At 42.8% G+C, this 71,486-nt stretch overlaps 2 protein-coding genes across 2 annotated transcripts in view; both read right to left on the minus strand.

Annotated features, from left to right (window-relative positions):
* The window catches only part of LOC311193008 (ovostatin-like), a gene marked incomplete at both ends in the record, with an annotated part of 25,978 nt that extends 15,918 nt beyond the window's left edge, over positions 1-10,060 (minus strand). The window contains 13 exons of the mRNA XM_084265701.1: positions 167-224; positions 766-993; positions 1,325-1,483; positions 2,886-2,995; positions 3,210-3,324; positions 3,716-3,827; positions 4,622-4,706; positions 5,237-5,405; positions 6,395-6,415; positions 7,308-7,360; positions 8,762-8,918; positions 9,241-9,424; positions 9,939-10,060. Coding sequence (XP_084121827.1) covers positions 167-224; positions 766-993; positions 1,325-1,483; positions 2,886-2,995; positions 3,210-3,324; positions 3,716-3,827; positions 4,622-4,706; positions 5,237-5,405; positions 6,395-6,415; positions 7,308-7,360; positions 8,762-8,918; positions 9,241-9,424; positions 9,939-10,060 — 1,573 coding nt within the window. The remainder of the gene's footprint in view (positions 1-166; positions 225-765; positions 994-1,324; positions 1,484-2,885; positions 2,996-3,209; positions 3,325-3,715; positions 3,828-4,621; positions 4,707-5,236; positions 5,406-6,394; positions 6,416-7,307; positions 7,361-8,761; positions 8,919-9,240; positions 9,425-9,938) is intronic.
* Positions 10,061-27,415: 17,355 nt separating this feature from the next.
* LOC311205253 (ovostatin-like) lies at positions 27,416-57,042 on the minus strand. Its single transcript, XM_084279596.1, has 35 exons — positions 56,963-57,042; positions 55,213-55,396; positions 54,371-54,527; positions 53,440-53,492; positions 52,953-52,973; positions 51,745-51,913; positions 50,443-50,527; positions 49,663-49,780; positions 48,851-48,971; positions 48,525-48,634; positions 47,339-47,497; positions 46,577-46,804; positions 46,307-46,361; positions 44,936-45,093; positions 44,389-44,538; positions 43,605-43,775; positions 42,895-43,027; positions 40,354-40,441; positions 39,412-39,640; positions 38,966-39,092; positions 38,215-38,336; positions 37,507-37,558; positions 37,106-37,189; positions 35,959-36,135; positions 35,607-35,688; positions 35,143-35,299; positions 34,597-34,671; positions 33,146-33,311; positions 32,164-32,384; positions 31,530-31,745; positions 31,265-31,389; positions 30,444-30,534; positions 29,321-29,392; positions 28,482-28,584; positions 27,416-27,582 (listed from the first exon to the last, which is right to left on the minus strand). Exons 1-35 carry the CDS (start codon positions 57,025-57,027, stop codon positions 27,530-27,532), a joined length of 4,377 nt encoding a protein of 1,458 aa, XP_084135722.1. The 5' UTR covers positions 57,028-57,042; the 3' UTR covers positions 27,416-27,529.
* Between the last annotated feature and the right edge of the window lie 14,444 nt (positions 57,043-71,486).

Below are 71,486 nucleotides of genomic sequence, written 5' to 3' on the forward strand. Positions count from 1 at the left end.
TATCATGCACACATGATACACACATGATACACACATGATACACACACATGATACACACACATGATACACACACAGCAGCCCTTTCAATAACTGCTGTATATATCCATGGTCTTGCCTTGGGTCTCTGTCTTTTAATGCAAAAACATGGATTGGCAACTTAACTTACCAGCTTGGATATTAACTTTAATTTCCCCTGTAAGGACAATCTTGCCTTTTGCCATGCCCTGTGCAGAAAAGAGTGATACATTGATGGGTTGGTGGAGGTTGGAGAGAGAAAGCGGCAATCAGGTTCAATGTAGATTGACAGGACAATCAGGTCACATACATATTCAGATGGCTTCAAATGCTTGAATGTCAGACTTAGGGCATGCTGGATGCTGCTACCACCGCTGCTCCTGCTATTGCTGGGGACCTTGTCACTGGTCAGGAAGCAGAAGGAAAAGGAAGGGATGGGGTAGGTAGCAAGGAATACCATGAGGAGTTTCTTGGAGAGGATAAACAGGAACCCTGGCCTGAGACATTATGAAAGGAGTTCCTTATTATGAACCAGAGTTACATGGCCAAAGGTGGAGCTCATTTTGTTCTGAGTGGGTAGTTTTGCCAAACCACCTCATTGCCATTTCTGTTCTTGGGATTTTGGCTGTTGTGTTGGCTGCTAATCCAGAAGCTGTAAGATCAATCACTGTTTTAATTGCTGTGGATGGACTGCCAGACAGCCCCCTCATCAAGCTCTTTCAGCAAATCAAGCAACAACCTCACACTCACCACATAGTAGAAGTTTATGGTGTTGATGCTGTTGTATCCTTCTGTGTTTAAGACATAATGCACAGTGATCATCCTCTTCTCCCCACATCTCAGATCTTTCCATAAAGGCTCAATCCTTACAAAACTGCTAGTCCAGGAATAGAAGCGCTGGACGGAGAGAGATGCATCAGGGTAGGAAGGCTCTATCCAACCTTCAAAGTGGCACTGGTCACTGGATTTATAGGTTGCCTGATCAGGAGAGGGAGTTGGGAAGAAAAGGAAAATAAACATATGTCACTAGGGAAATCATTATCACACACTAACATAACAATTATTAGTTCACACAATGAATATATTTAAGTGTTGCATCTAAAGCCAAACTGATAAGGCAAAAGGACCACAATGGTCTTGCAGCAAGCCATTAAATTGCAACAGCTCAGGTGTTTTCCTCACTTCTTTTATAGTAATTTTTGAGAGCAAGCACATTTTTATTACCAGAATTCAAACCTTATCCCATCTTTTTTTGGGTTCAGTTTGAGAGCAGCTGTCTCTGACTCTATTCAGACTTGTTTTGACTCACTTTCAGGTTGATCTCAGGATCAAACATTTCAGATGTGTCAATGCTAAATTCTGCCACGCCATTATCATCAGTGGTGAAGTTGTCTGTGTTCTTGTTATTGACAAATAGCTGAACCACCTCATTGGAAATAGGAGAGTTGTCTTTGTCTACCAGCTTGATCTGCAGGAGAGAATGCAAGATGTTCAGCATGTTACCTTTCTGTACATAGATACTAACATTTTGTGCTCCTTTGCTCTCCACAGAGCAGAACTGATTTTTCTTCGCCCTTCAAAGCAATATGTGAGACCTGAAATGCCTCTCCTTACCTACTGTCAGCTGTCTCAGCTATCTTACAAGATTGGGAGCAGGAGCTTCCTCAGCATCTGCTACATCATTGATAACACCCTTTCATGAAGTAAGAAATTCTTATGTTTCATTTCTTTCCTGGCCAGTCCCTTATGACTACAGATTTCCAGTTTAAAGATTTACTTCCTTTCCACCATTTTTTCCTTAGTGTTGAGAGTCTGCTGCTCATAATTTCAGTGTCTGAAGGCTTTCCTCAACATGTTTGCTTTGAACGCTTTTCTGGTTGTCTCTGCTGTTTATATATTAAAAACCCCCAAATAAAAGTAACAGCAATTTACCTAAATAATCACTAGGTAAATTCTAGGTTGCTAGAGCTGAACATTCATTTTGAGCTTTTCATTTTTGGGTGCTTTTGGGTTTTTTTTTTTTTTTTTTTCCTTTTAATCTGGTAGAAATAATAATATATTAAATACAAGCTTAAGAGACTGACTATCCTCACTGTTCAGAAACAGCATGGAGACATGACCCCTGAAACAAAAATAACAATAGAGAAAGAAAAGTATTGAATCTAATCAGTGGTACTGAATTCAGCAAAAGTGAAGGCATACAACAGGACCAGCAACAGATGTTGCCTAGTCCATGTGATGGCACTTGGAAAGGGACTGGGATTTGCTGCATTTTGAGAGAGTATCAGTGGCTTCCAGACAATAGTTCCCCTGATGTGTCCCTCAAGGGTTTGGGATTATTTTTACACAGAAGCAAAGAAACTGCCTGAAGCCACCGTCAGCAACTTTGTCTCTGAGAAGATGCAACATCCCAGCCTCCTATCACATGTCTTCCAGCATGTTTAACCTCTAATATGTGTGAGAATGTGTGCACTTGACAAATTTACTGTGGCACATCACCCGAGGGAGCCCGTTGACCCTCATCCTCCAGTAAAAAAGAGGTGGTAAGGTTCACAGCAATGTGAAGAATGGAGTGGCAGTGGGGATCGAGGCATTTGCTTATATTAAGTTTAAAATGCAAGCTAGAAAAACACTAGCTAATGGATTGCTTTGATTCAAAGTGTATCTGGCAGAATCAAACTCAGAATGAACTAATACTCTTCAGTATTCAGAATTCCCAGTATGCCCAGTATTCAGGGGACTGTATGTAAAGAAAGTAGCTTGGGGAGAATAATCCCTGCCCCACACAGTTCCCCAAATATTCCCATCACTGTAGTCATGACATTGCCTGTCAGTCATCTTCAGTACAAGCTCTCTTTGCCCTTGCCTACCTGTCCGAAGTAAGGAATTCCTCTTCTGTAGTGGCGATCCACATTCTCAAACTGTATACTGGTCATCACCCGAGTTATGGAAATAGACTGAGTAGCTGTAAACTGTAGGCCTGTAAGACATGTCCACAGTCAAGAGAAGATAGACTTTGTCTTGCATACAGGTGCATCAGAGTTAGCGTTTGCCTGGAGATTGCCACTGTGCTTGTACAAATGGATCTTCTTCAGGAAGACATCCTTGTACTCAGCCAACAGAGTCTGAGTATCTCCTGCTTTCTTACTTGACCACACCACTGTTGCTGTTTCTGACACTCTAGAAGGGATTACCTGTTCCTTTCTCTGTGACCGTGGCTTTCACATCAAGACTCCTCATGTAACCAATGCGATTTAGCTCAAATATGTCAGAGCTGAAAACCTGGGAGAGGCAGCCCTCTGTCTCCAACTGGAAAGGGAAGAAAACAAATCCTGTTACCAAGGATCACAGCATTCAAACGATGCTGGCAATACACGGGACCCTTCTTTAGAGAGTAAAGTCTTTTCCCACTGCTTTTAACATGATTTATGCAGAACTGATAGAGCCATCACTGTCTACACTTTTCAGACGAGAAACTGAGTCATGAAAAAGGAACATGCCAGTCTTCTTCAGGCTGTAGGAACCAAAAAGAGAAATGAGGTACCCTGAGTTCCTAATGATAGGATCTAAGAAGCAAACAGAGGAGTAGAGTGAAGTGAAGAATAGAGGAGAAAGAGACAAGTGTGGTGAGCAAAGGGAGACAATCAAGAATACAGGAGAGAAGACAAGCACAAAGAGGAATAATAATTGCGTATCATACATCTTTGGTAAATGATTGACAAACTGGGCTTTTCTTGCACCTCCCATATGAATCAAAATCCCTACACACGCTGATCTGGACTTTCCCTTCAACAGGCTGGCCATAGGTGTACCTAGGGAAAGAGAAAATAGGTCCATGAGCTGATGCTGGAAGAATTGACTTAAGCTAACAACATGCAGGAATAGAACCGGGACAAGTGAGCTGGGAAGCCAGAGAATGGAACAGTTTCACAGTCTTCTTCCTAACTCTCCTGGTGTTACAATAAAATAATACAACTCAGAACTAGAAATATTACTGAGTTCTATTTCAACCGTAAACCCATGAGCAAAAAGCAGGCCTTAAATATAAAAATAAGTACCTCTATAAGGATGATGGACAAACAGGGCTACCGACCAAATTATGACTGTTGTCTTCACTCTTCAGCTTAGACCGGGGTTCTAGACTCACTGAAATCAAAGCAAAGCTCCTCATATCTGCAAGAAGTTCAGGATTCCAACCCTGGGTTCTAAATTACAAGGTCTTGGTATTAAAGTAAGCAAGGTCCTTCTGAAGGACTAAGTTTGGAGGGGGAGTTCTAGCTGAAACCCTGAGATCCTGCTAGAATTTAACAGTGTATGAAGGTCTCCCTCTGGAGGGGACTACTGGGAGTGGACACGTCCTACTTTAGCAGGGGACCTCACAAAAGATTTATTCAACCCATCAAACACCAGCTGGAAGAGAATACTCGTAAAATAAAATGACACGAGCAGAGAAGTAAATGAAAGCTCCAGCCAACAAATCAACCCTGACCAACCCCTTCTGAGGCTCTATCTATATTTGTCTCTTCTCTAAGCCCTGTGTCTCCCTAGTCCTTGGGAAGTTCTCACTCATCTGCACACTTCTAACTGCTCTGCACCTGTTACTTACACTCCACAGACTTTCACTTTGAACTCTGAATCCAGGACTGTAAGTCTCTCTGGTGCAGTGATGGTGACATCAAATTTTGGCAACACTAGGATAAAGAATGAAAACAAAAAAAAAGACAACAGTTGCAGGCCCTCATTAGATTAAAGAGAAAATGAGGTTATGTCATCAGTGTTAGTCACAGATGGAATGGGACCTTAAAACTGGTGTGCCAAAATGGCTGAGAACTGGCCTGACCTGTAGAGGCTCAATAAATATTTCTACAGAGAACTGAAGACAAACCAGGACTTCTGAGCTGAATCCTGTGATGACTAGATGCCTTGCAGAGCTTTGGCCAAGGAAGTGCTTGGACATGGTTTGGAGAAGGTTAGTTTTCACATTGAAATTTGCAGTCAACTAATCGATTTGTTATACAAATTATTTTCCTGGCTGAATCTGTGCAAAAGAATTAATTTCTCCTCTTTGGCTTTTTACTTCCCCTCCCCCCACCCCGTCCAGTTCTTAATGATGACAAATGAAGCCACATTTGCCAGGAAGCTGTTTGAAGTTCTAGCAAACAAAAGGGCTGTTTCCTAATAACATTTTCTACTCTGAATGAAAACATCAGGTAGCATTTACCATATTCCTTCACAAGGAATGAATGATTTGTTTTATCTCCTGACTTCTTTGCTACTGTAATTTTGTAGTTCCCCAGGATGGGCTCTTCAGTTAGTGGGAATTCAATCTGGATAATGTTCATCTCCGACGTCACATTTTGCCACTGAAAGATCCTGTTGCCCTGTGGGTCCTGATGAAAAAAGAATATGGACTCACAGTTTGTTTGCCTTGGAAACCTTTTGCTACTTCCACACAAACCCAGAAACAAAGAAGAAAATAGGGCAAGTGTCTTTCATTCACTGAGAAACGTGCTTCATGTGAGAACACTGAGATAAATTATGCCTTCATACTCTGATTATTAATGTCTCTAGATTCTCAGCTGTTGATATCAGACTTAGGCATGCTCTGCCAGCCTAGGTATCAGGGAAAGTTGCACAATACTGCTTTTCCCTGTCCTTTAGTTGGTGTTGCTCTAGTTTTCTGTCAAGAGGGGAAAGGAAATCTTCTCCATGCTTCCCTCAGCCTAGTTTATCCCACACAAACTTCACCCTTTAGCAAATCCAGTGTTTTTCAGCTGCCAGAGGAAGAAAGGATTTCTTCTGCATTCACTCTGAGTATGTTTTATGCTAGTTAAACTGTAGAAAGCTCACCCCATTTCATTGAACTTCTTAAAGCACTGACTGCGGAAGAACACAGGTAGAGCTCAAAATATATGTTTCACTCCAAACAAACTAAAACCACCTGACTTAATGGTATAACATGAAAACTTGCAAGAATACTCTCTAGAGGTGGACTACAGTTGTTATTTCAAAACCCATTATAAAGTGCTAACATAGCCAGTAATTGTATCCACAACCTATACTTGTCCATAGTTTTCAGCAGCACTTGAGTTATGAAAAGCTACTCTTGATAATAAGCTTAGCGAACTGGAAGACTTGGAAGAAAGTCAAAGGCAGGCATAAGAACTTTTGACTACTGAGATGAATACAGGTATGCTTTCCATGCTGGCAAAGCTTGAACAGCATGCTGGGATTTTATGAAGTTTCTGTTAATTTCTGCCAGCGTACTCAGGAGTATGATTTGGCTGTGTGTTGACACATACAAACTGATGTAAGCACATATGTCCTAGATTTTATTTTTATATGTGTAGAACAATACAGAGAGAAAAAAAGCTCTTACCTGAACTGAAATCAAGGGGTACTGAAAGAGGAAAAAAAAAATGAAGTGGGTGAAGAGATTAGGTGGCTGAACAAACACAAATCAGTTTTCCCTGGGACTGTGAGAAATGTTTAACCAATTATCAGTATACAGTAGTCAGAGATGTTCATATCTTAATCAGCTTAATAGCAATTTTGCTTAAATAAGAAGATAGCATAAAGGGAAGAGATCAAATGAGGCTGCTGGGGCAGTTTCTGATCATACTGGATTCAGTACAATGACAGAGCAGTTTAGTGAATTGCAAAGGTGCATCTAAACTGTGATTTGAACTTCTTTGATCTTATATCCTCACTCTGCTTATTAGCACCAGCACTTTTGGTAACACTTGTTGTCTTCTGCACTAAAACCACGTGAGAAGATGCCAGTAAATACACTTCCATCTCTTGGCTTACATACTATGAGCACGAAGAAAGCTTGCTGGTAATGAAAAGTGTGCCTCTGATGAGATAAACAATTGTAATAGCAACTTTCTTTTTCATTTCCCCATTTCTAAAATAGTCCGAGCACCAGGTGGACAACTTAGCAGTTTTTGCAAGCAACAACTGCTGAGCAGTAATAGGAGGAGACTGAACCATGGGCTTTCTGGTCAGAGCTAAAAAAATGTCTGTGGCAACAATGTGGAGGGGATTTTGAGCCTCTTTCTCAGCAATAGGAGGAGGTGTTGTGCCAGGAATCCAACCTGCTACACACTTGTGTTCTTTCCTATGACTCTAACGTAAGGGTGGGTTTATCGTGTGCTAAGGAAGTCATGTTCATTCTTTGGCATTTAGCCTCTGCAATATCTCATTTGATGCACAGCATCTGTTTGTTTAAAATTCAAGAAGAGGTTGTCTCCAGAAATTTTAAATACAGGGGAATATTACTGGTCACTCACCATCTCCTGAACAGGCTTAAAATTGAAATCCAGGGCAACAACACGAAACATGACTGGAAAGACAAGAAACAGAGAGTTAGCACTGCAGTTTATTGGGCTGAGCATGATTTTTTGCAATCATTAGCACTCCCACTTTCACTGGGTCTTCTAACAACCCCCCTTGCACAGGATGCAGGTAAGAAAATGCATCTGAAGGTAAATGACTTTGCTGAGATGACTTTTCCCCAGCACTGAGTTCTCACAGTCTTTCATGAAAGTTTGCTTAACCTCAGAGAAAGGGGTTGACCGGATGAGTAAGAACTGCTGCACAGGTCAGGGAGTCTCAAGTGACAGCCATGACTCTTTCAGTGGCATTCTGTATGATGAAGGCAATTTTTGTTCCTCTTCATTTCCTCATCTCTAAAACAGGGTTTGTTGTTTTGAACATGTACAAGTTACAAATAGCACTGGAACCAGTGTCACTTTTCCCTAATGCAGTGTAAATCCTCATAGTTCAGTTTGTTCTCATCTTGCACAGGGGTTTTGCCCTTTTTTTAAAAAATTTTTTTACATGAGAAAAACGGAAAGGAAAATAATGAATTTCCACACAAGGAAAAACAAAAAAACATGTTAAAAACGTGCTCACAAAGCATTAGCTTTTCATCATTTAATTTAGCCTACTGCTTCCCCCACCTCAAAACCAAGTCATTTGACAAATAATCAATTTGGCACCAGATTCTGATTGATAGGCTATGCATCTGTGTAGATAGAACTCATCCCTGACTAAAGTACAGCCGATCCAGTTAAATGGCTATATTATTCAGTTGACCTCTGGAAAGTAGTATTCTTGTAGTGTTTCCTACAGTGTTCTAGCTGTGTGCTAGAAGCCTTAAAGCCTAGAAGTTAATTAAGGAACAGATGTAGATAAATGGTTAATGGCATACACGGAGCTCTGTTTGATGGCCAGATGAGAAGTATGGGTAAGGTGTAAGTGCAGGAAAAACAAAACCATGAAAATGTAAAGTCTAAAACTATCAGAACCCAGAGGGTAAATAGCATTATTCTGTCTTAAAAAAAAAATCTTAGTTTAAAAACTTTTAAAAGTGTGGTGCTGATCAGCATCACAGACAGAAGACTGTGGGAGCACTTTTTTATGCCAGGTATGTAGGCAGTGATCTAATAATGTCTTTCCAGTATCTTCACCTCTCACCAGTAATGAAACAGCAGCAGGAAAAGCTCTCCTTTTCTGTCAGCTGGGAGGAAGGGGCTAAGAAAATAATAGACCATGGGATGATAGCCTCTTGCCATCCTGAAGATGACTCTCTGAGCTCCACAGCAGATACTTGTAAAGGTTTTAACATAAACTCTGGAGTAGCTGCCTAGTCTGTAGCTCAGCCTGAAAGACCTGGCAGAGAAATCCTACCTAGAAGAAATTGCCCCCTAAGGAACATGTTATGAACTAAACAGATATTCACCACTCTGTCCTGGTTTGTAGATGGGTTTGTCTGTCTGCACAAAGACAATGCTGTCCGTGTTCCAGATCATCACTGACCGCCGCTCTTCTAGGTTGACTGTGGTGCCCTTGGCAGAGAAGGAAATGAAAGCCAGTGGGGCAGAATTGACTGGACGTATCTGTAAGGAAACAGAAAAAACAAAGGGAGGTTGCCAGTCTTGAAGTCATTTGCTCCAGAACCTGTTGAACAGCTACACCTGTGGCCTGTGCTCCTGCAGAGAGACATGTGTCTCACTTCCACCACCTTCAATCACCTTTCTTGGACTTTTCTTATTTCTTATGTTTATTAAAAATGCCTCCTTGTCTGTTACCATATATCTCCCCCCTGCTTCCTTTTTCCTTCAACAAATCTTATTTCTTCCACTGCTTGTTCCTCTCCTTTCAGCTATAATTTTCTTATCCTTCCTTAAATTTCTTTTCCAAAAATTAAAATGAATTTACCGTGAAGTTGAAGCATTGTAGGCCACTGCTTGCTGTCATCGTTTTCTCAAAAATAGTGGTGTTAACAGAACCATATTCTAGGATGACTCTGATGGATATTGTCTCATTGAGATTAAGGAATTGCAGGCAAACCTGACCTGGAGAGTTGGTTTGGAGAACAGCAGGCACCATCAGGACATATTGCCTGTGGGATTCAAACATCAAGGTGATTATATCATAAAGAAAGAAGAAATAGCATCAACAGGATGAAACAAAGACAAGGTATTGTTATTCAGTACTTAAGAGTTGACACAGGACACTCTGCCAATGCATCTCGCTCCTGCCCTCGAACTCTCAACCAGCCCAGCCCTGGGTTCCCCGCATATCTCTGCTAGCACCCCCAACTCTTGCCCTTTTGCTCTTTGTCTGGCCACTGAAGCTACCTACTATTAGCAAAGCACACTGCTGCTACTGCTGCTATCGGCTTTTCCGAACTCATGTGTCGACTTTGGAAGTTCTGCAACAGGCAGAAGATCTCCTCTGTATTAAATGAGAGCCATTCACTTCTCATCCACATCCCAGTTTAACTTAGCTCTCCAGATAGAACAGATGTGTCATGCCAGTATTTAATATTTAAAGTAAAAGTAGTGGCACTAATTAGCACTGTCTTTAAAGCCTTATGGTGAATATTATTAATAAAATAATATGGTTGTTCTTACGGCTCAGGTTCCTTTGCAGCTGCTACATGCAGGAGAAGAATAGTCAAAAGAAACTTCAGCCACATTTTTCTCACTGGGAGACAGAAAAAAGAGATAAGCTCTCTTCCCAAGAAACAATTCATTGCCTGCTAGTTCAACAGCTCTGCACCATACCTCACCAACACTCCAGAGGAAAAGAGTCAGCCCTTCAACTCCTCCCTGGCTCCTTCCTTAGATGTTAGTGCCTTTATAATTGCTGCAAGGGGTGGAGATCCCAGTCTATCCTTCTGCTTGCAAGAACCTCCCTAAACCAACCCATCGTCTTCAGACTGTAACACTTCATGGCAGTTTTCTGAATGTCTGCACAAAAATAGTGGTCTTTTCACAGCAAAGGGCTTTGCTTTTTACACTGGGGCTTGGCACAGCACAGAAAAGCACAAAATGACCTAAACCAGAATAAGCATGTCAAACGAGATTTAACATTTGAGGTGCTTCCTCATCATTCTTGGTGTTTACCATCTAGATTCACAGTTAGTAGACTAACTTTCTATATTTTGACCCCTGATTCTGGTTGAAATAATAATGAATTATCATCTCTTTTCCTGTGCTTCATAGATATTTTGAATATGGATGAAACAGAATAATGGAGAAGCCAGAAACAGAAAGAGATCTAAAAAGTCCTCATTATTTCTACCTTAGCCACTGAGCACTTTACAGATGTTGTTGAAGTTCAACTAATTTTAGCTTGAAATTAGTCAGTGGATGGGTCCATGTAAATTTTGTAGTTTTCAAAACCTGTGTGGAAGCACTGGTATTTTTTTTAGACAGAAAACAAAAATCTGGTTTAATCCAAAAATCTTAATTTAGAATAAAGAATTACCTCATCCTTTTGTTCTCCTGTGCTCTCAAGACAAAGCACTCTGTGCTATACTCCTTCTAAGAAAAGCAATGCTGGAAATTAGTTGTTTGATAATTGTAATTATTTTTCTTTCCATTCCTATTGGTACTGAGTCTGGCTGGGATGAAGTTACAAAGTCAATTTTCCTCATAATAACCTATATGGTGCTGTGCTCTGCATTTGTGGCTAGAAGAGTGTTCATAACTCACCAGTGTTTTGGCTGTTGCTGAACAGTGATTGCACAGTGTCAAGGCTTTCTATCTTCTCCACCTCCTGTGCAAGAGCCAGTAGGCTGGGGGTGGGAAAGAGATTGGGAGGGGACATAGTCGTGCAGCTGACCCCAACTGACCAAAGGGCTATTCCATACCAGATGACATCACACTCAGCAATAAAAGGTAAGAGAAAGAAGGAGGGGGCACAACATTTGCAGCTATGGTGTTTGTTTTCCAAAGCAACCACTCCAACTGGAGTCAACCCACCACTGTATGTTTTAAACATGGTTAAATTTTTTTAGACTCAAAGCCAGAAAGATACAGCTTCAAAGGGAGGATACCTACATTTCTCTACTCTCCTGACAGATTGTGTGACTGTCTCTTCTTGTTTCTTGCTGCTGGGGAATGGTGGCACCTGCCCCATAGAGCAGCTATGAAACTTTCCTCACGTCTTCAACTTTTTGCAGAAGTGTCAAACCGTATGGAACAGGGCAGCAAAAACAGGTGGTGCCCCCGAGGACTCCGTGTGGCATGCCCTGGTTTCTTAGACCACAAACAACAGCCTGATGCTCTGCTCTGAAAGCCCAGCTCTCTGTCCTTTATGTTAAAAAGATCTCTGCCATATATACAGATTAGCTTCTGGCTTTGGTTAGGAAGTTTGCATTCATATTCCCAAGAACAGTCAGTACTCATAACATCTTTTGTGCATACAGGCCTTATGAATGGTAAACAAATGCAAGGCAAAAAAAGATCTATGCATCATATATTGAAATAAGTAACTGTACTAGTTCAAGATCTCCACTGACCAGAAAGGAGAAGGTGCATCTGGCAATGAAATAGGTAAACAAAAAAAATGCAGCTATCTGGAATAGAGAAGTTACTGGACTAATACGCTTGCAATCCAGCAAATACCCTGGATGAAAAAAGTCACTAGACCTTATCACAATAAAGGAAACTAGAGGTCAGCCCAGCTTCTTGACCATAACATATAATCATTTGTCTTTCACAGGAAAATCAAACAACGTTCCACTTTGATACAACAAAAGGCTTGGGTTTTGGACAGGTATTCAGAAAACCATCAACATTTGTTTTTTCTGTTTTTTTTTTTTTCTCTTTTGTTTTATTTTCCACAGCATATCCTTGCTCTTCAAATCCTACCCATTAAATTTAATGCATCTGTACATGTGCAAGAAGCTTGTGGATATTGCTCTGTAGGGAAATTAAGATGATTGTTCATCTCCAGATCAAAAGACTGCATTTGGGTTTTTTGTATATATATGGGAATATATATATATGGGAATTAATTCAGATGGCTGGTGTTTAAGTTAACCTAAACCTTCTCATCACAAATGCTCACAAGGAAGGCATAAAAGATGCTCTTCCTAGTCCTCTATCACTGAGATGTCTTGGAGATAGGTCTCAAGGCTGCTGTGCTTTGTAACAAGACCATGATTCCTTCCCAGAAGATTTTGGAAAAAAATTTTTGATTTTTCTGGGCATATACGAAGGACTGTGAAGCAATGTTGGAGAAATATCTGTGTACAGTTGGATTACCTTGCATTCTTCACTCAAAATGAGTTGTTAGCCTACCTTGGAATGTCATTTAAGTCATAACTTCAGACTTTAGCTACTCTTGTTTAGTAGCAGCACCACATCCATCTGGATCTGTGCAGAGGGGGAGTGATGAGAGGGGAGCCTTGGCAATCATAGAGAAAGCTGATGAAGAAATCACCCACCAGATGGACACAGTGTTATGCCACCTACACAATATTGCTTGCAGGCATAGTTAGACTGTAGCCTGTATGGTTGTGGCTTGGTTTAGTTGAGGCCCTGGATATGTTCTATCAGTCCAAGTTTATCTTTACAAATAAAAACTGTCTTATTATGACAGACTACAGTAATACTACTCAAGTGCAAAACTTTTTTCGTAGAGATCTGGTTGCAGTGATTTCCATGTCAAAGAATGACCTGAACTCAAAATTCATGATTATTGCAGAGCCCTGTTTCTTTCCTGTGGGAATCATAAAACGGCTCTAAGAAAATTCCAGTGGCCTTGGGAGCTCCGTGTTTTTTTCCTGTTTTTGCAGTATTTCTAGGTGCTCACATTTAGTTTCATGAGGGTGCTCCTTCTCACTCTTGAAGTTCATTGTCATCACTCAACCATTCTTTGTGCTTGACTAGCAGCAGTGGAGGAGGGCAGAGGGAGTTTGCAGAGCCGCTATGGACTAGCTAGCTGAGCACTGCAGTAGGTAGTGTCATGACCTTTGGCAAAGCCCATTTGAGGACTTCCCTGAGTGCCTCGCTAGCAGCACCCCAGCTGGCAGGCTGAAGCCAACTTGGATATGCCTGAAAAAGCTGCAGCCATATTTTGTGCTGACACCTTTCTTGCAAATGTGTTAATTGCCACATTTGAAGGAGGATCAACGCAGAGAAAATTGGTCATTACAGCTATGAAAATTAATTGAAAAGCACTGAAGCGAAATGTGACTTTGACTATGGCTGCTCCCTGTAAAAGCTTCTTTAAGCAGATTAGATTGTAACGATTTGTTTAGGCATAGTAAAGGTCGAAATGGTTGGTTTGGCCCAGGTGGTTGGGGAACAATGCTGAAACACCCTAACTACAGTTAAAGTCCTGCTTGGTCAATAGGGTCTCCAGTCAGGCATGCAAGATTTCTTTCATTGTTCTAAGACATGTGGGCCCTGGCAAAGATCTGTAGCAGCTCTGTAAGCTAAGAGGATAGCGGGCTCATTAAAGAAAATAAGTGTATCCCTAGAAGAATAGTCAGAGCTTGCTGTGATTTTGAGGAGTGATGGAATTTCTTTCAACAATGTAGGGGGAGGACTGCCACAATTTATTTGATTGGTCTATGATGCTTTCAGTCCTGGAGAAGGCAGCAGCATAAAACATGGTACATGAAGGCCAGCTGGTTGCAGGGATTCTGTGACACTAGTGACTCATGAGAGGGATAGGTCATCCAGAATCTATTTTCAAGACTGGGACCTTTATCCTCCTATACGAGGAGGCTGAGGTCTGAGCAGAAATAGCTGTGTGCAAAGACTGGTTTTCTTGTGCAGCTTTGGTGGAAAATGTGCCAAGGATGAATGAAGCTGGAACCTGACTACTGCCACTGCACCTGCATAAGCCTGGGAGTGAATACTGGCCTAGTAATGAAATTATCATCCATAGTTGTACACAGCTGACCTGGAAAAGCTTGCACTAAGCTATAAATGTGGCAGCGCAGTTAGGCTACCAAGTTAGACTGCGCTGCTTTTGGAAGTGCTTTGCTGGTTTGCTGCTCTCCCTTTACAGACAGGGTGAAGGGTTATTCAGCCCTCTTTTCTACATGGTGTTGACAGGCAGCAGCAAGGGTTTCATTCAAATGTAAAGAGGTCACTAATAAAATACCTGAATAAGTCCCACAAAAAAACCCCACCCAAAACTGGTAGTTAGTAAGTTCATTCTTCACACTTGCAAAAATGAATCAACTTTTTATTAAAGGGACAAAAAGAAATATTTAACAAGAGTTAAGGCCATTTGCCAGGTAATTTAAAAAAATATAGCTACTTAAGGCTTCTCCTCCAGTAAGTCAACTAGGATGGCTGCACAGCCCCTCCCTAAACCTCACATCTTAGCAGTCAGCTTGTAGCTCATACTGAGAAATTGTCTCATCTAGCAAAAGCTGACACAAGCTGCACATGATGCTCCCATCTATTTGCTCCCTTGGCTACCAGCAAGTTACTTGAGGCAAAACCAGCTCTTTCTAGCATGCTGAAGACTAACAAACCTATTCTCTGACCTTTCAGCCTCCGAGGAAAATCCTAACCCTTTGCTTCTACTTCACAGCTACACACAACTCTTCTCTCTTCTGAGCTGTAACTTCTGTATTCTGCAGGTAGTAGAAATATTTGTGTCAAATATGGGTGAAAACTTGTGCCAGTCACAGGTAGAAAGAAGTAGCTGTCTGACACGTTTATGTTCAAATGGCTTTTGTCTGCTTTATGGAAAGCCTGCTTTTTAATTTCATTCTGAAGAAGTGCTTCACAAATATAGTGAAACAACAGATCTGCAAATGCTTGAGTCTAAACATTAGTCCCTCTTACTCTCATCTCCTTCCCTCTACTAGTTTACAGTGGCATAGCCCTCCTAGGCTGATCTTCTAATATGCTGTGATGCTAATATGTGCTGCTTTGGACTTGATTACATGAGTGCAGCTTTATGGTATGGACTTGGGCCAAATGAAACTTCTCAGACATGTTTTTTTGGGGAAATGCTGTATGGTTGTTCCAGCTTCTCTGAGAAGAGAAGTGTGGGTCCTGGTGTAGTCACTTCAAGGTTGTAAAATTGTTCTTTCAGAACCAAGAGTTCATAGAAGGTGAAGCTGAGAAATGAGGCTTACATCTTTAAGAGCAGGTGCTGCGTCTCCTTTCAAGTCTGTCTTCTGTGTAAGCATGACAGTGCTAGAGCTCAAATGGGAAAAAGAGCATGGACTTAGGAGTCTCTGGCTGGTAACAACAAATGCTCAAGGCTACGTTACCTTTTTTCTGTGTACAATTGCTTCACTTTGAGCTTTCTGCCAGTGACCAACATCTAGCTTCTAAACCCACTTTGTGTTGCTGTTGCAAAGGCTTTTTCTTTCCACCATGACATATCAGAAACTGAACTTGTTCCAGACACATTATCAGAGGCATGCAAATGCTATTCAGAGCTTGCAGCTTTTTCTCCCTTTATCTCTTATTATTATCTACTTGGCAGCACAACAATACTCTTGTGTTACCAGGTATATTAATTGCACTACTTTAAGGATGCCCCCCGTGCCCTCCCCCAGTGAGCCTTTTTGTGCCCTTAACCTCTGACCTTATGCCTGAAAAGTTTTTTTGATTCATTCCCCACACATAAAGGCTATTTCTGCTTCATCTCCTGTGATAATATATTCCACAGCTGTATACTGGAATACTGAGCACTGTACAGAACAAGCCAGAGGATGTGTCCTTGATAAAGAGCTGTCATTCCTTATTGTCTTCTATTATCTTTCTAAACAGTTGAGGCTTCTGAATAGACTCGGGGCAAACAAGCTGTCCTCAGGGAAACAGGGAGTCTGAGAAAGTCCACACTGCATAGTTTTCCCTCTTAAAGAACTAGGTGGTTTTTAAGGTCACTACTTCATAAATGACCAGTGCTAGGAAAAACTGTCTTCTGGAGAGCACTGAGTGGAGATGAGGGATTGACTGGAGTGTCACATCCATATGTAACCTCACCCTTAGTTGCTAGCCTGGGAAGAAAACAAGTGCTTTGCTATTACATGAAGCAGTGGCTGAGTCCTGGCTGTTTACACCTCTGAGGAACATCTCCAGAGACTCTTCTGTTTGGTTCCCATAGACTGCAGGAATGGATCCCTTAGGAACTGATGGAAGAAGTGGAAACTGGTGAGCTTTTCTGACACTGAAAGTTAAAGGCAAGATTGACCCATAGTAGGTTTAAGGTTCTGGAGCACCTTTCTAACCGAAGCAGAGTAAGAAAAGATGACTTACCTGACTTCCTTTTAAGACAGAGTGTGTCTGTTGGAAACAAAACTTGATGGCATGTTTGGCTGTGACAGCAGAGCCATGGGTCTTACCAGTCCTGTGTAGGGGCTCACTAAACTCTGAATCAAGTCAAAATCCAGGGAGGTGGAGAGGAGGATTTGCGCTTGCCAGACTCTAGAAATGGATAGGCACAACAGCACCAAAGCTGCCCAGGTCCATACCATAAAGCTGCGTTCACGTAGCAAAGAAGCACGTAAAGACATTACTCCTCCACAGCTCCCTTCTCACAGTGCAGCTGGTTGTTCAAAGAGGTGGTTCAGATCTGTTATGTCAACAGTGGCTGCAACTCCATTAAAGGGCTTTAGGGGTACAGTTATGTCTGTAAAGCCCTAGTAGGCTCTGTAGCCTGATAGCTGAGATCCCAAAGGGAAGCAAACCTCCTGGGTGTCCCCTCTCAAATCAGTCCAGATAAGAGGGGTAATCAGCCAGGGAATGCTACTTCACCTTAAAATAGTGGAGGAAAGGAGAGGGGAGTAAGAGGGACTAATGGAGTCTTGAACAGCTGGAGGTCAGTTGTTTTACAATTGCACCACCAAAGCCCATGAAAGGCCACTCTCTAGACACATGCTGCACAGACACAGCTTGGGTGATTTGTGCTCCACCTGCTGCACCCCAGGACAGCATTCTGAGTTCAGAATACCCTAGCATTGCTTCACTAACAGAACATTAAGGATAAAAAGATAAAGACACAGTGAACCTTCTTGCTTTGTCTGACAAAGTTAAAACGCAGGTGTGGTGGGTCAGCCCCAAGCAGTGGCTAGCACCACATGCCACTTGCTTGCTTGCTCCCTCCCTGAGGGGCAGGGATAAGGACAGGTTACTGACAAAAGCACCATGAAAAGGGAACAGTAACAGTCTGCAGCAAATTTCACTTACACCCAGCAATAATATAGAGTACGTTAGTGACCCAATGATAACAGAGTGCTGCACAACCAGGCAAAGGCCAACCTGACACCCCAGCCCTCTTGGACTGCCCTGGAGGCACCCAGGAGCCCCTCTCCCCAACCAGCCCCTTTTATGGGGGAGTGATGTCTCGTGGTGTGGAAAACAGCCTGGGCTGACTCAGCTCCCCTGTGCTGACTCAGCGCACCTGTCTGACTGCTTGGGGAGGTTACTCTGTCCTGGTCAGAGCCAGGACAACACAATTCCCTATAAGTGCTTTTGTTACAGACCCCACCATGCAAAGCCTCAGACTCAGCATAATGCTTTTTGATTCTTCTGGCTCCACTTTGCTCTCGCTTTCAGTCATTCTTTTCTATTGCAATATACACCAACAGGCTTATAGTTCTTTAAGCTATTTTGTGATTCCTCCATTGACACTGGCAGGGCTTTATATTCTTGTAAGAGATAGAAAAAGATATGAGTAACACCATCATACCAGAAGACGCCTACAAACTGTTTAAAAATAATTTGACAAGCCTGTTAGTCGTAACTTGTATCCTAGATAGACCACAAATCAGAAAGCATATTTTCAGAAATGTATGTAACATCAGAACAGAGTGACAAGCTTGTTGCTGAAATGTCTGAAAGGTCTGAAATTTTTCTGAATACCTTTGGAACATCATTCCATCACTTCATGTAAGGGCTGGCCTCTTCTGATAATCAAAGGTACGAGTCATGTACCTCCCAGAAGCAAGCAAGAACCTACCCCAGATAATTTTATTTAGTTTCAGTGCTCTATGTTTTCTTCCTAAGTTTCACCTAGTCCTCCTGGGCCACATAAACATGAAATCTAGGGGCATGTATACTTTTACTATTCTCAGTGTTTACAGGATCACGTCTCAGATCATGCTACTCCGTGTCATCACTGCTTGTTTGAGGTAAAGGCAGTGGGAGCGTAACTCAAACAATGCTAAGTCACTGAATTCCCTCCAAGCATTCACATTCAACTGAACTAAGTGTCAACAAGAATGAAAAAAATAATGAAACAACAATGAAAAAAGTCATGATAGATGATTCCAGCAAGCAATAAAGGTTAAAGGCAGAAAAAATGCAACTTAATAGTTGGCGGCAAGTTGCAGAAATCAAGAAGAGTGAAGCAGAAGAAGTAATGCTGCTCTGGGACAGGCTATGGAACCAGAGATCTACTCACCATGAGGTCAGCAGAGTCTCCAGCACCGATTGAGACCTTCCACAAGGTGCTGAAGGTTTCATACTGCTGGTCATTGACATAAAGGCATTTCTTGAAGTCTCACCTGTCTTGTTTTTATAGGGAAACATGCACAGAAGACTAGTGCCTGTGTTCAAACTAAAGAACTGAGTGTAAGCATATTCAGAACCTAAAAAGAAAATATTTGGTGGTTTTGGAGTCGGGAGGAGACCCTTACCATTTTGTCTGTTTGATTCACATGATCCTAAAAACTCAGTATTTGAAGTTCCTGTCAACCATTTAATCTTTTCATCTTGAATTTTATGGCTCAGGTTCTCATGTGTTTATTGCAGTCTTAAAGAGATTATTGCACCTTCCCAGTGTTTGAGGTGAAAAAGAAGGGTCACTGCAGAAGGACACACACTGCAAAGCATGCAGAAGCAAGACTTTTTATCATCTGGCTGAGATCGGACCCAAAACCTGCACCCTCTGCTTGTGGAAACGGACATCATTAACATGGCTTCCATTGACTTGTCTGAAACATCAAGAGTGAGAACCCTCCCGCACTCCCAAGTTGATCTCTCAGGCTTATGTGACTTTTCTAGAGATTTCTTTTGCACCTGCTTTGTGTCTGCTGTCTATGCTTTGCTTCACCACTTCGGAAAGTAAGTAGAAATTGATGAAAGTAAGAATTTCATCAATTTGTTCCATGGGAAGGGTTTCCTCTTTGGTAAGGCAACACTAAGGGTTGGGTGGCTCAGCTGTGTGGAGAAGACATGGAACATGTAAGGAAAATAATTGTACTGGACAACTGACTGAACCATAGAAAGGTGACTTGCTTATTACTGCATGGAATGGGTTTGTGCTGTAGTCTGCTGTGCTGTATCTGGGGGTTTTTTTTTGCATCATTTGAAAGTCATTACTCATAAATCACTTCTAAGTAAAATTTCTTAGGTAGCAACATCTAAGGGGGAAGAATGTGAAACAAGATAACATGGAAGTAGCCAAATTTCTCAAATTTACAAAATGAGTTGAAGAAATATCTACAGATATATCCCAGTGAAGTCAGGCCAAACAGCTCCAAAGCTCTATTTTTACCTCTGGCAAGTAAATAGTATAAAAACTCAGTGCAATAAGACTGTGGGATAGCGTTTAACTTGTCTGACTTTCATTGAGGTTAAGCAAACTCCTGAGCTCCTGTGTCAGCAACTTCACACGATGCAAGCTCCATGAGAAAAAATTTGGGTCAGTAGTTGTGTTGGGTGTAAAAGAGTTATGGAGGTAAAAAAAGGCAATAAAATGCAGATTTTACCAGATATCTCTGGCTTTGTCCCAGACACTCCTTCTCAGCTCAATGTTTGGAAATCTGTAGCAAAATTTAAATGCTGTGTTTTCAAAAGAATCTACATTTCATATCAGTTTCCATCTGACCAGGCTTGCAGTTGGCCATTCACTGGAATGGCATTAAACAAAGGCTTTTGTTTCGCAGCTGAGTGTACACAGCTGAAGAAGGTGGTTTGAACTAGCCTGACTGGCCCCTCTTGAAGCTCACACAATCTTTTCTGCTGATTGGGATGGGGAGCAAGGGGGAGTTTGGGGTCATGGAAAAGCAGCTTTGCACCTTAATGTCTTCAGAATCGTAACTGGTTCATCAGTGTGAGTCTGTCCATAGCAAAAGACACCCACAGGTCTCATGCAAACATGAAAACATTGCTTTCAGAGTGACTTTTTGGGACATGCAATGGACTCAGGGAATAGTGCTTCTGATGGGAACAGACGTGCTGGGAATAGGACCTACGGGTTTTGAGTAGAACTGGAAAAGGTGAAAGCTGCTCACCTCACAACACCCTTTTCTCAAAATATCATTATTTTTTTCAAAGGGTAGAAAATCTCATCAATCACACTGCATGGAATTCCATCTAAATTGTCAGGGAAGAAACTACTCCTGTGCCTCAGGCACTACATCAGTTATTTTTTTAAAAGTACGGGAAAGTTAGAGAAAGACAGAAAGAAGAAAGAATTCTGTGTCTGGGATGATAGGTTGCATTTTTACAGCTAGTGACTAAAATGTCCTTCATTTCTTTCTCTTCCACCCCTTGGGAACCTTTCTCAGTGAAATGAAGGACCTAGCCATGATTCCTTCTGGCTGCAAGAACTAACAGTTACTAAATTGTTTGTAATGACAGCAGTAAGTGTGTTGTGGACCTGATGGACAGGTCTGCCTGCAGGTCTGGATGTCTTCTGCTGCCTGATTTATGCATCTTGATACACTGCTCATGGTTGCACCTTGTCTTATGACGCTTGCATCCTTCAGGCTAGTTCTGAGGTCCTGGGAAGTCAGCAGAAATTCTTACTTTGCGACTGTCTACTACTTTGAGTTGTAGGCTTCTATGGGTGATTCTGCTTACAAGAGGTTTCAGTTACTGTCTTTCATGTGTACCTTCTTTTTCTTTTACTTCTGCAACCTTATGAGATTATATTGAGTCTGTGAATCTCTGTCACGGCTGCCCCTTAGCACCAAGGTTCCTGAACTCCTCAGTGCAGAAGGAATAGTTTCATTTGAGTTTCTCTGGGCAAGCCCGACTCCTTACTGAACAGTACTCTCAGGGTGTAGAAAGAGCTGCTCCTCTCCTACCACCTCCTGTGCTATTGTGTGGAATGCCTGGAAGCAGGCACATACTGCTGTTGAGTAAAGTGTTTGTGGGAATCAAAGTCTGCTTTGAGAAACCCATTTTTAGTCTCTTGAGAAACCCAAGCTAGTCTCTTCCAAGACTGTAACTAGGACTATGTCTAACACCCCAACTGAAAGAAACAGGAGCTCAGTGATATGATTCAATCGGCAAATGTCTGCCCAGATTGTTATGGATACGCGATAAATTTCTGCATCTTTCCACCAGTGTGACCTGGTCAGGATGAAGGTCATATCCAGAGATAGGCAGTCTGTGAGGGCCAGTAGCAGCCACAGTCTGTGTGTAGCTGTCACCTCTTCACTAAACGCAGAAAGCACAACAGGAAATTTCTTGCACGTTGTCACCCCATCACAGGCTCCTTGTGGCTCTCTTCCCTTTTCACTCCCTCCAAAACCCATCAGTTTTTCTACTCTCCACGGGCTCTATTGGGTCCGCCATTCCTCCCTCACCCCTTTTCATAGAGTTTCTACATTTCAGCTCTCTAGTATCTCCCACCATGAAGCTTTGGGTAGAAAGCTTCCATCACAGAGGCCAGGAACCCAATCATGCCTGTGGCATAAGATATGCCATGATGTCTTTGGCATTGACTGACCTGTCCAAGGTATGAATTTTTTAGCTTATGAAATGCCTTAGAGCACCTAGTTCTAGATACAACAAGGAGTGGAGACTGTGACAAATTGCATTGCCAGTCCCAGGGCTTTGTTTCAAAGAAAACACATCAATCTGAAGAAAAACTTTATTTCCAAGTAAAGGCAAAAAATGCATTAAAGATCAGGCACAAATCTTTCAAGGTGGCAAATGCTGGCAGTGTTAACATAGGAGACTTGGCCAGAAGCCTTCCAAAGAGCTAGCTGTTCCATACTACAGTGTTTTATGTAGCTGCCATGCTCCTGTTGTGCCACCCTGACACCTCGTGTCGGAAACGAGACATGCAAGAACCAGTCCCCATGAGAAATAGTTGCAGTAACCAGCTTTGCTGCGTGTGACTTTTATCATTGAGTGGTCTTGTTCAATCAGAATTACACGGCCATTTGTGCAGCTCAAGCTGACTCACTCTCTAGTACCTTGCATATGTTAGAACCCAAAAGTTTTAGAAAAGGACGAGTAAAATTATTTTACTATGACAATGCAGAATAATAAAATATTGCAAATGTTCCAAAAGCTTCTTTCCCCATTCATATCAAGAGGAGTACATGTAAAGTACATAGAAATCTCAAAAAAAAAAGTACAGCTCTAGGCAGAGAAGAAATTCAGAAGCAGCTACTGGACAGCCCAAGAGCCTATCTCAGCTACCAGGGGGTTCCACAAGGCATATGTGCATGTGTGTATGTCTGTAAATATATATATATTTATCTTTCCCTCAAATGAGCTTTCAGTCTGAGCAGCCAGAAAGGGGAACAGGACAAGGCCACACATTCTGTGTGCTGTCTTTTCTGAATCTGCTGATCTTTATGACCAGCCACGTATATACAAACGACCTGAAAACAGATAAGTTGGGTGGACAGAGCATGGGAAAATTATCTGCTGGTTAATTCATGACAGTATCATGTGGGAGACAGACAGAAAATTTGCCATCACTGCCTTTACCCCATTTTCAGTCATTAGTCTCCTGAACTGCATTAGTTTTAGTTCCAGGATAGAAAAGAAAACAGAAACTATGAATTAGTTGATAGTTTGCTTCACAGAATTGTAGGGGTTGGAAGGGACCTCAAGAGATCAACAAGTCCAACCCCCTTCTTTCTAGGACATCTGTACTGACTTGTTCTTTGCTTGCTTTTTCTTCAGGGTGGAGAAGGTGAATACTGGCTCACAGCCTACTTGTGGCAGCATTGCTGGAGGCTGGACACCCTGCTGCACTAGGCCCAGTCAGCCATTTGTCAAACACTGCACAAGTCACAGTCCTCACACCCATGTGCTTTAACAAAGTGGTAACTAGTGATTGTAGGACAGTAGGATTAGTTGAGGGAATCAGTTTCCAGCATTCTGCAGTTGCCATAAGTATTTGTTACAGATCAGTTATGTATCCATTTCCTATGGATTAGTTTGAAAAGTACCTGAGGAACCCAGTTGTGTTATACAATGGCAGCCTGTGTAGGTGCACAATTGGCCCACTCCTCACAGTATCCAGTTTGGAATGTTCTCTGAATTTGTCCAGTCTGAAGTCCAAGTTATCCAAATCTTCAGTCCATTTCCCTATGTCACTGCTAACTATGGAGGGAAACAATGAGGTTGGAATTCTTGCTAGGGAAGGGAGAGTGAGTCAAGCTCTGTCCTCTTTAAAACACTGTCTGCATATACTTGAGACCTGAGGGGCTTTTCCTGATTTTTTGTTCCTTGCAAAATGAGGTAAGATTTGAAATCAGAATTAAAACCCATCTCCCTGTGTGCATGGTAACAAGAAATCAAGTTAAATCACTCCAGAGTTATCCTCCCCAAGCAGTCATAAAGGGAGGTAAGTCAGCACAGGGAAGCTCATTCAGCCTGGGCTGTTTTCCACACCACCTGATATCACTCCCCCCATAAAGGTCAGGGAGGGGCGCTCATGCATCCCTTGAGGGCAGTCTGATTGCTGCTGGGGTGTTGTGTTCATCCTCCAGTTGGCATTGTGCTCTGTGTTATCTCTGGGTGTGAGATTTGCCACGTGCTGTTTTTGTTCCCCTTTCATGGTGCTTTTGTCAGTAACCTGTCCTTATCCAAGAAAAGTCCTCTTGGCTGTGTTTTGGCACATTATAAAGAGATTGAAGGTCCTTTGGGGGAGATTTCAAACAGTTTTGCAGTTTGACCAATGCGCTTCTTGTGGGGAAAAGGGAATGCCCAAAAAGACCAAAACCTGAAGTGGCTGCTGAAGCAGAATGATGGGGACCTGGGGAATCCACCGCGGCAGATCCACTGGTTAAACTAAAGCTGGGGAAGCTGAGGTGGTTTGGCCCTGGCTAGAGGCCACATGCCCACCAAAGCCACTCTATCACTCCCCTTTTTAGCTAAAAAGAGGAGAAAATCTATATTGGGAGGCTTAGGAGTTAAGGACAGGGAGAGATCACTCTGAAATTAGTGTCATGGGCAAAACAGACTCAGCATAGAATAAAGAAAACTAATTTATTACAACTACACTACACACCCAGTGAAACCAGAGTTGGGTAATGAGAAGTGTGGCCAGGTCTTAAAGCACCTCTCCCCATCCCTCCCTTCTTAGCAGACTTCATTCATGATGTTACTCCCTTCTTCCCCACACAACATGGCACGGGGAGTGGGGTTTCAGTCAGTTCCTGACGAGCTACTTTCCTTCTCCAGTTCTTAAACCACCTCTACTTCCCCCCACCCCTCCCCTCTTAGCAGACTTTAGTTGTAATTTCTCTCCCTTCTGCCCCCCTCCTGCCCCGCCCCCTGCTCTACCCCCTCCCAACATGCTGAGAGGAGGGGCAGGGAGTGGGGAGTGGGTTTTGTTTTTCAGTCAATTCCGCCCGAGTTGTCTTCCTTCTTAGCTGAGGGGGGCATTCCACACCCACTTCCCCTGCTTCACTGTGGGGTCCTACCCAATCTTGGGGGTCCTGACTTCTCACGGTTGCCCATAAAAGGGGGTACATGTACCTGTTAGTATTAACAGAGACTTTTGGGTGGCCTGAAACATTCCCTCGTTGAACAAAAAAGGCTCAAAGTAACAAAAATTCTGTTGAGGAAAATTATCCCCCAATGACCTCCTGAAATAATCTCCTCAGAGGATCACACTTTGGGTCCCAAACTCCAGTGGGATGGATATTCATCTCCAGCTTTATTTTTGTTCATGTAGTCAAACTACAGTTCCTGATAGGAGGAACCAAGGTGCTCTTTCCTGTTTTGCCATGGACTCCATTGTGTTATCCATGAACCCGTTTAGTATGGGGGTACCTCAGATTTCATGGCCACATAATGGAAATGACAATACTTTCTTACTTTGCTGGACCTGGAATCACAGAATAATTGAATAAATCTAGGTTGGGAGGAACCTCTGGAGTTCTCTAGCCCAATCTCCTTGAAGTAGGACTAACTTCAAAGTCAGATAATTTTGCTCAATAGAACTTGTCAAGCTCAGATATGATAACCTGCAGCAATGGAGATTCTCCTCCTGGAGAACCTCTCCAAGTTCTCTGCTTGGTACCATGGGACATATCCCTGGAGAGAAGAGGGGCCTAAGGCAGCTGGCTAGGGATCACCTTCTCCAAGTTTAGGAGCAATGCATTCCAACAAACTGGAAGTCAGGCAAAACCACCAGGAGGACCGCATGGATGAACAAAGAGCTCTGAGACAAACTCAGACACAAAAGAGGAAGCCTACAGAGATTGGGAACAAGGGCAGGTAGCCTGGAAGGAATACACAGAAATTTTCTGAGCAGTCGTGGATTAGGTTAGGAAATCTAAAGCCCTGATAGAGTTAAATCTGGCCAGGGACATCAAGAGCAACAGGAAAAGCTTCTGTAGGTATGTTGGTGATGAAAGGAAGGCTAGGAAAAATGTGTGCCCTCCCTGGAGGGAAACAGGAGACCTGGTTGCCTGGGATATGAGGAAGGCTGAGAAACTCAATGAGTTTTTTGCTTCAGTCTTCACCAGCAAGGGCTCTTGTCACCCTGCCCAGGACACAGAAGGCAAAAGCAGGGACTGGGAGAATGAAGAGCCACCCACTGTAGGAGAAGATCAGGTTCAAGACCATCTAAGGAACCTGAAGGTATACAAGTCCCTGGGACCTGATGAGATGCCATCTGTGTGTCCTGAGGGAACTGGTGGATAAAGCTGCTAAGCCTTTGCCTGTCATGTTTGAGAAGTTGTGGCAGCTGGGTTCCCACTGGTAACTATGTTCAGGCACATGAAAAATAAGGAGATTGGTGATGCCAACATGGCTTCCCAAAGGACCAGTCATGCCTGACAAATCGTGTGGCCTTCTGTGATGGTGTTAGATCATTGGTGGATAAGGGAAGTGCAGCTGATGCCATCTACCTGGACTTGTGCAGAGCATCTGACACTGTCCCACATGACATCCTTGTGTCTAAATTGGAGGGATATATTTGACAAATGGACCACTAGGTAGATAAGAAATTGACTGGATGCTCACACTGGGTGCTACTGTGAGGGCCAGTAGTAGCCACAGTCTGTGTGTGGCTGTCACCTCTTCACTAAACGCAGAAAGCACAACAGGAAATTTCTTGCACGTTGTCACCCCATCACAGGCTCCTTGTGGCTCTCTTCCCTTTTCACTCCCTCCAAATATTACCATTTTTTCTCCCTCCATGGGCTCTCTTGGGTCTGCTGTTCCTCCCTAACCCCTTTTCATAGAGTTTCTGCATTTCAGCTCTCTAGTATCTTCCACCATGAAGCTTTGGGTAGAAAGCTTCCATCACACAGGCCAGGAACCCAATCCTGCCTGTGGCATAAGATGTCACTGTTGCCAGGATGTCTTTGGCATTGACTGACCTCTCCAAGGTATGAATTTTTTAGCTTATGAAATGCCATAGAGCACCTAGTTCTAGATACAACAAGGAGTGGAGACTGTGACAAATTGCATTGCCAGTCCCAAGTCTTTGTTTCAAAGAAAAATAAAACATGTCAATCTGATGAAAAACTTTCTTTCAAAGTAGAGGCAAAAAATGCATAAAAGTTGTCTTCCTGTTACTAGATTTCTAACATCTCTAAATTATTCTGTTCAGTCATTGGAAAAGGTAAGGATAAATGCCCTGTCTTCAGAACCTTCCTTCAGCATAAAGACCAAACCAAAATCTACAACGCAGCAGCAGACTATTTTCTTAATCTTGGATTTATTAAGAGGAATCTATAGCCAAGAATCTGTGTTTCAGAAGTTTGCCTTTACACAAAGCTCTGGTTGGAATGTATGTCATGAGTTTCAGAGAAGATGGGTGGTCAGGGTTAACAACTGCACAGTATCTCCCTTGTGGAAAAGCGCTTTATTTGTAGTTTCTGATCCACACTGACCCCAAGCCCTTTTGAAATGTGGGCCAGAGTGGGTCATTCTGATCTGCTGCAATTTGGAACGTGCTTATTCCTCATTCTTCTACATGCTTTTCTTTGCCTTCCCAGAAACAACCAAGTCTCTTATCCTCTTCTTCTTCTACAAGTGCTTGCCTGGTGTGTTCTGAACCAGTACCTCTTCTGATTTCAGTGCAGAGGCGGGGAGCAGGGTGTTTTGTATTCTGCAAGGGCATATTCCTCTGGAAAGAAGAAAGGAAGATGACATGAGATTGAGAAATCATTCTGACCCCAGTGCATATGCACCTGTGATCAACGTATTATGAACCAGAAAGTAGTTGTTAGATTTTGTGGTACTCTCCCAGTTGTTGAGACACCTAGTTGCAGGGGTGCACAGTCGGAGCCCAATGCTCTCCTCTGGCCCTACACTTCTTTCTGTATATAGATTGTAAGAAAGAAACACTTGATGTATAATTTCTGTTGAAATCAAGCAAGAAATTAAAAGATGGAGGGCAGAAAATGTCTATAGTTTGCAAATGCTTTGAAGTTGTCCTAACCAGGACAGGGTTAACCTCCCCAAGCAGTCACACAGGTGAGCTGAGTCAGCACAGGTGAGCTGAGTCAGCCCTTGCTGTTTCCACATCAAGTGGCATCACTTCTTCATAAAAGGGGCTGGTTGGGGAAGGGCACTCCCAGCTGCCTTCAGGGCAGTCTAAGTGCTGCTGGGGTTTTGGGTTGGTCAGCTGGTTAGTGGAGCGCTCTGTGTTATTATTGGGTCACTAAGGTACTCTGTGTTATCTCAAGGGCTGGTTTTGTTCTACTTTCACAGTGCTTTTGTCAGTAATCTGTCCCTATCCCAGCCCAGGGAGGCTCTGTCTGTTTCTCCTCGGGGAGTAAGAGAGCTGCGTGTGGTGCTCAGCCCCTGCTTGGGGTTGACTCACCACAGAAGCCTGGTCCTCAAACCAGCAGATCTACCAGCTCGCTCCCAATGTCTCTGAAGAAACGAAGGCAGCAAGTGCAGGAGAGTCAAGAGAAGCTTGCACAGAGAGAGCAAAGGAAAATCCACTACCCACACCTTGTGAATGCTGAGATCAATGCTTAGATTTTGCAGGCTTTGCTCCAGTCTTCTGAGGTCACCTACCTGCTTCATAGTAATCATATATGTGTACTGGCACTGGCTTGATCTCTGAGACAGGCAGGCTTTGCTCCACAGAGAAGGAGAAGCTGATTTCCTTTGAGGAGACCTGAAAGTGACAAGGCAAGAAAATGCATCAGGCTTTTTCCTCTCATATCTGTCCCTGAGGCATTTCTGGGTCGGACTGGGGGACAAAGTGCCATTCTATGATTCTCTCCAGATTGTAAACTTGATGTCAGATCAAGTAATTTTTTGAAGGATACTGGCAAATGTGTTTTGTTGCTGAAATTGTATGTTGTTTTCTTCATATTTCCATAGCCAATTACACAAACTGTAGTTACTGCCTCTTTCAGCATATCAGTATTCATCCTCTTACAGAAATTTCTATCAGGGTAACTCTTCACATCTCAACATCTCTGTTTCTCTGCAAATTCAGAGTACTGACTCCACTCCTCTTTCTTCAGTCGCTGTAGACCAGCTAATATGTGTTTGTGTTTGAGAGGTAGATACTCTTCCAATTGTTTTTTGTGTCATTTCTCCTTCCCTTCTTGGTATTGTACAATCCCTGCTGTTTTGATTGTTACCTTTCTGTGCTCTCCTTTCTGTTTTGATACAGACTGGAAAGCAACTTAGCTGTGGGTGTGATGTGCTATTGAAAAGTGAGAGTGAACATGTATCTCTTCATTGTAGCCTAGAAATACTGTGTGTATTTTCAATGCTGTATTGAATTAAATCCCTTTCTGTCTTGAAGCTCTGTGTTTCTAACCTGCTGCTAAAAGAATAGTCTCATTATCTTTTGTAATCTTTCAATAGAATGAAACCAAAAGAAAACCTCCCAAACTTACCTTCTCAAGGTAGAAGAAGATGTGGTTGTTCTTGATGTCTACGCGCTGCACAACGGAGTTCTGGTACTGAAACTTTAAAGAGGCAAATAATAGCAATGTTAACAGTGGAGCCTTGGCCAGAAGCCTTCCAAAGAGCTAGCTGTTCCATAGTACAGTATGTTTTACGTGGCTGCTTTGCTCCTGTTGTGCCACCCTGACACCTCGTGTCAAAAACAGGACATGAAAGATGGTAAATTTTTGTCATGTGATGAGTGCAAACCATTCCCCATGAGAAATAGTTGCAGTAACCAGCTTTACTGCATGTGAATTCTATCATTGAGTGCTCTCATTTACATGACCATTTCTGCAGCTCAATCTGACTGAATTTCTAGTGCCTTGCATATGTTAAAACCTGAAAGTTTTAGAATAGGACATGAGCATAATTATTTTACTTTAACTATGCAGAACAGTAAAATATTGCAAATGTTCCAAAAGCAAATTTCCCCATTCAGATAGAGGAGTACATATACAGTATGTAGAAAGAGTGGGATGCTAAACAATGTAACATCTAAATGGAAAATGCTTCAAAAAAAAAAAAATTAATGAATTTCATAGACAAAGACATTCAGGAGCAGTTACTGGGCACCCTGAATGCCTGATCTCAGCTACCAGGGGTTCCATGCTGTGTATTTGCATGTGTGTATGTCTGTGTAAATACATATATTTATCTTTTCCACAGATGAGCTTTCTGTCTGAGCAACCAGAAAGGGGAACAGGACAAGGCCACTTGTGCTCTGTCTGTGTGCTGTCTTTTCCGAACCTGCTGATCTTTATGACCAGCCACATATATGTTTATAAGCCTATATGTGTGTATATGTATTCTGTGCCTGTCTGCCCATTGGAAATATGGGCTGGACCTAGGGCTGTGAAGGTGCAGCAGCCTTGCCTCTGTTGGGCTGCTGGGTTTGGGAACTCCTAACAGATATGACTTTAACAGATCAACAGCTGCAAGCATGGCACAGAGTATGGGGACAGAAGGCTATACCCAGGGACTTTGTAGAATTCCCATGAAGCTCTGATTGATTCATCAGAGACCCTATTTATCAACTCCCTATCTTTTCAGGGTCTACTGTTCATCCTTTACCTTCTGCAGGGAAGACCTTACAGGAACAAAACCTGAGAGCATCTTCACGTCAATAATAGCCATGTTGGAGGTTTTGCGGTTTCCTGTGTAACTAAAATGAGAAAAGATCTGTTAGTCTGGTCTGCAAAGGGAGAGCAGGCCAGTGAATGGCATTTTCAGATCACAGATTCACAGAATTGTAGGGGTTGGAAGGGACCTAAAGAGATCATAGAGTCCAGCCCCCCTGCCAAAGCAGCTCCCCAGCTCATATTGCACAAATCGGTGTCCAGACGGGTCTTGAATCTCTCCAGAGATGGAGACTCCACCACCCCCCTGGGCAGCCTGTCCCAGGGCTCTGTCACCCTCACTGTGAAAAAGTTCTTTTGCATGTTGGTGCAGAACTTCCTGTGCTCCAACTTGCAGCCATTGCCCCTTGTCCTGTCCCCACAGACCACTGAAAAGGGGCTGGCTGATTCCCCCTGCATCCCATACTTAAGATATTTATAAACATTAATAAGGTCCCCCCTTAGTCTTCTTTTCTCAAGGCTGAACAGCCCCAGTTCTTTCAGCCTTTCCTCGTAGGGGAGATGCTCCAGGCCCTTAATCATCGTTGTAGCCTCCTCTGGACTCTTTCCAGGACATCCCTGTCTTTTTTATACTAGGGAGCCCAGAACTGGACACAATATTCCAGGTGGGGCCTGACCAGGGAAGAGTAGAGCTCCAAATTATCCTGTTTGTCTTGCTGCAGCTGCACAGCAGGGGTTAGCTGCTTGTACTTAAATCCTTCCTTGGATGCTTCACCAAACTGAATACAAGGAAGGAGGTCAGTTAGAACAAGTTACCTGGCAGAGATGACAAGGTCAAACTTTGGTGGGAAGTTGCTTGTGCAAGATGCATTGGCTGGTTGTACAGAGAGAGAAAATCCTGCGACTTTTTTTGGCAAATGGATGTTGTATCTCAGAGTGGTCTAAAAGAGATGGGAAGTGTGAGGTGGTCATGGACATACAGGTTTTTGTGGCTTTGGCATGATGTAGGGAGGGGAAATAGGGAGGAAGGACACCCTGCATAGTTCTCAGAAAGGCAGTGCTGAGTTTCCAGCTTGCTTACCTGCAGGTAGACACAGCCAGTGCCGTTCACTTCCACGCTGTAATTCCCTGGGATAGTGGGTAAGGAAGCCTGCTGCAGTAAGAAGCGGTTCTTGTCATCCACCTGGAAAGTCTTACTGGGAGGCTTGTTGAAGTTGACTTTGACTGTGTTGAGACTGTTTTTAGAGAAGGTGAGGTATCCATACTGGGCTAAAGCTTGGAGAGCAACAACTGTGTCCTGAAAAGAACAACAAGATCCCTAATTAGATACATACCCAGCTGCATACCTATTTCCCATGTGCTTTGTTGGTGCTCATAAATAGAGGGGAACTTTGCAAAGAGCTAAGGAGACAAGATACAAGTTCTGGTGCAATAGATTTGAATTATTCCCCCCAAAACCCAGGATAACATGTCAGCAGTGACTCTTATCTACTGTTGACTTGGAGGAGGTAAATCCCCATTTCCTAAAACTGAAATACGTCTGAAGCTGCCTATGAAGAGCGTGATGTCCCTTGACAAGGAGACTTATGCAAGCATCATTTATAAAATATGATTCAGATGAATATGCAAGCAAGAAGATATGCCATGCTGTCGAGAGCCAGCTTGCAGGCTGGACTGCTCCCAGAAGCTTTCTTCTTACAATTCCCAGTGGTTACCTGGCTGGAGGAGAACCCACCGTATGGGTTCTGTTGTTTGACAAGCCAGTGCACAATGCGAGAAACATAAGATAAGTCTTCTGGAGTGAGCTTGACTTTGTTGAGTAAGGCAAGGAGTGCATAGCTGGTCATTTCAATCTCAGCAGAAGGAGCACGGGAATAGAAGGCAGGGTAATATTCTGCTGGTGGCTTGTTTTCTCTCTGCCAATAAAGTGAACCACCTGGAAACAGAGAAGTGGGGTGTAAAGAGAATGGGAAAATTATCTGCTGCTTAATTCACTAAAGTGTCAGGTGGGAGACAGGCATAATAGAATCACAGAATCACAAGGATGTAAAAGACCTTTGAGATCATCAAGTCCAATCATTCCCATCTTATGTTAAACCATATCCCTAAGTACCTGATATACCCATTTTTAAAGACATCCAGGGAAGGTGACTCAACCACCTCCCTGGTATTTAATATTTGCCCTCTCTGCTTTTACTCCAGAGGTTTTTTTCAGTCATTAGGGTCCTGAAGTGGATTAGTGTTAGTTCCAGGATGGGAAATGGGAAGGGATGGGAAGGAACCAATAAAACGGGGTTGTATAAGTCAAAGAGGGCTTGAAGTAAGGGTAGTGCAGCAGAAGGATGCTAAGGCAGTCATGAACACATGTCAGTCAAGGGAATTGTGTTGGTTCAGAATGTAGAAGAGAAGGCTAATGAGGAAACTAGGTACAATCTTCTATTACCTTGGACTGACACTTCCAGACATCCCTCCCCACCTATGTGATTTCATAATTCTAGGAAAATCAGGCCACAGTTCCATCTTAATTGAAGCCAAAAGAGACAGTTAGAGTTCACAGAGATAAATTCAGTAGCATAGCAAGCATAAAATGGGAAGGAAACAGCATGAATGAGAAAACTGTACATCAGGATAGCTTACATCATATCACAGGCCGTTCCAACAGCTCTATTGCCTGTATCATGGCCACACTGCACTTACCATCTCTGGAAGCTGCCTTGTCCAGCTTCTCAAGGAAGAACTGACGTCTTTCCACTTTATCAGCTAAGCCATATGCATAGGCAAAGAGGGCCTGGTTATACAGGTTGTGGACCCCATTGCTAAATGCAGTCTCCAAACAGTTCATGCCAGTCTGAACAACAGGATGCTACCAATACAAAACACAGTAGGGTTGTCAGGTACTTGGATTTGTGCCTCAGCAACTCTTCAAATACTTTCATCACTGCTTAAGCTGCCATCACTGCTCCTTCTTGCTAGAAATAGACTCGATCCATGGCATGTTTAAGGGCCTACAGTGTGTACCCTGTAAAACATGCCTTTCCAGTGGTGCTGCCTCCTTTCTGCGTTTACTTAGAGGCAGCGTGGCTGGAGTAACAGAACACTCATTCTTTTTCTGACTTGCAAGATGACCTTATACAGGTGAATCATTTGTCCCTTGGTTGCTTTAGTTCTAAAACGTGGATCACTTTTAAAACACTATATAAAGTATATTGAGACATCATGATGAAGCAGGCTCTCTCAGATGGATGTTACTACATCTAGCTATGGAGATAACTCTTCAGCCCTTTTCGCCTTACAGTCTATCTCTGAGAGCTATACTTGGGCTTAGACAGTGTCAGCACACTAGTGACCATGTCTTGTCTATGTACCTTCACTTACAGGTGTGGCACGAGGTTTTGGAGCTTCTCATGAAGATATTGGGAAATAAATTAATCTTGCTGAAAAACTACTTGATTCTGCACAAAGTTTCACCCTGCTAGGCTCAGGTATTGAAATGATGCCCCATACCACAGCATCTGAGGGGCATGCAAAACTCAGCATATCTAGAACATTTCTGAGATTTGGAACAATTTGCATCTTCCTCATTTTACAAAGAACAAAAAATCAGGAAAAGCCCCTGGGGTCTCAAGGATATGCAGGCAGTGTTTTACAGAGAACAGAGCTTGACTCATTCTCCCTTCCCTAGCAAGAATTCCAACCTCATTGTTTCCTTCCATTGTTAACAGTGACATAGGGAAATGGAAACACATCTTAGACAGAAATGCACAGAGAGAGTTTGCAGGACTGAAGATTTGGATAGCTTGGACTTTGGACTGGACAAATCCTGAGAACATTCCAAACTGGATTCTGTGAGGAGTGGGCCAATTCAGTCTGGATTTTGCACTTACATAGGCTGCCATTATTTAGCACAACTGGATTCCTCAGGTACTTTTCAAACTAATCCATAGGAAACAGATACATAACTGATGTGTAACACTCAAATGCTTATGGCAACTGCAGAATGCTGGAAACTGATTTCCTGAACTGACCCTGCTGTCCTACAATCACTAGTTACAACATTGTTAAAGCATAGGGGTGTGAGGACTGTGGCTTGTGCACAGTTGACAAATAACTGATTGGACAAATGCAGCATAGCACCATCAAACACCTACCAGAGCAGAGTGTCCAGCCTCCAGCAACGCTGCCACAACATAGGCTGTGAGTGAGTATTCACCTTCTTCTCCACCCTGAAGGAAGAACAAGCAAAGAACAAGTCAGTATGGATGTCCTAGAAAGAAACAAAATAGGAACTAATTAATAGTTCAAATCCCAGTTAGATTTGAGATCAGAAGTAAAGTCTATTTCCTTGTGTGCATAGCAACAAGAAAGATCAAGTTAACTCAGGAGAAAACTCAAAGTATTTAATGCATTTTCTTGGCTTTTGCATACACACAATAAAGCCCATTGTAGCCTGTGGCTGAACACATAATGCAGTGGTGGAAAATAATATGTGAGATTTCTGACTTAGTAACTTATACTTGTTTCTACCTTGTGGTCAATAGCATGCAGAGGACTCACTCCCTGCTTGTATATAAGACTCAGAAGAGAACAGTACTCGGAAAGGTAAGGGTGTGATAATAAACTGGTGTCTAGCACAAATTTTCCAAATCAATCCAAATAGCAGGACTGGAAGGTTGGGAATATGTTGTCTCAGTTACCTTCAGAGCACTGTTGAAATGTGACCCAGCATTTTCAAAGCAGCCATCTGATTTCTGCTTGCTTTCCAGCCAGATCAAAGTTTGAGTCTGGACATTGTCGTCAATGTAGATGTAGCGTCTGGCCTGTGCAAATGACTTGTACACAAAGGCAGTGAGCCTGTGGGTGGACCAGAAACAGAAAGCAGGTAAGATGTGAACTAGGCAAAGAAGGTTTACCAACCACTGGATATGCACAGAAAACAGCATCAAATGAACTCCATAATGCCTGAGGTAAAACCAGCCCCCAATCATCATCATTTTTTTTTTTAACTCTCTGCAGTTTATAAATCTCTCCTTTAATAAGCAATCCAAACTAATTGAACTATGTTCACTTAGACTATTAAAAACCAGAATCACTTAATACTTTCATCATTTTTCAAAGCCTAAAGATCCTACATTGGGAAATAAAAAGTGTCATCACTTACCATACATTGCCTTCTGGATCTCGTCTCCCAAAGGAGCTGTAGGACCCATCCTGGTGTTTGTATGACAGCTGTTTTTGGTATCCTGAAAACATAGTAAATATGGTATATTTTCTAATCACAGAAAAGGACTAGTTCTGCTGTTTATTCAACTGAAGCAGTAAGACCATTGGAATTAATATTAAGTAGGGTATATTTGTTGAGTAATGTCAGCCACTTGGAAGTTTAGCTGCCTTTACTACTGGTGGAGCAAAACATAGTGCTGGAATCCAGAGATCAGTGCTTAGCATGTAGAGCTTTAGCGTTCAATGCACACAATCACAATATTAGATGGAAGAATCCGAAAGCCTCTCACCTGTGGATAAATATCCAGTACCCCTAATTCTAATCTCTTCAGTCAGCTGCCCAGTTTTATTCAGATAATCCAGGGCATAGATATTGGGTGTGAACAAGGCCATGTTCTGTTCTCCACAGCCATAAGGCATATGGAGAAGGTTCTCCATGTTCCTCAGGGCTGTACCCAAAATGTCTCCTGGAGAATGAAAGACAGGAGGAGTCAGTTCAGTTCAAACATGTTTTTTATCACGCAGCATTATATATCGCTTTATATTACTGTATTATGAAGCCAAGGATAACGACCAATATAGAGTAGTCACAGCAACCAAACACAGATCTTAGAAGAAAGGATTTAATGCCCTTTCTTATTTTTTTTAATTTTTTTTTTTTATTCTAGACACCTGGGAGAAACTGAAAATTTTAGGGAAAAACCAAGCACAGATACTGATTGGCATAGGTCCTAAGAAATAGGTAAGAAAAGGGTTAGGCATCCCTGACCTTTACAATCTGGTTCGTGTTTTGTGTGTGCATGTGAGATTGAGTTATGGGGTGTGGTGCTGATGAGCTACAGAGGCTGTATTGCACAGTATCAGCATCACTTGCACTGATCTAGCCATGCAAAACAATTGTGTCTAGAAAGCAATCTGAGTTCGAGACCTCAGGAAATTTTGCCTGAAGAGAGCTGTCAGTCTTAATAAGGACTTTAGGATTAGTAGAGTTTATTGGGACCTTGATTGAAAGCCTTTTTCTATGGGAACTTACAAACTGATAAATGTTTTTCATTGTGCAAAACATAAATTTGATATTGTGCAGTTGGCAAAGTTCTGAAGTGTTCTTTCCAGGAGTTAAAAATATTTCTTTTCAAAGGAGTCTGCTGAATCTCACATTTCAGCTGAATCGACTGTTTAACTATACAGAACAGGATATGATAATTTGGTATACTCTGAATTGCAATATACATTGAAATAAATTGTCAGTTCCTGATATACTATGAGATAATTCTGAGCAACTTTTGTCCTTCATTGTCATTTTGCAAACTAGGAAACATTTTCTCTAAAATCAAGACAAAGTATCTCCTCAACTTTATATTCATTTTGCATACGTGGTGGAATTGGGTGTAGCACAAGAGAGATATGATTTGTTTTCAAACAAACTGCTAAACTTACCTATGACAGAAAAATAAGCTCTGGCTGATCCCTTCACTGTATTTTTTGGCAGGCTGAGAGAGACTGGTTCAGAAATTGTTGTGCCTGATAAAATAAAGAACAACAACAAGAATTACTGAAATAATATTTTTCCAGAATGCTCCACTTTGTAAGCATTACCACAGGGGCTGTTATGATCTGCAGTATGGCTAAAGAAATTGCTGCAGAGAATTTATTGGAAAATCCTGAATTGTAGCCAGCACCTTGACCCTGAGACCCTCTTTTCTTCTCCATAAGGGTCTCTGGTTTGGTAGGACAAAACCTACAAGAGAGTGAAGCAGGTTCCCTAACTCCCTTGAATGAATGAATGAATGAATGAATGAATGAATGAATGAATGAATGAACAAACGAACTTGCCTTACCTTTGGCACAGATGAGGGAGCTCTGAGTCAATTCTTTTTTAATGCCTTCAGGCTGATTGATTGTAGGGAAATTGTCATGAGGAGGAAGAAAAGAGTAGATCACCATGAAACCATGAACAAGTTAATGGTGTAAAACAGTGTGTGCATTTAGCCATCCAGACAGTGCAACTCTTGTATCCAGTCCTGCCCTATACCCACTAGAATCCCTCTTAGCCCATGGCTCCCTCTCTCTTTTACCCAACACCCTGGGCAGAGCACCTTCCTTCTTAGAAAGCAGTTATAAAATGGATATTTCCAGCTTCTGAGAGGTACTCTGTCTGACTAATCCTATGTGCTGGTGCTTTATGATGCTGAAGAAGAATTCTTGTCCATTTAGATCTAGTCTCCACCCAACTACTCAGTATTTGAGTCACAGGCTAAAGGCACTTAAAGGTAAGGTATGGAACCTCCCCCTCTTCTGGCTATATCTCTACTGACATCCATGGAGTGTCAGGGCATGTATGCTCATGGTCCCAGGAAGAAGACTGTGACAGGAGGGCAGCAGATGCTATCGATCACTGTGATTTACATTCTCTTTTGCACATGGAGAAGCCTACTGTACACAGCTCCATCTGTGTCAGCTGTCTTGCCTCCTCACACTTCTAACCCACAGCTGTAAGAACTGCAGATTCCACAAAGCAGAAAGCATGTGCAGATTTCCTACTGTACCTCAACAAGTAGAGTTTGAATCAGGGTGTCCCTGTGAATCATCTCCTCTTCTGAGGACGTGATGTTTCCAGTACCTCCTGTATTTACTTTGGCCTCAGCAGTAATCTTGAATTTCACTTCACCTGGAGAGCCACCCAGCAGCCCAAGAAAAGAAAGTTATCTTCAATGTCTACAGTTCCCCCAGTTTTCACTGCCTCTCCTAAGCTGATGGACTGCTGGGAAATATATTCTCTCTGAAAGCAGCAGAGTAGAAACACATGAAGGATCCATGCCTGTCTGCTAGTGTCAAGGAGTGGTAGCCTGGGGCCCTAGCATGAGGAATGAAATAGGGGTGATCCTGGCCAAACAAATGTCAGTGATTTCCACCTCTTCTTAGCCTTGTGCTGAGTTTTGACTGGCCTAAGGAGAAAGAAGTTACAGCTCTGCTGCCTCTATTCTTCAGATGAAATTTGTTAATTGAGGGACAACATGGAGGAGGAGCCTCAGCACTGCTGCAGCACTGAGGAGCAACCCTGAAATGAGCAGATTGGAAGGCATTATTCACCCCACCCCTGCAAACTGGAAATCCACTGTTTATTCACTGCATCTAAGGGAACTTTAGCAGAGTTTTAATATTAAATTGGTGGAGCAACTAATGGAACGGTCCAGAAATCTCTGCCTGTGAATTACTAATGTTGCATTAAAAGGTGGGAGTGACAGAGGCAGAAAGGTCAAACAGGGATATATCAAGGTGATGAAAAGACAAACTCACCAAGCTTTTTGGGGCTGACAGCCCAAATATAGGTTTTTCTTTCATTGGCACACACCCTTGCTGTGTTTCCCTCTGATGAAAGGATTTCTGCCTTGTAGTCACTTGACTTTGCCAGTTTGACACTGATCTGAGACAAAGAAAGAAGGAGCAAGGTTACAAACGAAATAGGCTGGAGAAGCCATTTGTCATCTGAATCTGTGGGAAGTTACCAGGACTGAAAGATGGGGCATTTCTCTGAGGAACTGGCAAACTTGTCTCTTTTCTGCCCCTTGTCTGTGTCTGTTTTTGACAGAAGTATGCCATGGTGTCTGTGCTCATTAGTCGTCTTCTTATGAGTTACTGTTACATACAACATACTCATTATAGATTGTGTTTTGCACAGCACAGTACCCATGCCCTCTGTTCGAGTTCCCCCTTCCCGAGCCAAACAAATAACCTGGCTGTACCTGGATGCATTTGTTGAGGTAGTTGAAGACGTTGGCTATTAAATTAAACTTTTCCCCTCGAATGACGGAGTACGGCAAGGTGAGATCCACAAAGAATGGTTGGAATGCTCTCATTGAAACAGGGGAGGAGATGCCAAACCCAGCATCATCCTGTACGCAGAAAGCACTGGCTTTCCACTCTGTGATGGTGTCAGGAATGGTGTAAAAGGCATTTGCCTGTCCCTTGGAACTAAGGAAAATAAGAAAAACATAATGAGAAAAGATCTTTGGCATTTTCCAGCCAAATTATGGAATAAATTCCTTACTTTGAGTTAGCACTTCTGTTTTCATCTCACTTTCTGCAACATACCTCTCCATATTCAAAATAATATTATAAAACTGGAATTAAAGACAAAGGTGCTAGTGAACTACATGTTAAAAAGCACTGGGAAGAATATCCAGTTTTTGAAATTTAGAAGTAACATTTATTTAAATACCGCAATTCCCAAGCATACAGATTAGAAGAGACAAATTTGGGTTAATACTCTACAAAAGCCCCTGGATGTATCATTCAAATGGAGATATTCTTATTGCAGATGCTACGATAGTTTGGGAAGAAAAATTAAATAGTCTTGAGTTTGCTGCTGCTGAATTAAAAATGTGATAAAAAGAAGTAAGTTTTGCTTTGGCTGTCTCCTGGCTCATATAGCAATAATATGACCTTTGAGCCCTAATCCTTTGATCCCATGAGAAGGATGGTGGCAGAGGAAAGAGCAGTTTGAGCAGTTTTGACACTGTGTACAAGATTAGAGGTTCAGTGTTCATTAAGCAAGATGGAAAAAGGAGAACTGCATCTACAAAGCAGACATATATTATGTGGTTTCTTCCCAAAATTCATTTTGGCAACATACACCAACTCAAAAATCCACATGGGAGATAAGAAGACAAAATAAAAATACTCACTCTGTATAAATCAGATCCCAAATCCAGGTCTCAGGGAAGAATTTCCGAACAGTGTTAAGAGCACCCCCACCAATAATCCTTGACTCATCTAGAAGATTGGGTATGGTGGAAGTATAACATTAGCAAGGTCAAACCAGAAGAACCTAAACTGCTGTGAGATAGGCTCAACACCATAAATGAACATTAAGTATTCCATTTGAGCATTTTCCCATTCTGAAACAGGGCATGGGAAGAAACACTTTCTTTTTTGCCATGGAAAAATTTTGAAGAAATTAGCTATTTCACTTAGTTTTCAGATTGAAAGGTCTAATCATTCACTTAGAAAGGCATATTCCCTAACGTCTGTCACTACCTCTGATTTGCAAATGGACAACATTAGCCAATATTGTCACCAAAGCTTATAATGCTTTACAAACCTCCCTGAGAAATCAAGCATTTTCACCCTGCTCTGTAGTTAAAACTGGAGCTGAATATCCAGCCCACTGGAAAACTGCAGAGTTAAATCTGGCCGGGGACATCAAGGGCAACAGGAAAAGTTTCTGTAGGTATATTGGTGATGAAAGGAAGGCTAGGGAAAATGTGTGCCCTCCCTGGAGGGAAACAGGAGACCTGGTTGCCTGGGATATGGGGAAGGCTGAGGAACTCAATGAGGTTTTTGCTTCAGTCTTCACCAGCAAGGGCTCTTGTCACCCTGCCCAGGACACAGAAGGCAAAGGCAGGGACTAGGAGAATGAAGAGCCACCCACTGTAGGAGAAGATCAGGTTCAAGACCATCTAAGGAACCTGAAGGTACACAAGTCCCTGGGACCTGATGAGATGCCATCTGTGTGTCCTGAGGGAACTGGTGGATAAAGCTGCTAAGCCTTTGCCTGTCATGTTTGAGGAGTTGTGGCAGCTGGGTTCCCACTGGTAACTGTGTTCAGGCACATGAAAAATAAGGAGATTGGTGATGGCAACATGGCTTCCCAAAGGACCAGTCATGCCTGACAAGTTGTGTGGCCTTCTGTGATGGTGTTAGATCATTGGTGGATAAGGGAAGTGCAGCTGATGCTATCTACCTGGACTTGTGCAGAGCATCTGACACTGTCCCACATGACATCCTTGTGTCTAAATTGGAGGGATAGATTTGACAAATGGACCACTAGGTGACCAAGAGATTGGCTGGATGCTCACACTCAAATAGTTGCAGTCAATTGCTTGATGCCCAGGTGGAGACCAGTGATGAGTGATGTATTTCGTGGGTTGTTATTGGGGCAAGGATATTTATCATCTATCTTTGTTGGTGACATGGACAGTGGGATTGAGTGCACCCTCAGCAATTTTGCTGATGGCACCAAGCTGTGTGATGTGGGTTGACATGCTGGAGAGAAGGGATACCATCCAAAGAGACTTCTGCAGGCTTGAGATATGAGCCCATCCAAACCACATGAAGTTCAACAAGGATAAATGTAAGGTCCTGCACATGGGTCGGGACAATCCCAAAGACAGCTACAGGCTGTGTGGAGAATTAGTTGAGAGCAGCCATGAGGAGAAAGGGCTTGGAGGTGCTGGTTGATGAGAAGCAAAACATGACCCAGCAATGCACGCTTGAAGCACAGAAAAACAACTGTATCCTGCATTGCATCAGAAGAAGCGTGACCAGCAGGTCAAGGGAGGTGGTTCTTCCCCTCTACTCCACACTCCTGACATCCCACCTGGAGAATTATGTCCAGTTCTGGGGTCCCCAGTACAAGACAGGTATGCAGCTTTTGGAGTGCATCCAGAAGACAGCTACAAAGATGTTCAAAGGGCTGGAGCACCTCTCCTATGAAGGCAGGCTGAGAGAGTTGGGCTTGTTCAGCCTGGAGAAGAGAAGGCTCTGGGGAAACATTATAGCAGCCTTCCTGTAGCTCAAGAGGACCTACAGGAAATCTGGAGAGGGACTTTTTAATAGGGCGTGAAGTGACAAGGGGTAATGGGCTTAAGCTGAGGGAGGGTAATTGTAGCTTAGATACAGGAAAGAATTCTTCACTGTGAGGATGGTGAGGCACTGGAAGAGGTTTCCCAGAGGATTTGTGGAGGTGTGTGAGGCCAGGTTGGATGGGGCTTTGGGCAACTTGCGCTAGTGGAAGGTGTCCCTGCCCATGGCAGGGGAGTTGGAACTAGATGATCCTTAAGGTCCCTTCCAACTCAAACCATTCTATGATTATCATGACTCTTGCTGATCTATAAAGTGTTTTGAAGATTATGTACTAATTATGCTAAGTACTGTGTGAATTCTTAACATAGGGAATTGCCATTGTTGCTCTGAGTTGGCATTTCCTTTTATATATTTAATTAAACTGTGATTTCTTGAAAGGCTCTGACCTGAAAAACTAGTACCACTTTATGAAAGAAGTACCATCCCAGTATTCCCTGCCTTTTCAATGTGCAAATCAACTGGGACACACAGTCATATACCTCCCAGAATACCCTCAACTTTCTGGCTGTTAGTTTACACAGGCAGCAGTTGTGAAGACCAGGCAGACTAGGACTGGAGATCCAATATGAACCTTCTCTTACCTTTGCCAAAGCCACTGACATGGGCGATACCAGGACCAGAGTAGATAGGGAAATCATCCAGATCTGATCTGTCTTCATTGCACAGAACTGGCTTCCGTAGCACAGAGTTGGTGAAAACCTTCAGGCCCATATCCTGAACATGAAAGAATCAATCAGATCACTCAGGGGATGCACGAGCTACCAGTGCATGCCACTTCTCTCACCTGGGTTATCAGAGCTCATCTTTCTCCTCCCTCCTCACGTCCCACCCTTTCAACCATGAATGTCACAACTCTGTATCCAACTTCTGTGCCTTTCTTATGGACCAGTGACACATGGTGTTCTGGGAAAGCAGTAATGATGGGACTTATGTTTGGTCTTAGACAATGGGACCAGTGGGAGTGGAGGCGAGTGTATCAGGAATCAATCAGTGTCCTGCATTACAGACTCAGATCTTTACTAGGCATGCCTGATCTCAGGAGCCAGGCCATGGTCCTGCTTAGGAGATGTCTGCTGAAGCATGGGCAATATCACAGTAAATATATCTAACAGTGATTCTCAGTCTTCCTGAATAAGAGATGGGGATTAGAAACCAGAAACTGGGGGATTAGAGACTTTAGGCAGATTCAGCCATCAGCTACCTTATTTTAGCAGTAAGAACCACGACCTGTGAAAGTTTAAGGATAACGTGCATGAATTATTCTGACATACCTCCCACACAGAACACATACCCTGAAAACCCTGTAGACATCACCATCCCGACTGACATTCACAGGTTCATAGTACAAGCCATTAAAAAAGGTGGTTTTGACTGGGGTACATTCCTCTGGCTTGTCATCCTCCAGGTTGATTCCGTTGTAGTAGTAGCCATATAAATCATTCACACGAAGTTGGTAGTACACCTGGGAGGTGAGAATGACTAGTGTAAACACAAGGAAGGTCCCAGGCAGGTGCAAAATCATATATGTTCAAAGCTTATGGTGCCACCTGAGCTATCTCTTAGACTGCAGTGGGTTTGCCTAGTGCTGTCTTATGTGAAGATGAATCAGCAATTCAGCTGGTGACACACAAGAGAGACTGGACTCTACACCCCTCCTTCTGAGCTGCAGCAGCTTTGAGGGGTGAACTTGAGCAAAAAGCACAGAAGCATACTCCAGAGTAATGCAGAGAGGAGGCTGGAGTCCAACAAGACACTAGCTGACATCTACAGATACTGTTCTGAGCACAAGGCCTATTTGAGTCATAAAATGCAATTTTGACATAATCACTCCCCAGGGAGGAACAATCCTTAATTTACATTAGGTATATTCTTAGGACATGTCTTGCACTGCTGTGCTTTCCAAAAAGTAAATGTTCCACTATCAGTTTCTGGCTTTGAAGCATACAACTTCCACAGACCTTTCTTTAATCACTGAGATGAAAAATGAAGACAGAAGCAGAGACATCACAGATGGGAACTGAAAGGTCATTAGGGATGTCACTGGCCCAAAAGGAGGGACTGGGAATGTGACTTACACTCTCAGCAGTTAAGTCTCTCTCAGGGTGAAGAAGGAGGACACTCTGATCTACAGCTCGCAGGGCACAGTAGGAGTTGGCAGCAGCTTCAAGGTGGAGATTGACTTTAGAGCCTGGGAGGCCCTCCTTCTCGGAGAACTCAAGCTGGAGCTGGAAATTATTAAATCCAAGACAACCATATAAAAATTAGGAGAATCAACTTGGCACAAAGATCTAAACCTCACCTTTCACCAGCACTCACTCTGTTCTCTGTGAGGCAAAGCTCCCACCCCTAGATGGCCCTTCTGAAACCACAATCTCTATAAAAATCCACAATCTCTATAACCCCCTAGTCACCTCCCTCTCCACACTCCACCGAGAACTTCGTTTGACTCTGAGCATACGTGTCAATTCAGGGGACAGGTCCTCATATTGTAAGGCACATTTGTACCTTTTCCATTCCTAAAGGCCAACCTGAATACAAAGTCTTGATGAAGTCATTTGCTAACTGTTGCCTCAGGAAAGACCCAGCTGATATAACTTTTAACAAGAAATCCAAGTGTTTCACCTTGTTTTTGAAGCATACATCGCTGCGTATCCAAGTGCTGTCAGCCACTATCTCCCCATGAGGATGAACTGTATAGATCAACAGCCTGGTGCTGGGAGCAAGTGTCTCTGTGATAGCCAGTGTGATGGAGAATGTACCTCCTGGAGCTGTGGAAGCAACATGTGAGGGGGAAAAAGCCAAAAAAAGGAGATTAGACAAACCTCAGCTTTGCTAGAATGACCACATATTTATCTATAACCTGCCAGCACTTTTAAAAAGCCAGGAAGTTGGATGTTGGAACGTTCATTTCTCAGAGGCTGAAGGACAAGTTACTATCAGCAAGACATCAGACAAAAACTAGAAGATGCTAAGCCCAGGGTGCTTTGCAGAGAGGAGTATGAGCTGAGTAGAAGTTTGTCAGGGAGCTCTGTGCCTGATTGCTATGAAAAGAGCACAATATTGCCTTTTCATCTCAAACTGAGAACCTCCTACACCAGAGGAGATAGGCCAACCTCCTTAGCTAAAGGAGAGCTCTCTTAACACTAGGAAATATGAAGTTCTTATCTACATGGATGACAACTACTAGAGCAGGAAATGAATCTTTCACATAAGTTTTGGCGAGTCCCACACTATCACACACCTTAGTGTAAGGCCCAATAATATGGAAAAAAACACATGCCTTCAAGCTGATTTAATGAAGGGGAAATTGTGATATAGTGACCTTTTGATGAACGGGGTGCCTTTCTCTAAACCGTATACTCTGCAGCCACAGTGCATGAATAGTCAGAGAAAGACCAAATATGGCAAATACAAAACAAGTCCTATATGAAGAATGAGGCTCATTTAAGCCACTGATTGAAGACTGGAAATAGACCAGGTTCTACAACAAAAATTTTTTAACAATGAATCAACACAGTTCAATTTGCTGAATATTGTCATTTGTGGGTATTTGGAGACTTCTGAAGTAGTAATTAATTCCAAGGACTTAACTGCTAAATATCCCTGTCAAATGAGACACCTATTATTTCAAACTTCAAAAAGATTTGGTCTTCTATTTGTTGAAAACTTGGATGTCATAGAACAACTGTGAAACTGCAAATACTCCTTGGCAAGAAATAAAAACAAAGAAGGTTACATTCACTGGTGTTTGATCACCACAAAGTTTTCATCTTTCAACTAGCAAGATGAATTTGATTGTGATATGGGGGACTGGCTAGATGCTGCAGGAAATGCAAATGATACTGTGAGTGGTGACAGGTCATGGGGTTTAAGAACTAGTACCCGCTTTTACTGCAGTACTCTGCTTTCATCCCTTCACAAAACTTACAAATCATGTGGTTCTCAGAACAGTGCTCTGAACCATCAGTAGCAATGTGGCCTAGAACTTACCACCAAAGATGCTGACTTGCTGCTGACCACTGAGAACAATTTTTCCTTTTGTCATCATCTGGGCATAGAAGAAAAAAATTTATGAGACAGGATCAAAAGCAACTCATCCCTTCCCCCATGATATTACGGATTTTGAATAGCATTCTAAGAGGCCTCAAAGGGCATCGAGTCAAGCTGTGATCTGTAAATACTGTATGCCCAGGAGATCTCTTCCTTATATGGTGTTCAAGGTGAATGAAAAGAGGTATTTTGATAAGCTATGGTCACACTTACCACATAATAGAAGTTTGTGTGGCTGACATTCCTGTAGCCCTCTCTGTTCAGGACATAGTGAACATTGATCGTCCGCTGCTGGCCACAGCTGAGCTGCTCATTCACTGGCTCGATTTTCACAAAGCTACTGGTCCGTGAGTAGAAACGTCGGACATAGAATAAGGCCTGGGGCTCATTATCGTTCCTCCACATGAAAAAGTCTTCACAGTCATCTGGCGCCTTCCTGGCCTACAAAGCAAGAAAGTCATACATGGGGATTAAAGAAAGTGGAAAATTTAAAAAAGGGCAGGGAGATGAGAAGCAAAGGCATCTTCCCTCTAAAATATTCTGCTGGATTTCGTGGGGCTGTTTAAGCCAAGAGCAAGAGCTGATGTGAAAAATTTGTGTTTCACCAGTGAAGAGGGCCTACTGGATACCTTAATGTACCCAGGCACTCATGGCACATTGTGGTAGGGAAGTTATTTCAGATACCTGCAGGCTTGGGACAGGTTGTATAAACTGCTATGCCTTATTGTGAGAATAAGAAAGGGCTTCTGAACAGAGAAAGTTGGGAGATGCTGAAGATCACTGCAGCCCAAACACTCCTGGGCTCCATAGGTACTGGTGTTTTCTCATACTGTTTTCACACAGGCAGCAAGTGGTGGACTGACTCCCTGCTTTCCTCATCTGAAACAATCCTGCCATTACTCACTGACTGCTTCTAATTCCTCTCTCCAATTAAGATTTTTTTCAGGAACTAGACTGAAGATTGTATTTACTTACTGTCAACTTAAAATTGGGATCAAAGAAGTTGGACGTGTCAATGGAAAAAGCAGCAATGCCATCCTTGTTAGTGGTATAGTTGGCCAGGTATTTGTCATTGAGCTCCAGATGGACAGTCCTATCAGCAATGGGCTCACCATCCACATTCGTTACAGTGATCTAAACACAAAAGATATCCAAGAGATTCAGAAAAAAAAAAAAAAACAACCCAAACAAAATGAAAGAATGGGAAATGCTCTGCTCACCAGAGAATGCTCACTTAATTAAGCCCTGAGGACAATTGCAGGGAATAGAAATCAAGATTGAAATATATGTAAGAAGCAAATGCTCCTCAATATTTTGAAGAATCACGAGTTCCATGACAGGCAAAGGCAGGAAATTCCCATCAGTACAAGGACAAAGTATACATCACAGAGTGAGAAGGAATTGTTTATAAACTTGCTCTCATATAAAAGATTCTTTTAATGAAAAGTCCTGTTTCTTCTCAGTGGACCATCACAGAAGTTAGAAACTACTGAGTGAAGGATGATGGTTTAAGTTCTTCCCTCATGCTCTTCCTTCCTCACCAAACAGAATAAGAGGGACTCCAGAGCACATCCTCTTTGTAGCATGCTGATTAACAAACCTAAAGCAGTCAGATGACTTAACGGCCACAGGTAACCTGTGGAGCTCTGTAGCACCTCCCAGCTCCTGGCCATCTGTGCATACCCTCTGTCCACATTGCGTATCAGGACAATGCTGTAGGGCTTATCCTCCTTTCCATGCCTGGGTTTATCCTGCATGTGCAGGTTGCTAGGAATGTGGAGTGTGCTCCAACATCTCTACTGCTTTAGGTAAAAACATCCCTGGGACTGTGTGATGCAACACAGTAAAATTTACCTTTGGTTTAGGCATAGCTGTGCTGAAGTAGTTTCTTGCAAACTGTTCTTCCCCACTCATGACCTTTCACTTTCTCACCTTTTAGGCTTTCTCTAACTATGGCAGAAGAGAGATGCTAACACTTCAGGTATGATACAGTTTTCTTATTTTTCTGTAGGAGCATATAACATAATGAGAGAACTATGCAGCAGTTATGCAACATTATCATAAGAAATTGTCAACACAGACTTAGGGAACAGCCAGAAATGGGGCAACACAGAGATCACTGTGTTGGACCTCAGGTAATTTTGATTTCTCAGGTACCCACCTCACCATAGTAAGGAATTCCCCTCTTATAATAGAGATCCATATTATTGAACATAATTCTGTCATTTTCTTGGTTGACTGCAACATAGTCATAGCTTTTCATCTGGATACCTGTGAGACACACACAGTATAAAGGGGAGGAAACAGAAATCAGACATGGACAGAAAACTCTTTCTTTTGAAAAACTGTATGGAGCAGTGGTGCTCTGGAGGGAGAGCTACATTAAGACAATGGTGATTGTTGGTTATTTGCTGCACAGGACAATTCTCTCGGAAAGTACCACCTATTAACTGTAATCAGCTACTCCCAGCCTCCACTTGGTGTTACCTGTCCCATTTTCAGTGACGATGCTTTCTACATTGAGGCTGGTATACATCCTGGCGTAGCTGCGGTACAGCTGGAATTCTTTGATGGAGACGACGGCGTTGAGGCAGCCATCCTTTCCCAGCTAAAAAAGGAGCACAGAAAGGGAAGCCCATTTCTCACAAAGCTCGGAAAATTGCTTCTGAATCTGTATTAATGGATCTCATGAGCTTTATGCCTCTGCTCACATCTTCAGATACTACTTTCTATTCACTCTGCTCATATCTATCTGACTATTACTCCTGGTTCCTTTCCCAGCTCATTGTTTCAATATCATCTACCCTTGCACCTTGAAACCTCTCTCCTCTCCCTAGCCCTCTGTGCTTATGTCTCTTCTCAATAACATCTTGCATGATGTCTGAGCAATATGACCAGAGCACTTTGAGTCTGATCTAGTGGAGAAACTATTCACTAGTTAACATTAACTATCTTCAGAGACTCCAAGTACAGATCTGCTGATTACACGTGGTAAGTGCACTTGGTAAGTGCACAGGTCCAGTGTATAGGAATAATCACAAAAGTATGGTTTCATAAGCTTCCCTTCCTCCTCCTGACTCTTTCTGAAGAAAAAAAAACCCAAAGTCTTCTAATATAGTAATTGGTAAAAACTACCTTCATGGTTTTCCAACACTGCCTGTGAAATGGTGAGAAAAAACCCCATGCCCCTGGGATTGTCTCTTTGGTGTTCCCCAGGAAATGAATGAGGCCACCAAATGCTGTCCTACATGTTGGGTACTAAAGCTGACAGGAAAGAAGGGCTTTGCCTTGTGTCATACCTGTCCAGTGACAGCTTTGCAGTTTTGTTTTCGCTTTTCCTCACATCGTGGACTATAAAAGCGCTGCTGACACACATTGACCTGGGCATTCCCTTGCACCGGCTGGCCATAAGTGTACCTAGGAGAGGAAGAGGCACAAGAACTCAATCATGTGGACTTAGCATGAAACCTGCAGTGCAGACTCTAAACCCTTCAGTGTGCCTAGAGCACACACAGAAGAGCAGCTGGGAATTAGGACTAGTTAGTCCTAACAGAATTCCCTTCAACTATTTATAGGCTGTTTCTGTCATCTTGTTAACAAAACCTGCTTTATCATTGTCTTGGTGTAGTCATTCTTTGAAGTCTGAATCTGGGAAGTGGTGCTGGTCTAAGGGTCAGGAATTCATTCCTTGCTGCTTGCTTTTTCTCCCTAGTGCCTTGTCCAAAGCAGGACATAATGCAGAAAGATCCATATTCACCCCTTTGGCTCATGCAAACCAGCCCTTTGGCAGCATCACAGCCAGCAGCAGCCTTAACCACAGACTCTCCTTCTGTACTATTTCTCTCCTTTTCTGTAATAATGAAACAACAACAGCTAGCACGTATGTACTGCTCCGTATCTTCAAATGGTTGCACACACAGCAACTCTCCCAGTTCTAATTCTGCTAGGCCATAGCTAAAGGAATTGCTCTAACCCATACTCTGATTTAGCAGCAGGGTCTCTGCTTCTCAGCACAGTACACCATCCTCTTCTCGTGTTTCATGTGCACAAAGGTGTCGTTGGCGACTCTTGATACTTACCAAGCACAAACATTCACCCTGACTTCTTCATCAAAGAAAGAGATCCTCTTTTGCAGACTGGATTTCACCTCAAACTTCGGCAGCACTGGGAATGCAATGTGAATATGACTAATCAGCAGTTGCATGCCACAGCAGGAGTGTATGTAAGCCAGTATAAAGAGAGTTGACAAAAGCATTTTCACCAACCAGGGGGAGGAAATGGTTCAGAGAAAAGTCTAACTAGGAACTGGTCGTAGGATATTATTGGAGAAAAAAATAACATTTAGTGGTAAGATGAGTAACTTGTTTAGAACGTAATATTAATCATGTTAATAATGATGACAGCCACAGAAAGAATTGAGATAAATCATTTTAATTTGCTAAGAGAAAGGTGGGAATAATGCTGATATTTCAAACTAGTTAAACCCTGGAGAACAGAAGTTATTGTGCAACTCAGCCCCACTGAAGGAGAAAGGCAACAGATTAATAAGAGAAATTGCAAAATCAAATAGGTCACTGTCACTCCCTCTTTTCAGCTTATCCTCTGTCCCTGGTCACCATAAATAAAGACAACATAGCTGGAAAAGACCTTTTTCTTACACATCTGTACAGAGGAGACTGGAAGGTATGAAAGAGCTCTGGAGGGTAAGTAAAAAAGATGCTTTATTGCCCTTAAAAAAAAAAAAACAAAACATAAAGCCAACTCTGGGAGTTGTCCAAGCCTTTTCTAGGAACTACCAAGGAAAACCTGACACTAAAAGATAAGAAAATTTGCTAAATCACTATGAATTTAGCAACTGCCTTGTTATGGCCTATTACAGAGAGTAAGATGATCACATGAGGCTTTTGGCAACTCCATTACCCACTGTTTTCCATCTTGAGCTTCCACTGGCTATTCAGCTTCCCCAGATAACAATCTGGTACCTGTTATTTAATCTGTCTGATACATAATATCTTCACATTTCTACCATATATTTTAGCCTAGTGCTCTTCATACAGTGATTATCTCCACCAAAGGGCATGCCTGACTCATTCATTTTGCCTCTGGAGAGTGTACAGCTTGAGTGATAGCATGTGGATTCTGATGTCATGTGGTGACTGTGCCAAGTCCAGAAAAGAATTAGACTCTTAATTTAATTCCTGAAAATGCCACCTTTCTCGTAATTTCTTTTTTATCGTGCCTTCACTTTCTCCAACCATCTTTCTCCACATCTTTCTTTCTCAGGTATGAATTCAAAGCACTTAAACTCTGCACTAGCAGCTCCTACCTGACATAGAGCCAGCCTCATTGCTAGCGCAGCACAGTTCACAGCCACTGCTTACCATATTCCTCCACTGTGAAGAACTGGTGCTGCTTTTCCCCTGACTTCTTCTCCACAGTGATGTGGTAGGTTCCCAGAATAGGCTCCGGAATTAGTGGAAAGGAGAGCTGGACAATTCCATGTTTAGGTGTTACCTCCAACCACTGGAAGATCTTGTTTTGCTCTGGATCCTAGAGAGTGGAAGAAAGACATGTTCCAAAACCTTTATAAGCCCGTTTCTTGTCTTCTTGCCTTCTTTTAAGGTTTGCATCCCAGCGTATTGGCTGACTGCATCACAGTGTCGAGTTCAGGCTGATGACATATGCTGTGACTTCCCACTAGTTTTCCAGATCTGTTTCTGCACTAAACAAGGCTAAGTTTATGTTTAACTTGATATTAGGTACACTACCAGATGATCTCAGATCATCCAAGCAGATGGATGGGGCTCATGTTGCTTATTTAGAGATTTTCTAACATAAGTCTTTCTGACTCAACTCCTTCTGTAAAAGAGGAATATTATACTGGCCTTCTTTAGAAAGTGCTTTGAGATCTAGTGATGAGAAATGTGGTAGAAGACTGATTTATTATAGGCCCACCACCAACAGAACATGACATTTCAGAAAACTACTATTCTTATGCCTTCATGAGAATAAGGCTATTTCATGGGTCCACTTACTGTAGTCATAGCAAAGTAGGACTACACTGATCACTCTTGCTTGATTCCTAACAAAAGACACAGATGGGAAGTGGTGAACAAATCCCGTGGTTTGCTTTGCTTGCACACATGAGCTCAGAAGCTGGGTAGTGTGGGGGGTCTTGCATGGCACCTGCGGGTCTCACACAGAATGAACTTCAGGTAGAGAGAAGCGATGACTTTCAGCACTACTTATGTGTGTGTATTGTTAATAATAGATTATTAATATTATCTAGATAATCTTCAAGGTCCCTTGCAACCCAAAGCATTCTAGGGTTCTATGCTTCCTTTATTTTGTGTGTCCTGTTAAACTCCTATAAAAGTCTACACCATCCTTGACTAGCATCTCCAGTTCTGCTGATTTATTCTCCTCTAGTGTTTGATGATTGGTACTGCAACTGGTCAACCTCAAGTCCGTCAGCTTTAGACAATGTGCTTTCGGTGAATCCCTCAGGTATTGGCACTGTGGGGAATGATGAATCATACACAACCCCTCCAAAGCAACTTGAGCTTTAATGACTTGGTGCATCTCTTACCTCAATGATGATTCGAGGGTACTGGAATAGGAAAAAAAGAGAGAGAGAAAAAAACAAGATCAAAACATCAAGAAATTAACTGTGGAGCTTGAAAAATACAAATACTACTACATAAAAAAGACTGTGAACAGCTTTCTCTGGATACAGAAGACTGGGACGAGGAAACAATTTTAAACCAATGTCTGTAAATAAGGTTTAGGGGATAAACTGTTTGTGAATTTGTCTCTCTCTACATATATGGGTCAGGTGAGGTGAAGTGATTCTAAAATCTGAGCGTTGTGAGAGATTTCTGGGAGTGCTTTTAGACTCTTTGCCCTCTGTAAAGGCAGGCAAGGGAAAGACTGTGAACTTTAGGAGTAACAGCAGTTCTCCAAAAACATCAAGAGGCCTATTCCAGTCCCTTTTTATTAAATTCCTAAGTGAACATCCCAGCAAACGGGTACCCTGAGAGTAATCTTGAAAAATCTTGACTATTACTCATACTTACTGTCTCCTGAACAGGTCTGAACTGGCTGTCCAAACTGACCACTCGAAACATTACTGAAAAAAATATAGGAGAAAAAAAAAATGGATCAGTCACTTTAACATTGGTAAGTCACTTTCAACATACAACTGAAACAAAGTTTGCTCGGGCTTTTAGGGAGAACAAAGAGTCTCTGGCTATCTAGGAAATATTTTATTATTTTAGCTAGTGAAAAAGAAAACCAAAACAAACTTATCAGGTGAAATATCTTCAATTCTGAGACACCAGCAGTAAAGTAACATCTAAAGGAAATACACATATTCTGTACTGCCTGCAGTGTTTCTTGAAAGACTCAGCTCTTTGGAGTGTTTCCTGGAAAATCGGTTTATAAAAAACAATTCAATGAAAAAATCCAAGAAAAGGAATAATTTGTCTATATCTAAGTGTAAACCTTGTGCATCACTGAATTATAATGATGCTGAAGAGATAACTAACTATACCACAGCTAGTACTATGATTTAAATATTGTGATGGAATCGGTACTGTGGATAAGATCAGCAGTTAAGTAGGAAGAGCTGTTGACAGGAACTGACATGCTTATTTTATATTTATATAAATTTTATTAATTCCAAGTTTAACCTATTATTTTCTCTATTTTTAAGGACACTTCACGTGACTGCAGTAAACCTGGCACAACTCGAGAGCCTGTAAATGGAATTAACTCAATAAAAACACGTGAACTCCACTAATTTGTTGCAATTTTGTGAATCAGTTCTACTTTTCACTGACTTCTGATGAGCTCGACCTCAGATGTCAATTATATACCATCTGAAGGATTGCTCATGGCTGTCACAGTCCACAGCCTTTTCTTCCTCTTGAAGAAGTCCTTGTCATTCTAGACCCACCCTTGCACTCAGTTTCTTAGTTGACTAGTTGACTCATACTCCCCAGCCACCTTTTTGCCCTTGTTTGTAGATGGGTTTGTCTGTCTGGATGAAGACAGTATTATCCACATTCTCAATCGCCACTGATCTTCTTTCAGATAATTTGACTGTGGTGCCTTTGGCAGAGAAGGAAATGAATGCCAGGGGGTCAGAAGTAGCAGGAGGAACCTGGAGAGGAAAAAAAAGCCACAAATGAAAAGTGGTAAGTATCTTGAGATCCCCTGATACCCATGGTTCTTGAATAAGATCCTGACTGTCCAGTGAGTCATAAAAAGTTTGTGCAAAGTCATGAGAAGATCCCTTTGACCATGAGATAGTACCTGGGAATTTATACTGTGGAATTCCCTTAATATGTCACCAGGTACTAAGGTTTTAAGCTGTGCCCTGTCCTATGCATTTCCTCATCTCATGTAGTTACCTGCCCATATGCCAGTTTCCCCAGCCATACAGCACAATTCTGAAGTGTCTTCTCCTGCTGCATTCTAGAAAACCTAACCTTATGACTTGTTTGTCATAGGTATCCAGATCTTGCAGAGTCACATGAAGGGGAATTAACATGTCCCAGCTGGGTTCTCCAGCTTGACTACTATGACAGTTCCATAGGGTGCATATAACAGTGTTGGCAATCAAAAGCTTTTTTCTATTCACTCTGTGGAAATGGAATATCTTTCTCCAGGCCCCTGTATCTGTTTTTATTCTGTCAATATTGTCAGCCTTTCCAGCCATTCATCTTTTTTCATCCTATTTCCTGCCTGCACTCTTCATCTTCAGAACCTCACTCAACAGAGAGAGTTGAACTCAGAAGCATTTCCAGCTTCCACACCTTCTTCAGCAGTCTCAAAAGAGAAAATACCTTGAACTGGCAGCACCTGAAGAAGTCATTCGTTGTCACAGAGTCCTCCAATATAGTCTTCTTGATACTGCCGTATTCCAGGACAACGTTCAGGGCCAGAGGCTCATTGAGGTTGTGGAACTGTACACAAGCAGTCTGTGGAGAGTCGCTCCTCACTACTGTCGGGACCAGCAGCACATACTGACTATAAGAAGGCAAGACAAGATCAGAGTTCAGCCATGAAGGAAAATCAGAGCAAACGGGAGAAGAAAATACCACAGAAATGCTGTTATGTGGAAAGGAAGACACGGTCCAAAGCTTGCTCAAACCAGTGGAAGAATTTCCATTTCTTTCAATGAATTTTGAATAACTTGCTAAGAAAGTACAGATGACTACTTTTTGTCCCTCACAGTTCTTTCTGAGCTGAAAGCCTGGTATCATTCTATGTAATCTCTTAACCATGAATCTTTCTTACACAGCTCCAATTACTAACGTGTCTAAACATCTGACAAGCATAGCTGCATTTACCCTCCCATGACCTATATCTCGACTTAAACCTCTGGAACCTCCCATAAGGAGGAGTGTTATTTAGGCCCTTTTTGAAATCAGTGACAAAAATACTAGTTAATTGTTGCAACAATTTTTTTATTTCCTTTTCTTTCTGGATTTCTCTCCCTCCAGATAAGAACTGCCATACTATAAGTCAGCCAGCATAATGCACAAGAAATTATCCCACTTTTCCATTTTGCAGAACATTCCAGGGAATGCTTCATTCTGTTTCCAGGCCTCTGTTTCCATGCCTGCAAGCCTGCTTTGCTTCCTTCTTCCATTGGGCTTTTTTAGTTACGCTTTCTACAATTAGAGCAGCCTTCCTTCCCTATATTCTTCCTCTAAAAAACATTCCTTGATATTTGCTATATTAAGCTGGCCTCCCATTCTATGCTGCCCAATCTCAGTGTTATCAAAAGTATTGCGTGACAGAATTGATGAATTGCCTCTGCAGCACATGAATTGCACAATCTTTTCTTGGTAGTCTGATTATTTTCCTTATTTTGTCCCACAGCTTTGTTTGGTCATATTGTCTTCACTGTTATTTCCACTTGCCCAGTTCAGTCTGCACAATATTTAAAGACCAAAAGTAAAATGTTTAAAACCCACACTGCATCTGAGAAAACTAAACCCTCTGACTTGCCATTAGAACTTTCGAGAAGGGGATTTAAGCTCTAATGCTGATGTATTTTTGTAAATTGTGGCTGAAATCGTCTATTTAGATAAAGCCATGGACACTGACAGTGCTGTATAAGCTGTGACAGCACAACAGGTATAATACTAATACCAATACTAATAAAATATGAATACCAATAATAATTAGGATTCCCATTCAGCATAGGCCCTAGTAGCAGCCATTATCTCATCTGTAGCACCTTCCCATACACCTTGCTCTCTCTGTACTGCTGTTGCATACCATTCTGAACATTAGTAATACTTGCTAGTCCAGTCTTGAATCTCCTCCCCACCTTATCCATGCACTTCAGAATTCATCTGCTCCAGTTCTAGGTTTCTGTCATTCAAATTAGATTTCATAGCAACTTTACAATGGAGAGCATAATTCCAAATCATCTTTCAATGTTATCTACTTCCATTTCAGACACATTGCAGAACCTAGCTCTCAAAAATCCAGATTATATAGCAAAGTCCCAGAAAAAAATTAGCTTGTGGAAAATACAGTAAAATATTTTATCACAACAACACAGAATGTATGATCTCTTACGGTTTAGAAGAAGCTGTGGCAATCCAGTTTAAGGACAGAATACTCAGAAGAATCCTTGACCACATCTCTGTCTTTGAAGAATAGAGACTGATCTCTAGTGAACAGCTTGTCTTCCGGCTTTTAAACTGGCCCAGGATGATGCTCCTCCTCCACAACATCAATCATAGTATAACAAAAGCTATCTGCATAAAATTTGCATAGGTTCATCTTCCTCTCTCTCCGGTCTGTTCTCACACTCATTGAACTCTCAAACAATAGCTTAGGAAAGTTCTCATGTTTCACATACCTGATGACATACAGCAAGCCAAACCGGTTTCTTCCCATCCGAATGTTTTATTGAAGCTTACCTCTCTGATTAACCTGTCATTGGCTGAAGGTTCCTTAATATTTCAACCTGTTAGTATTTGTGGCTGCAGAAGTATTTCCTTCATCTGTGAAGATGTCTTGTAGATATATCTCACAAAACCGAAGTAATCACAGCACGGTGCTGTTGTATGCCGGCACAGGGCCCTGGGCAGTAATAATACACCATCAGATTGTATCTACATTCAGTGTGGCACAGAATGAAACTCCTAATTGTAATTCAGATTTTTCACTGCACACAGTAACATTCAGGAAGGAATGGTGGTCACTAGTTGTTTACCATTTTTGCCTGTGGTCAGGACAAGCATATCGCCAGGGGAAGGAACCTTACAGCGTTACTTCATTTGTTCATTTATCTGTCTGCTATCCCTACTCTCCCCATCAAATAATGTATAAGCCTACTGGTGAAATTTAAGTAAATCTGACTGAGAAGTTTCAGAATAATCAAGATATAGAATCATAAAATAATTTAGATAGAAAGGGACCTCCTGACACTCGGTGGTCCAATCTCTCCTTTTAAGCAGGGCTAGCTTCAAAGCTTGTCCAGCCACATCCTGAATAGATGGAGAGTCCACACCATCTCTGGACATCTGCTTCCATGCTTAACCAGCCATGTTTTGATTTTTTTTTTCTTAAATCGGAATTTCCTATACTATAACTCATGTGCATTCCTTCTTGTCCTTTTCCACTGTGCATCCCTGAGAAGAATCTGCTTTTGTCTTCTCTGTAATCCCACTTTACATAGCAGAAGACTGCAAATAATGTTCTCTCTAAGTTTTTTTTCCACTAGGCTGAATAAACGAGGCAGTTTCCTTCTGTAGGTTTGTTCCTGTCACTGTCCATCCCAGTGACCTTCCACTGGACTTCCTCCAATCTGTCAACACCTATTATTTACTGAGGAGACAAATCTGGACACAGCACTTCATCTGTGGTTTCACAACTGCTGAATAGAGGGAAAGAATCAATTTCCTTGATGTGTTAGCTGCGCTGTTGGTAGTACAGCCTGAATACAGGATCCCAGCCCAGGAGTTGGCAGGGCTTGTGGATAGAGCTTTAAACTAGATCTGAAGGGGAAAGGGGGTAAAACCAAGCTATCTAGACGTGATCTCAGAGACAGTGTGACAGAGTCAGGGGTGAGACCAAAAGTCCAGCATCCACACAGCTGGTGATAAAATACAGGATGGCGTGCTGCATTAAGAGGTGCTGTGTGTCAGGAAGTTCTTTAAGTCCTGCTCCACCTGGATCCATATAAGTCCATGGGTCCCAGTGGAATTCATCCCAGATTACTCAGGGAGCTGCCTGATGCCATTGCAAGACCTCTCTCTATTTTTCAACAGTCTTGGGAATCTGGAGAGGTCCCAGTTGACTGGAAGCTGGCAAACATCACAATTTTCAAGAAGGGCAAGAAAGAAGACCCTGGTAATTACAGGAGTGTCAGTCTTACCTCAGTGCCTGGTAAAATTATGGAGAAAATCATACTAGAAATTACTGAAAAACACCTAAAGGACAATGCAGTCATTGGTCACAGCCTAACAGCTTCAGAAGAGGAAGGTCCTGTCTATCCAATATGATCTCCTTTTATGACAAGGTCACCCAGCTGGTTGACAAAAGGAAACCAGTTGATGTTATTTTTTTGGATTTCAGTAAGGCTTTTGATACTCTGTCTCACAGTATCTTGCTGGACAGAATGTCCAGCACACAACTAGACAAAGCCACAATGTGTTGGGTGAGCAATTGGCTGACAGGTCAGGCCCAGAGGGTGGTAGTAAATGGGGTTACATCTGGCTGGTGGCCAGTCACTAGTGGGGTTCCCCAGGGCTCCATTTCAGGTCCAGTTCTTTTTAATGTTTTCATAAACATCCTGGAAACAGGACTAGAGGGTGTTTTAAGTAAATTTGCAGATGAAACCAAATTGGGGGGATCTGCAGACTCAGTTGAAGTTTAACCTTCAAGTTAAAGGCAAGTGCTGGATTCTGCACCCAGGCAGGGGCAACCCTGGCTGCACATACAGACCGGGGGATCAGTCTCTGAAGGCCAGACATGTTGAGAGGGATTTGGGGGTCTTGGTCGACAGCAAGTTAAACATGAGCCAGCAGTGTGCCCATGCAGCCAGGAGGGCCAACCGTAAACTGGGGTGCATCAAGCATGGCATTGCCAGCCGGTCCAGGGAGGGGATTGTCCTGCTCTACACTGCACTGGTGCTGCCTCACCTTGAGTACTGGTGCCCAGAACTGCACCACAGTACAAGAGGGACACAAAACTATTGGAGAGTGTCCGGAGGAGGGCAACAAGGATGGTGAAGGGTCTGGAGGGGAAGTCTTAGGAGGAGAGGCTGAAGTCCCTTGGTTTGTTCAGCCTGAAGAAAAAGAGACCAAAGGGAGACCTCACCACAGTCTATGGCTTCCTGATGAGTGGGAGGCACTGATCTCCTCTCTTTGGTGATCAGTGACAGAATGTGAGAGAATGGGTATGAAGCTACAATAGGAGAGGTTTAGATTGGACATTAGGAAGAGGCTCTTTCCTGAGAGGGTGGTCTGACACTGGAACAGGCTCCCCAGGGAAGGAGTCACAGCACCAAGCCTGGCTGAATCCTAGAAGCATCTGGATGATGCTCTGAATTGGCTGGCCCTGTGTGGAGCCAGGAGTTGGACTTGATGATCCTTATGGGTCCCTTCCAACTCAGGATATTCTATGATTCTATGAACTAAATAATAGTTTATAAAGTATACTATTATAAATAATAGTAAATAAAATATAGATGTGGGAGGCCGCATTCACACTTCTACATAGCAAAAGAAGAAAAAACCCCAACCCACAAACAAACATAATAAGGTATCCAATCAGCATGTGTGTAACTGCAACCTAGGGGAACTAACAGGCAATTTCCCTTCCTCTTCCTTGGCCAAACAGGTGATGATTGGAAGGAGGAAGCTGACTATCTGTAGGAGTAATTAGGGACATGAATAGGAGCTAGAGGTAGTGACAATGCAAAATGGGCCTGAAGTTGTTTCAGTGGTAAGGAGTAGGAGAAGGACTATTGCAATGATCTGTTACAAATGGATGTGGGACTGTTTGAAAGCCAGATTCTACCAACCTCAATTCATCACGATATAATACATGCTTCCCTATGATTCAGCCATACAAGGATTACTCTTTCCATAAGCATAGGTGATAACCTTAAATTACCCATACCTAACCATCTTACTTACCCATCTTTCCCAGAAGTGACCAAGTTAGGACACAAAGAAAACTGCCCTGGGGGCTATTGGAGCCTGTTCCCACTGAGTTACTAGCTAGATAGATTACACAAAGCTTCCCAGAATGGCCTGACATTAAAGCGACAATGCTGCGTGACAAGTGGGTGGTGAGCAAACAGGGCGGTCACATTTTGAAGAAAGCTGCTGCATTAGCTGTAATAAGGGCAGAAGGCACCTAAGGCTGTGTCGTAGGCATGCTTGAATTTGCAGCTTTGAAATGCCTCAGACCCCAGGTCTCACTTCAAACAAGTAATAAGGAATAGGCAAAAAAAGAATTAAGGAGGGTCCTGGTGCGAATTGCTCCAGCAGCTCATCACAGAAATCAGAAATCACAGAATTATCAAGGTTGGAAAAGACCTAAAAGATCATCCAGTCCAACCATTCACCTATTACTACTAGCTCCCACTAAACCATGTCCCTCAATACAACGTCCAGTCTTTCCTTGAACACCCCCAGGGTCGGTGACTCCACCACCTCCCTGGGCAGTGCATTCCAGTGCCTGACCACCCTTTCAGAGAAGTAGTGCTTCCTAATGTTCAGCCTGAACCTCCCCTGCCGCAGCTTGATACCATTCCCTCTAGTTCTGTCGCTGTCTACACGGGAGAAGAGGCCGACCCCTAGCTCACTACAACCCCCCTTAAGGAAGCTATCGAGAGCCATAAGGTCTCCTCTGAGCCTCCTCTTCTCCAGGCTGAACAATCCCAGCTCCCTCAGCCGCTCCTCGTAAGGCCTGTGTTCCAGACCCCTCACCAGCTTAGTAGCCCTCCTCTGAACGCGTTCCAGGGCCTCAATGTCTTTCCTGTAGTGAGGGGCCCAAGACTGAACACAGTACTCGAGATGCGGCCTCACAAGTGCTGAGTACAGGGGGACAACCACCTCCCTGTTCCTACTAGTAACATCCTTTACTTAAGTGCAGCAAAGCTTTAGTGTAAACGTAAGAGGTCTTCCTTGTTGATATGCCAACATGGAAAGGAAAAAGATAAAGCATTTAGAACCCTGCAATATTAGAACAAATTATATTCAGAACAATTAAAGGACATGTGTTTCTTTGGAAACAAGCTACTGAACTCATTAATTTAGTGAAATTACTGATCCCAGAGGACCTCTTTGTGTTTTAGCAATGTTGCAATAAAAAAGCAAACGCAGATATTCATGCACATCACTAGTATGTCAGGGATAATTCTTAAGAAGACCACAGTGCAGTGGGGAAATCATTCCAGTTGCCTCTGGTAGGAGGGAAAAAGAAGTTTTGTGTTGTGTAATTAAGAATCTAGAAGTGGGAGAAGAGTCATTTGGAAGCATGAAGATGAAGATTTAGCATGGGGGAGACAATGAGCCTCACACTACACAGCTGTTACTAGACAGGTGTGAAGAAGATACCTTGGTACTGCATGTCATATAAATAAGTCTTTTGGCCTTAGACTGACACTGCTTTGTATTGGCATAAGGAAAGACGTAACTTGAGAGCGTAGTTTGGCTAGAAAATTGATGAAATAAGGAACAGTGCCAAATTCACTTCAAGACCAAACCAATGTAAATACAGACTTAAGTATGATATGTATACTTAGTTTTCAAAGTAGAGTCATGTTGCATGCAACTTGGACAGCAGAGAAGCAAGATGTCTTCAACTTACTCAATCCCAACTGTAGAAATTTATTGCATTTCTTCTCTCTTATGAAGAAATTTTATATACACCAACATTTGTTTTCCATTCTTTCTCTAGATGAGTCAGAGGGATGATTGTTGCTGTTGCATTGGAAGCATGCTTTTCACAAGTTAATTTTCTTTCAAATGAAGCTGAATTTGCCAATCTACCTTATCACATCAAATGCACACACCCTCTGCTTCTCTTTTACACTTGGCACACCTATATATGGCAGAGCAATGTAAGGTTTTCCAACCAACATTAATCCCATTCCCTTTTTGGGAGAAGTCCAGTGTTTTGCAGACATGCTGCAATCACAACAGAGAATTCTATGAGGTTGTGACAAGCCCTCCCCTCAGCTAGCTTCTGTAGAGCATCTCAGATGTCCTTATGTTGTCCCAAAATATCCTAGTATAGCTAGACACTAGATGTAGTCACAAATTAGAGAATAAAACCCCCAAAGAACGTTGATTTGCCATGCAAAACTTTGCATAGTCTGAAAGCGGAGTTGAGACATGCAAATTCTTAGTCTAAGAGATCTAACAGATCTAAGTCATGCCTGTTATCTTGTGTGACAGACAAGTAGCAGGAAGTTCACTTGGAAATATGAGCAGCTTTCTGCAGCGAAGCCTTGGATTTTCCAGAATGAGTAACACATAATTACTATTTTCTGTTCTATGGCTCCATTTCACATTTGCATAACACTTAAGGACTGAGAGTACTTTCTACATCATGACTTCTCCTGACATGAAGTGCAAACAACCCACCCACACTACAATCCCCGTTTTATCGTCTGGTTTCTTTCTCTAAAATGGGTAGATATGGAGCAAGAGCCTCAGCTTCCATTCCACTTATACCAATACCCTCAGCAGTCCCTGTTTGCTAGCCTGTGATCTTCTCTCAAAATTCTCTTGCAATCTGAGAAATGTTTCCCCACAGCATATTTACCAAACCCACTCTGATAAAACATTTTGTTTTAAAAAGCCAACAAGCCTCTGAATAATTTGGCATATGCCTCAGAGTTTGGATACTTTGGAGGAATTTGCCTACACAGCCTTCCACTGCTCCAAAGAGTATTGCCATCTGCGAGCCTGGAAGTTTGCAAGTGAACTCACTTCTCAGAATGTCTGCTGGTGACAGGCAGCTGGCAGTGTGGCTGGTGGAGTATGCTGTATCACTTCATGTTGGATGGGTGGAACATTTTTCTGACATGGCTCATTTTCTGTAATAATAAAGACCAGGTAACATTAAGCATTGTAACACAGCTACATCGATAAAACACCGCACTGTTCAGTCCCTGCAAGATCTTTTTATAGACAGACTGAGAGTAAACTAACCAGTATGCTGTCAACATCTCCTTTCCGGAACATATTTTAGCCCTGCCTATGAAAAATGAAGTATAGCAACTTCATATGGCATGAAACACTTGAAATGCAATCCATTTTCTTGATCTAGAATGTGTAACATATATAGACACCCTTGAAAAACCCTACTGTGTCTAAATGATGAAAATAGGTCATAAACATAGCAAGGCAGGCCAGAAAAAGATTCTGAAGAGACTTGCAAAGGCAATCAAAACTAATAATTAGTCTTTCTTCAAAAACAACAAGGATAGAAAGCCTGACAGGGAATCCACAGGAACACCTAATAGGAAGGATAGAAGATAAGGTCAATAAGAGTACAGGAGCAATAGGAACAAAACCTATTTCTCACTGTTTTAGTTAACTTAATAATTATAAAATATTACTGAATTTTAATGAACCATTTGACATCAAAATTTAATTTCTAAAAAAAATATAATACCCAACAGTCTATGGACAATGTAATTCTGATGTAGTAATTGTATTGCTGCCATTCTGAATTAGCTCAAAATTTTGAAAAATAACATATCAGTTTAATTGAAGATTTGGTTGTACAGACCTTTCCCTTAAGGGGCCATGAACATGTTGATCACAAGGGATGAAAACATGTTTCAGGGAGCCTTTTAAAGTGTAAAAATATGTTTTCCTTTGGTAGAAAAGTTTCCTTGTCATCATTATTTTCCTTGTTTCCTTACTCATATTGTTCTGCTACTTTAGGTGGAGATTAACAAACTGATGCACAGGGTTTTAAAAAAGGGAAAGGGTAATTGAACTAAAATAAAGAATCTGATTCGAGAGCTTCTTTTTTGAAATGTCAGCATCTGAAATTTTTTATTGTATTACAAAGCAAATGAATAATTTCCTTTCAGATTCACTCCCTATGGCTAATGGCATTAATTTGGGTTTCATATCTAGGGGGGTTTATTTCAAAGAGAACAACAGACCAGCCCCCACACTAGCCTACTCAGTATTCTCCCAAGGGATCACCTTGTTTTCAGCCTTTTGGAAACACCCAAACTCTGTAAGTCAAAGTTGTATTTCACAATTGCAGGAAGCCAGGCTTCAGACCTTAAAAATAATCACTGATTCTCCTGTTCTGGGATGATGTTTCCCAATAGAGATATGCTCCATTCCACAAGGTATGCTCAAGTTGAGGTTGCAGTTGGTCCATAAGCCAGGAAAGACTCCCACTGCCAACTCAGCTGGAATTGAGTTGGAACAGATGCCTAAGAGCATCAGCTCCCCAGTTGCATGTTGCAATGAACCACTACCAAACAATTCACAAAGACAAGTGGACTACCATGTGCAGGCAATCAGGCATCTTGATCATTAAACTTCTAATTGAAAACTCTACAAAGACTAGATGATCTCATGCATAAGCCGAGAACTAGTTAATACAGTCTTACAGGCCACCAGTGACTCAGGAGAAGCAGTATTTTAAAGACATAAGAGTTTCCATATAAAGTGATGTCATCCCTCTTTGTATTTTAAGACCTAGTTTTCCCAGTCTTTTGAGCAATGCATGAGTAATGGCTCCAACACATACCTTGCAGATCCAAGACTTCCATTTAGTAAAAGACATTTGTTAGATGTGCTATTTCATCTAACAAAGGCCAATGGGCTTCTGAAAACTTGTTCCTGGTGATAATGGAACAACTGCAATAGCCACAGTGCACCTGCTGTGATCCTCACTGTAATTTCGCAAGGGGCAGCGCTCGTTGAGCTCACCTGTAAGTAACAGGAAGCTGGAGAAACCTCCAAGAATGGCTCTTCAGGCAGCAAAACCAAGGCTTTTGCATTCTTCTCTATTCTGCCCGACGAGCCAGCCATTCTTGCAGGGACCAGGAACCAAAGACTCTGCAGCTCAAGTAATTTTGTGTGTACAAACCGCTTTTATTGAGTGGGTTCACCCCACAGCTCATGCCTTTGAAGAATTTGCATTTTTCAGGAGGAAAATTCTTAGATGATACAAAATCCTAAGAGGGTTTTACAACCTTTCCACCACTGCGTTCCCTCATGCAACACCACTACCACAGGTACAGCTCACATGGTCAGTCTCTGTCCTGTCAGCTAACACCTCTCCTTCTGGGTATTATCTACACTATCAGATCACTTGGCTCCCATGAACTGGTTCCTAGTTTGTCCACCCTGCATGTGTGTCAGGTCACCACAGTGAACTGTTTTGGGATAAACTAACCCATTCCTTTCAGGAAGAAACCTAGGTACAGTTCTGGAAATAATTTCATGGCAGAAAGAGTAGTCATGATGGGTTGGAAGAGAATATGGTAGATCCCCTTATTGTTTTGTCAGTAGGCTTTGCACTTGCAATCACCCTGTCCTGGTTTTGACTAGGATAGAGTTAATTTTCTTTCTAGCAGCCAGTGGAATGCCCTGCTTGGGAGTTAGGCTGAGAGCAGTGCTGATACCACACAGATGTTTTTAGCTGGTGCCAAGCAGTCAGGGACTTTTCAGTTGTTTATATTTCCCTGCTCATGAGAAGGTGGGAGGCACAATCACGACAGGTGATCTAAACTGGCCAAAGAGGGTATTCCATACCAATTATGTAATGCTCAGCATAAAGGGGGGCTGGTGAGGAGAGGACTGCACAGCTTCAGGACACACAATTTTTTGGGGACAGTCCAGCTATGGGGCAGCTCAGAGCTGTACAGCCTGTGTTGTGCAGCTTGGTGAGAAACTGCACTGTGTATCACCAGTTTCACGTATTTTTTCTATAAAAGTCCTATTATTATTATTTGTGTCTCTGCAATCACAAATTCACAGAATTCTAGGGGTTTGAAGGGACCTCCGAGATCATTGTTTACAAACCTTCTGCCAAAGCAGGTTCCCTAGAACAGGTCTCTTTCCAAGAGATCCCTGTCTTTTTTTACCCTGTCCTAGTAGCTGTCCTTATCCCAACCCATGAGGTTTGCCTTTGGGTGGTTTTTTTCCTTTCCTTTTTCCCTTCCCCTTTCTCCCCATCATATCCCCTTCCCTCCACGACCTCTCCCTCCCCCACCTCTTTTCCCTGCCCAGAGCAAGTGGCTGTGTGGTGCTCAGCTTCTGTCTGGGGTCAGAACCATGACACACCCCCCAGATGTCTCCATTGTACATCTCAGGACATGTGACACTTAACCTTGGGAACTGGATCAAAGCCCTAATATTGCTTCTGGATTCACAGAGAAGACCTGAACCTAATACTGTGCAATTCAACCACTCCAATCTGTTCTAGAGCCCTAAATTGCTGAACACAGGGTATTTGGCATCACGTGGGCTGATCAGAGCTCACTTGCTAAAGAGGATGAATTTACCAATGGAGATACTGTCTCTGTTGCTTCCTTTTGACTGTCCTTTGGCTACAGCAGGAAACAAGGGAGCGTGATGTATGATACTGAGGAAGGTTAGTTTTCTAGTTTTCTCTGCAGCAGTGAGGGAATCTATTTACATCCCTCAGTGAAGTCACTCTTCCCTGATGCTAACCTGAAAACCTGCATTTCATATTGAGTAATTTGAGGTCTGCATGTCAGCATGTGGAGTAGTGACCAATCGCAACTAACCAACAATGACCTCAGTGGGCAATGCTTCAATAAGACATGCAAGATCCAAGTGTAATATAGGTCTTCTTAATTTTATTGTCTAAAAGAAAAAATTCAACCTATAAACTGGGAAAGTGAAACACAGTGCAGTCAAGACTTTGAATCTTGATCAAAATGTGTCAAATGTATACTGTAAAGCAGATTCCTACTTCCATCCTTTAACTACCAGAATGTTTTTTCTCAACCAGCCTGTAGCTGGGACCTGATGTTGGAGAAGCACTGGGCTGCACTACAGCTGATTCACAACAGCGGCAAGAACTTGATGAGTAGCTTCCTTCACTAGGCAACAACTGCAACACAGTGCTGAAACTCATCTGGTGTTGGAAGCTGGATGTCTTTATTCTTAAAAGAACAAGAAGCTACTTTCTGCTGTTGAGATCTGGAACCAAAGGCCAGACCTGTTGGAGAGGAGCTCTGCAGAGAAGGACCTGGGGGTCCTGGTGGATGACAGGTTGGCCATGAGCCAGCAGTGTGCCCTGGTGGCTAAAAGGGCCAAAGAGATCCTGGGGTGCAACAAAATGAGCATGGCCAGCAGGTCAAAGGAAGTGATCCTCCCCCTCTACTCTGCCCCATCTGGAGCGTTGTGTCCAGTTCTGGGCTCTCTGGTATAAAAAAGACAGGGATGTCCTGGAGAGAGTCCAGAGGAGGCTACAAAGATGATTAAAGGATACGCTGAAAGAACTGGGGATGTTCAGCCTTGAGAAAAGAAGACTGAGAGGGGATCTGATTAATGTCTATAAATATCTTAAGAGTGGGACACAAGGGGAAATGGCCAGCCTCTTTTCAGTAGTTTGTGGAGTCAGTACAAGGGGCAATGGCTTCAAGTTGGAGCACAGGAAGTTCTGCACCAACATGCAGAAGAACTTTTTCACCGTGAGGGTGACAAGAGCCCTGGGACAGGCTGCCCAGGGAGGTGGTGGAGTCTCCTTCTCTAGAGATCTTCAAGACCTGTCTGGACACCTATCTATGTGATCTGTCCTAAGGAACCTGCTTTGGCAGGGGGGGTTGGACCTGATGATCTCTGAAGGTCCCTTCCAACCACTACAATTCTGTGATTCTGTGACAACTGAACAGAGGGAAGCCTTACACCGAAAGACTTGTCTCTAGAGGCAGCTTACCACTAAGTAGGACATTTTTTTTTTAGCTGAGAAATACCTCAGAAAGACATTTGCAGCAATAGCTAAAATAAGAGAGTATGTCTAGGTGTGGCCCAAGACCGCATTTTATGTAGAAGTGCTTTTAGTTGGGCAAAGAAGACCCAAATCCTTCACTTTGTTAGGTTAGTAATCCCTCTATTTGTCAGTGTGCCTGAACTTGATGGGGAGAAACCACCTCCCTGGCGAAGCAGTGAATACAGTTTGACCTGTGCTGAAAGCCAATACTTTAGACCCCTGACCACTGGAGGAAAATCTGGAAAACCCTAAAACTGGGCTGTATCAATGTTCTAGTCTACAACCAGTCTGCCTGAGGACTGTTACCACTGTGACAAAGGAGACTACTGAATTAAGAATCCTTCTGGAAAGGTCTCACAGTTTTGTGTGTCTGGGTTCTGATGGAGAAGGAGGGCTGCAGAGATGGCTTCTGCAAGAAGCAGCTAGAAGCTTTCTGCAGGCCCCAGAGAGCAAACAGCAGACAGCTCAAGGCTGGAGTCATTGCTGACCAAGGCTGAGCCCATCAGTGATGGTCACAGCGCCTCTGGGAATCACATTTAGGAGGGGAAAAAAACATGCAAGCAGCCGCTTTTTGCCACCAGAGAAGGGAGTGAGAAGATGTAAGAAACTGTGCAGACACCAAGGCCGGTGAAGGCAGGGAGAAGGCACCCCAGGTGCTGGAGAGAAAGATGCCCCTGCAGCCCATGGAGAAAATCATGGTGGAATGGGTGTCCCCCACAACCCATGGAAAAGCCGAGAGCCCACCTGCAGCCCATGGAGAGGCCCCACGCTGGAGCAGGTGGAGACATAAAGAAGACGCTGTGACCCACACTGGAGCAATCCCCTGCCAGCACTTGCAGGCCATGGAGAGAGACAGAGACACAGAGATGAGCGAGAGACAGATCCACGCTGGAGCAGGTTTGCTGGAGGGTACTTGTGACCCTGTGGAGGAGCAGGCTGGAGCAGTCTGGGCCTGAGAGACTGAGAGACATTTGATGATTTCTGACTGCACCCCATAGCAGTGACCCACACTGGGGCAGCTGGTGAAGAACTGAAGCCCCATGGAAAAGGAGTCACATTGGAGAAGTTTGTGAAGGACTGTCTCCTGTGGGTGGGACCCCACGGTGCAGCAGGACAAGGGTGTGAAGAATGCCACCCCCCCAGTCCTTGCCCCTTCCCGTGCCACAGTGAGCAGGGGGAAAGAAGGGAGCAAAATCTTGACTGAATAAAAGTGTGCTAAGAAGGGAGGTGCAGGGGGAGGTGTTTTAAGATCTGGTCACACTTCTCATTATCCAACTCTGGTGTCACTGGGTGTGCAGTGTAATAAATTGGATAGTTTTCTTTCCTTTGTTCCATGCTGAGTCTGTTGTGCCCATGATACTGATTGTGGAATGATCTCTCCTGACCTTATCTCGACTCCTGAGCCTCTCAATATATATTTTCTTCCCTGTCCAGCTGAAAAGGGGAATGATAGAGTGACTTTTGTGGGCATTTGGCCTCCAGTCAGGGCCAAACCACTACAAAAGGGTCAGACAATAAAACTGAAGGAATAAACTTTGTCACTACAGTGACACCAACCACTATGTGGTTTCCCCATGCTGCTGTACTGTAAACACCAGATGTATATTCATGATAATCCTGCATTACACTATTGTGTGGCAGCTTTCTGGCTCTTGTTCAGGCTGCATAGTAGTAAATAAAAATAGCAGTTCCTGAGGGAACACAAGAACGAGTCCTGCCACATAACTCAGGACTCTCCTGCACAGAGAGGAAAGAGGCCCTCCAACCACAGTCCAAAGCAGGACTGGTATGGAGATGATGTTGCAGCCATAGGATCTTCCCCTGGGTCTCTTGGACAGCCTTGCCAAACCACCCTTACAGGATGTGCAGGAATAGCAGCATTATAAACAATGATTAGTTTTCATAATCTGGGGGCGATTACACAGTAATTAAGGAGTAATCACGCACAACTTTTCTAATGACGTCCATGGCCATCCTGGTACTGCCAGGAATCGGGAGTGGTGACCATGGGTGTGGCGTGAGGTGCACAGAACCAGCAGTCAGGAAGCAAAGGGAAACTAAATGCAAAGCTGTCACTGGATAGATGTTCCTGCATCATCAAATAGAGCAAGACAAATACTGACAAATCCTGAAGGCAATGGCTGATAAGGAGACAGACTACGCTGAGGAGAGAGGAGACTGACTGACGTCACATTGGTGGGGATGAAGGTTAGGCACATCCCCTGTCAGCAGACTGGAGTGGGCAGTGAGCAACAGATCTCTCAGGAAGACTAGAAGCCACCTGAAGGCATCCTCAGCAAGACCTTGATCAACCTTCCCACACTGTGCCTATGGAGAGGCCGGCTTTCCAGGCAGCAGGCAAAGCTCTCTGCCCAGAACAGGGGATGAGCACATGTTTTATCATAGCAGTACATGAAGTCAGTAGTGCCTGTAATTTATCGACTTCTCTCGTCCTGACTGCCCCCAAAGGGAGCTGTTGGGGTGACTGCTTCTGCAGGGAATTACCCAGTGGGACCACCAGAAATTTAAGAACACTGTATCTTGCCAAGTGACTTGGGGTGGCCAGGTCACTGAAGAGAGAACCAAGGAGACGGTTTGTAAGGTGGACACCAGCTGATGGAGTAGAAGTTTAATGCACTCTCCTGCTGTGAGGAGATCAAAAATCACTCTTGTGCCAGCACCCAGAGGTGCTGCTTGCAAAGTTACAATAACCCTTTCATCAGGAGGCAAGCAGTGTGTCATGCCATAATTCAAATGTTCTGTGAAAACACAGTGTGAGAGGCTGAGGAGTAAGTGAAGATTTGGGTTATTTTATGCAAGAAAATGGGTTAGGGAGCATTTCAGTAGAAAAGGGTAGATAGGAGAAATAAGCACACCAAAATTTAGGGGGAATTGGCCAGCCCCTTTTCAGTAGTGTGACAGGAGAAGGGGCAATGGCTGCAAGTTGGAGCACAGGAAGTTCCGCACCAACATACAAAAGAACTTTTTCACAGTGAGGGTGACAGAGCCCTGGGACAGGCTGCCCGGGGGGGTGGTGGAGTCTCCTTCTCTGGAGACATTCAAGACCCATCTGGACGCCGATCTGTGCAATATGAGCTGGGGAGCTGCTTTGGCAGGGGGGTTGGACACGATG

The sequence above is a fragment of the Gallinula chloropus genome (assembly GCF_964237585.1).
Source record: "Gallinula chloropus genome assembly, chromosome: 1".
NCBI lineage: Eukaryota > Metazoa > Chordata > Aves > Gruiformes > Rallidae > Gallinula > Gallinula chloropus.

Excerpts from the sequence above, each read along its gene's own strand:
- LOC311205253 (XM_084279596.1), bottom strand. The coding sequence starts at position 57,027 with ATGTGGTCAAGGATTCTTCTGAGTATTCTGTCCTTAAACTGGATTGCC. Across the intron at positions 45,094-46,306 it reads GCAGCAAGTCAGCATCTTTG|TTGCTTCCACAGCTCCAGGA; the intron begins GTGGTAAGTTCT and ends CCCCCTCACATG. Across the intron at positions 30,535-31,264 it reads GACCTTGTCATCTCTGCCAG|TTACACAGGAAACCGCAAAA; the intron begins GTAACTTGTTCT and ends TTCTCATTTTAG.